At 35.0% G+C, this 72,089-nt stretch overlaps 3 protein-coding genes across 5 annotated transcripts; 1 reads left to right on the top strand and 2 right to left on the bottom strand.

The window, feature by feature from the left end:
• Positions 1 to 20,353: 20,353 nt before the first annotated feature.
• On the top strand, positions 20,354 to 31,366 carry LOC114165791 (delta-1-pyrroline-5-carboxylate synthase). Of its 2 annotated transcripts, none has more exons than XM_028050373.2 (20): positions 20,354 to 20,629; positions 24,821 to 24,892; positions 24,988 to 25,091; positions 25,398 to 25,500; positions 25,621 to 25,782; positions 26,008 to 26,285; positions 26,852 to 27,002; positions 27,357 to 27,521; positions 27,690 to 27,767; positions 27,918 to 28,007; positions 28,237 to 28,323; positions 28,448 to 28,534; positions 28,611 to 28,707; positions 28,779 to 28,882; positions 29,034 to 29,109; positions 29,688 to 29,838; positions 29,931 to 29,999; positions 30,367 to 30,433; positions 30,514 to 30,584; positions 30,909 to 31,366. In XM_028050373.2, exons 1-20 carry the CDS (start codon positions 20,468 to 20,470, stop codon positions 30,988 to 30,990), a joined length of 2,256 nt encoding a protein of 751 aa, XP_027906174.1. In that variant the 5' UTR covers positions 20,354 to 20,467; the 3' UTR covers positions 30,991 to 31,366. The 2 variants fall into 2 exon arrangements, with proteins under 2 accessions (XP_027906174.1, XP_085524243.1); XM_085668117.1 differs by having other exon boundaries at positions 25,996 to 26,285.
• A 5,478-nt stretch (positions 31,367 to 36,844) lies between these two features.
• CYCD7;1 (CYCLIN D7;1) lies at positions 36,845 to 40,026 on the bottom strand. Its single transcript, XM_085667602.1, has 6 exons — positions 39,540 to 40,026; positions 39,115 to 39,201; positions 38,909 to 39,007; positions 38,444 to 38,642; positions 37,758 to 37,894; positions 36,845 to 37,135 (listed from the first exon to the last, which is right to left on the bottom strand). Exons 1-6 carry the CDS (start codon positions 39,786 to 39,788, stop codon positions 37,007 to 37,009), a joined length of 900 nt encoding a protein of 299 aa, XP_085523728.1. The 5' UTR covers positions 39,789 to 40,026; the 3' UTR covers positions 36,845 to 37,006.
• A 2,088-nt stretch (positions 40,027 to 42,114) lies between these two features.
• LOC114166126 (glucose-induced degradation-like protein) lies at positions 42,115 to 47,076 on the bottom strand. 2 transcript variants are annotated; one of them, XM_085667749.1, is made up of 8 exons: positions 46,925 to 47,076; positions 46,707 to 46,787; positions 45,837 to 45,980; positions 43,328 to 43,401; positions 43,125 to 43,179; positions 42,989 to 43,051; positions 42,763 to 42,890; positions 42,115 to 42,606 (listed from the first exon to the last, which is right to left on the bottom strand). In XM_085667749.1, exons 1-8 carry the CDS (start codon positions 47,063 to 47,065, stop codon positions 42,528 to 42,530), a joined length of 765 nt encoding a protein of 254 aa, XP_085523875.1. In that variant the 5' UTR covers positions 47,066 to 47,076; the 3' UTR covers positions 42,115 to 42,527. The 2 variants fall into 2 exon arrangements, with proteins under 2 accessions (XP_085523875.1, XP_027906597.1); XM_028050796.2 differs by having other exon boundaries at positions 46,707 to 46,762.
• Positions 47,077 to 72,089: the final 25,013 nt, after the last annotated feature.

Raw genomic sequence — 72,089 nt, 5'->3', positions numbered from 1 at the left:
CAACAACAGAGGTAAGATTCTTGGATCTGGTAAGGTAAGGTCATCATCAGCTGTGGAAATTGAGGATGTTCTGTTAGTGGATGGACTCAAGCATAATTTACTTAGCATTAGCCAACTGTGTGATAAGAATCTGAAAGTAACCTTTGAAGCCCATCATTGTTTAATCTGTCATGCATCCACAAATGAACTGGTATTTGTGGGAAAAAGGATTCAGAACATATACATGGTGGACTTTGAAAACACTTCTTTTGATTCAATTGCTTGCCTATTTGCTAAGAATGATGAACCTTGAATTTGGCATAAAAGACTTGCACACATACATATGAGTCACCTAAATAAGCTTGTGTCAAAGCAGTTAGTCACTAGGTTGCCTGATATAAAGTTTAAGTCAGACAAGTTGTGTGACGCATGCCAAAAAGGTAAACAAGTAAAGACATCCTTTAAGTCAAAACAACATATCTCCACCTCTAATCCATTAGAACTAATTCATATGGACCTGTTTGGACCTTCTAGAACCAGAAGCTTGGGAGGAAATTATTATGCACTTGTTCTTGTGGATGACTATTCTCGTTTTACTTGGACCTTCTTTATCTCATCTAAGAGTGACACCTTCTCAGTTTTTAGGAAATTTGCCAAAATTGTTGAAAATGAGAAAGACTTGAAAATCAAATCCATTCGAAGTGATCATGGGGGTGAGTTTCAAAATGAATCTTTTGAAAAGTTTTGTGAACATCATGGTATCTCACATAATTTCTCAGCCCCTAGAACGCCACAACAAAATGGTGTGGTTGAGAGAAAAAATCGATCTTTGGAAGAGTTGGCAAGGACAATGCTCAATGACAACTCTTTACCAAAATACTTTTGGACAGATGCTGTAAGTACAACTTGCCACGTGCTGAACAGAGTTTTAATCAGACCTGTTTTGAAACTTACACCCTATGAGATCTTCAAAGGTAGAAAACCTAATATATCTTACTTCAAAGCCTTTGGTTGCAAGTGTTTCATACTAAATAATGGTAAATCCAATCTTGGCAAGTTTGATCCTAAGGCTGATGAAGGCATCTTCTTAGGTTACTCCTCCACTAGTAAAGCCTATTGAGTCTATAACAAACGAACATTAACTATAGAGGAATCCATTCATGTTGCATTTCATGAGAATATTGATAATCATGCTACTAATTCCTCTGGTTCAAGAAATAGTGCAGAATTAAATGACACAGGTGCAGACTTGACATAACCTAAACCTATAGCAGCAACAGATTCATCACCTGGAGCAGCTGAGACTTCTACCTCTGCAGCAGATTTACCCGCTGACTGGATAGTGCCTAAAACTATGTCTCTTGACAACATCATAGGGGATATCTCTAAAGGTGTTTCCACACGCAGGCAGCTAGGCCAGTTTTGTCTAAATGTAGCCTTTATCTCTCAACTTGAGCCAAAATCAGTGAGTGATGCCCTCAAGGATGAACACTAGTTTCTAGCAATGCATGACGAATTGGATCAATTCAAGAGAAATGATGTATGGGATCTTGTTCCAAGAACTCAATCTCAGCAAATCATAGGCACAAAGTGGGTCTTTCGCAACAAGCTGGATGATTCTGGTGTGATTATCAAGAATAAAGCTAGATTGATAGCCAAAGGGTACTGTCAAGAAGAAAGGATTGATTATGATGAGACCTATGCTCCTGTAGCACGCCTTGAGGCCATCTGAATCCTCCTTGCCATTTCATCCTTACTACAATTCAAGCTCTTCCAAATGGATGTGAATAGCGCTTTCCTAAATGGATTTATTAAGGAAGAAGTCTATGTGGCACAGCCCCCTGGATTCACAGACTATGAGTTTCCAAATCATGTGTATAAGCTAAAAAAGGCACTCTATGGACTTAAGCAAGCTCCTCGCTCATGGTATGAAAGACTAAGTGAATTCTTGATTCAAAATGGATTTCGAAGAGGGCAGGTGGACTCTACACTCTTCATTAAGAAAGCTAAAAATGATCTTTTATTTGTTCAAATCTACGTGGATGACATCATTTTTGGTTCAACAAAAATTCTTTTTTGCAAAGAATTCTCCAAAAACATGCAAGATGAGTTTGAAATGTCCATGATGGGGGAGCTGCACTTCTTTTTAGGGCTCCAAATTAAACAAGGATAGCATGGACTCTTTATCCATCAATCTAAATACTACACTGAGCTACTGAAAAAATTTTGCATGGAAGCTTGCAAGGAATCATCAACTCCTATGGCTACAAATTTCTATCTAGACATTGATGAAACAGGGCCTACAGTGGATCAGACTAAATATTGTGGAATGATAGGATCACTTCTCTACCTCACAGCTAGCCGTCCAGATATTATGCACAGTGTGTGTGTGTATGCGCCAGATTCCAGTCCTGCCCCAAAGAATCTCATCTAACTACTGTTAAACACATCTTTAAATACCTTAAAGGCACTAGAAACCTAGGTCTGTGGTATCCTCATGGCTCTATAATCTCCTTGGTAGGATACAGCGATTCAGACTTTGGTGGTTGCAAGACTGACAGGAAGAGCACCAGTGGAACTTGCCACCTCTTAGGTGGCTCTCTAATTTCTTGGCACTCAAAAAAATAGGCATGTGTTGCTCTGTCCACTACTGAAGCAGAGTATATAGCTACTGGCAGCTGCTGTGCCCAATCTATCTGGATTAAGAACCAACTTGAGGATTATGGCATCCACCTTGATCACATTCCTTTAAAATGTGACAACACCAGTGCAATTAATCTTACAAGAAATCCAGTACAGCACTCTAAGACCAAGCATATTGAAATCCGGCACCACTTCATCAGAGATCATGTGTCCAAGGGAGAGTGCAAGGTTGAGTACATTGACACACAACATCAACTAGCAGACATCTTTACTAAACCTCTGGCCAGAGAGAGGTTTTACACTCTTTAAAATGAATTGGGTATTTTGGACATCACTTGCTTTCATTAACTATGCTTACTTAACTACTATTTTGTGTGTGTGTGCCATTTTGTGTTTCTGTTGTAAGTGTATTATCTGTCACACTCCTCCAATCTAAACTATTAGGTTCAAATTCAGGTTACATGCATACTTCATATATGTTTAGCAATCATTTTTTTTCTGGCTCGTTCTGGTTTCTGCATCTGCTTGTATGCCTATTGTGTTCAAACTGTGTAGTTGTTTGCCTAACCTTGACCTTAATCCATTATCGTGTTCTGTCTGAAGCCTAGTCTATGTTAAGTTCTGCCTCACATAGTTACTACTTAATTTCTCAAAAGGAGCCCGCTAATCCATTAGGTAAGTACATCCCTGCTCTTAATAGCAATCTTAATCTCTGCACCCAGACCCTTGTACTTCCTAATCTCTAAAACCCTAGGCTTCCCCTTTCCCTTTCAACCTCTGCTCCACTCGTCACCCAGCACCCTACACCACTCCACCATGGCATCCTCCTCTTCCTCTCGCAAGCGTGTCAAGCGCATGGCAACCAAGCAACGAGATCCAGATATTGATGGCTGGATCAGTGATCGCGACGCTCAATAAAATTTCAATGACTCCTTTCGCAATCGAAAAATCATCAACCACAAGCACGTCGAACTGACCTTCTTTCGCACTCACGGCTTTGCCTTCCCAGAGCTTATCTCCTCCCAACACCTGGAGACATTCGTCCAACTCACAGGTGACATTTACCCCGATTTGGTTAGGGTTTTCTACGCAAATCTCGCGTGTGAAGAGGATCTTCTCACCTCGCGCGTCAAAGGGGTAAACATTGTCCTAACCCCAGATGTTTGGACCTCCATTGCTGGCTTCTGCATCTCAAGCATTCCGGCCCATCGAAGGTTTCCTGGGGCAAATCGCCTGGATATCTACCAGGGTTGCTTGAGGGATCCCAAAGCCAAATGCGACTACAGTATCTTCCGCGTCGGGGGGATGAAGAAAGACGAGCGGGTGCTCGCATTTTTAACTGCTTGGATTCTGGTTCTCCGCAACGGCAACCATGCTCAACTCACAACAGAGGATGTTTTCTTTATCCATGCCTTCAAATCCAACGTTCTTGTAGACTGGTCTGAGGTTGTCTCTGATACAATGCAGAAAGCCATCAAGCTACCCAACTATCCTCTACCCTATGCTGTATTCTTGTGCAAAGTCCTTGAGCACTACAAAGTGGATTTTTCTGGTAAGGCCTCCTACACTCCAAATCACACAAGCCTGATTGGTGCAAATGCCCTTCACCACATGGGAACGTCCTTTCGGGGCAACACCTGGAGCTTCAAAGATGAACCAGATAATGACCCTGTGGATGCTGCTGACGCCTCCTCTTCTGCCACCAGAACTCACTACGAGCAGGAAATGTTGCGCATGGTCACGGCTCTTTTTGACCAGCATCAAACCTGGATGACAAAACTGGATACCATTGAGCACCAACTCACATTTGTCCAAGAAACGAATACACCTATGTTGTGCAGATTTGACAATATGCTCCTTGATTCAAGCAAGACCCATCATGGTAGAATCAACTATCAATCTTCTTGGATCTGCACTTGAGTGATCTTCCGGAATGTTCAGAAACTCTGTGACTCTCAGAAGGCTCTCTTTCAGATGGAAAACTGCGTGATCTATCAATTTTCTCCAAACCCAAAACAGATTCTAAAACCAGCTTTTATAATGAGTTTTTGCTGTCACTAATTGATTAACAATTTACCTAATTGATTATCGTGAGTGTATTTTCACTGCCTTAGTGCAGTACTCACAGCTAATCCATTAGTTAAACAGTTAGTCATTCATGTTTGCACCAGCAAGAGTGTAATGGTCCAAAGCAGCACAAAGCAGGCCTAATTTACATCTGATAAAGAAAAACTATTAGCCTAATGCATAACCTAACTAGACCAAATCTATGTTCTATTCTAATCCAGTAGACATCATCAAAGTCATTCTTCATTCATAGGTGAAGTAGCTCCCCCTACCAACAGTTTTGAGCTCAAAATTTCTAAACAGGGGTCAAATGAAGGAATTTCATGTATACTGCTAAACAACTTCCAACAGCCTTGCCATTTGGATTAACTTGACGCGTCTAATTTAGAAAATGAACACATGAAATATATATATGTCCCCTTGATAAGTTTTCCATTTTACTAAAAAATTTGTAAGAAATCATCAACTCCTTTTTCATACTCTTTATTAAAATAATTAATTAATAGTCCTGTATTTGAAATATTTTCATACATTTACTCTTACAATCTAAATTATTCTTACACAGCCAGCCAGAGCCAACCTGCAAGTTAATATGTTTGTTTGTGAAAGAAGATGAACAAGTGGGTGTTTAAATTGTTCCATAGTCACACTTTCTTTACTTTAAATTTTGCAATGCGACTTATATATATATATATATATATATATATATATATATATATATATCAAACTTCATATTCATACTTCAGGAAACATATGTGAAAGGAAAGTATTGAGAATTTACACATCATCTCCAAATCTTAGAATACAATTTATATATCTATTAGACAATTCATTTATTTTATGAAACTTTCATTTAAGAAGATTTAATTATGAAACTGTTAGGCTAGGAAATAATGAGAGAAAGTGGAATGTGTATTATAGAATGAAATTTTAAAATACTAGTTATGTAGTTAGTTGTTTTGGTGGAAGGGAATGGAGTCTTTCTCAGGAAGTCTATATATAGTTGCCTTTAGGGAGGTGTTGGGGGAGCTTTTTGAAACGGAGAGCCTATGGCTGTGTAAATAGGGAATACCCTGTGTGAAAGAAAGTACCTTCCTTTTGTATGCAAAAGTTGTTGTAAGTCTACGCCTTTTTGGTTTGTGTTCTTTCTTAGTTATCTTAATGAACCTAACAGAAACACTAATTGGATTAACTATGATCCGTTAAATATTGATAGGAGGACCAAAATAATGAGTAGGTCATTACTCATCTGTGAAATTAAATGGATGGACTTGATCTAACTCATTTCTTTTATATCTTGGTAATAGATGTATTGACTGGTGGATGGACCAAATGGATGATGGATAAATGAATTGTTTTGCCATCCTTAGATGTAACATATATGTTACAATGTTAAGAATTGACAGAAAAACTTACGTGAATCATAAATTTCATCAACTTTTGTCTACGTCACCAATTTTTTTAATTTCAGTTTCAAGAACTTAATGGAAGAAAATAATCTATCATGGAACATCAGATTAAAATGAGGAATAGAGGGGGAAGTCTTCACTCACAAAGTGTTGCAACCAGAACAAAATTTATTCACTTGTTAGATGCATGACACATGAAAAGCTCTGGGATTGTTTACACAACATTTTTAGGCCTATAAACCCAAAATATTTGAAGGGAATAGTATGCAATGCAAATAGATCAACAGCTGCTTACATTTTATACCAATTCAAGCAAACTTTCACAAGAGTCTCAAATTAATTAACAATTACTTTTTCCACCACTGGGCACTTATTACAACAGATAACACTAAAAATTAAATAACCCATTAAAATATCATAGTCATTATTACTTGAAACAGTACTGTGGATAACCAAGTTGATCAGGAATGGACTGGATTAATCTTACTGATAGAGATAGAATTTGGATTAGTTCACCAATTCTTATTAAAAAACACCAAAACCAACTAGAAAAATTACCGGAGTTTTGTTCTATGTGTGTGTATAATATATAAAGAAAAGTCCTAAAAATCAAGTAATATTTGGACTATGAGCACCAATTCGCCGACTAATGAGTAAGCCCTTTCTAATCGGCTCCCATTGGATTAGACAAAATCAAGAAAAGAGGGTCCAACTCAAACCATTACCAAGTGACAATAATGCCTATTGTGAAAAATGATGATTGGTGTGATTGTATTATTGATGATTCCATACCCAATATAATTGCACGAGCATCTTTTTTTTTCTATCTACAGAAACATGTACATAGAGTACAAAGTAGAAATACAAATACGAGAGAAATGGGGGAGAAGAAGAAAAGCACCTTCGAAAGGACCCACACCATGTCCTCTCAAAAGACCACAAGACGGAGCTGGCGCGACGAAGACCGCGGGATGGAGCTGGCACAACGGAGACGGCGCAACGGAGCTGGCACGACGAAGATCGCTGTAACGGAGGCTACGGCATGGCTTAATCGCGGAGCGGAATCGATTGGCACTCTGAACTTTCGACGGAGCTGGCGCGACAAAGACTGCGGGACAGAGCTGGCGCGACGAAGATCGCTGCAACGGAGGCTACGACATGGCTTAATCGCGGAGCGAAACACTCTAAAGTTAGGTTTCGAGTGAAAGGGAAAGATTCTGATTTGGGAGGGAACACATAAATTCATAAGAGAAGAATGTATTGCAATCTGCGGAGGTCATAAACCTCCTAAAAAAATAAAAAACCCCCTCAATTGTTGGCTTTTATAAAATCTATCATAATTTGTCCATATGAACTTTATCTGTGGAGGTCTTTTAAATCTCCATAAAATGACCTATGCTATATATCTTTTTTTTGTAGTGAGTTAAGAAGCCAAGTTCCATATGAAACGCTGCCAAGTACCATAACAACAAACAATTTTTTCCCATACGAAACGCTATAGTTGTTGAGCTATGATGGTCGCCAACGGTTCTACTTCGATCTACTTAGAGAAGTAATCAATGCCGACAAAAAAGAATTTAACTTCACCTTTGCCTTATGCAAAAGTTTAGATAATGTCCATCCCCCATTTCTAGAAAGGCTAGGGTGCGAACACGTTGTGTGGCAGGTCCTCCTTGTTGTCGATGATGTTGTCGTGTTTCTAGCATGGGATGCATCTCTTCATATACTAGGCATAATCTTCCTCCATTGTAGGCCAAATGTACCCAACTTGTAGTATCCTAGCCATCATGGTTCTTATGCTGGAATGGTACCAATATACTCCTTCATGTAGCTCATGTATTATGTAGGCGGCTTGGTCATAGGTGACACATTTGAAAAAGGGCCAACTATACCCTCTACATAATAGCTCTTCATTAATCATTGTGTAGCATGCTACCTTGCGTATCCATCCTTTCTCATGCCCTTCTTGTACGTTGCCAGTTTTGATATAGCAGATGTATGGCTCTATACAGTGCCCTCCGTGTTAACCTTCATGCAACTACTTAGCTTGTCGATAGATTATGATGCCAAAACTTGTTGTAGCAGTGACTTGTATTTTCCCTTAGCTTTGGTGCTTGCTAACTTGGATAGTATGTTCATGCGCATGTTATCGCTTCTAGGGATGTGCTTCTGCTTTACTTCCATGAAGCTATCTATCATGTTGCAAACTATATGATAGTATTGTAGTAACATGGCGTTGTTTACCTAATACTCTCCTGCTAAATGGCCCCCAATTAGCCTAGAATCGGTTCGACATATCAAGCTCTACATTCCTACTTCCTTAGACAAGTTGAGGCAGGCTATGATAGCCTCGTATTTGGCCTAATTATTTGATGTCTTTAAATTGAAATTGAGTGATTTTTCGATGACCACCTCGTTAGGTCCTTCCAGCACTATATTGGCTCTTACGCCTTTGAGGTTTCAAGAGTCATCAACATATAAAATCCACCAACAAAGTTTTCCTGCGCCTTAAAGGTAATGGCAAAGTCAACTAGGCACTACGCCTTTATCTAGCTTCTAGAAGATCTTCTGTTTGAGGTAATTGATTTTAATGATAACGGAGTGGCTTTGAAAGTAAGGTCGTAGTCGTCTTGTTGTAGTTATCAAGGATAATGCATTTTTTTCCACCAATCTGATATCTCATCTCTACATCTTGTAATGTTCGATTAATGAAGCATATCGAATTGTGCTAGTTGCTTACCTCCTAGACCAAGGTCGTCCCGATTGCATCTTTAGTGGCCATTATGTATACTAACAACGGCAATGTTGAGTCAGGTTTTCATAAGACAAGGGCGAGGCTAGGAGCTTCTTTAACTCTTCGAATTTCTCTTGACATGTGTTGTCTAAAACGAATTTAATTGAATTCTTTAGCAACTTAATCATTGGTTTGGTCTTGTCAGCCAGCCTTAGTAAGAAACGGGAAATTATGATCAACCTACCAATCAGTCGTTCTACTTCTTTCACATTGTTGGGGTTTCTCATCTCGGTTACTACTTGGAGCTCTTCTGGGTTAATTTCAATGCCTTTGTGCATCAACATAAACCCAAGGATCTCAAACCTGTAAAGACCTCGAACAAGTCTTGCGTTCGCGATTTGACAACCATGTCATCCATATACACCTCTACACTTTTTCCTATCAAGTGGTTGGACACCCTGTCCATCAACCTTTAATATGTTGCTCCCGCATTTTTTATGCCAAAAGGCATGAGTTCATAGTGGTAGTTTGCATCCTCTATGATTAAGGCGGTCTTTAGTTTATCATCTTCCACTATGGGGATCTGGTTATAGTTTGAATAGGTGTACAAGAAGCTTAAAATGTTGTGCCTGACAACAATTATTTACCAATCTGTCGATGCTTGACATGGGATACGCATCCTTAAGGCAAGCCTTGTTGAGGTCCGTATAATCCATGCACATGCATGACTTCCCACTTGCTTTCTTGACTAGCACCAGGTTGGCAATCCATGTCATGTACTTCGCTTCTTTTATGAATTTAGCTTTCAATAGTTTTTCGGCTTCAGCCTTGGCGGCTTGTCTTCTTTTTTCTCTTATCTTCCTTTTCTTTTGGGATACTGGCTTTTCTCCTTTAAAAACGGATAGCGATGCAACGCTATCAGAGGGTCTACTCCTGGTTTGTCAATTACTATCCATGTGAACAAGTCGGGATTGGTTCTCAAGGTTTGGCCAATGGCTTTCTCCCATACTTCATCAATGGTAGTCCTTATCTTGAAACTTTGACCTTCTTGGGGTAGAGGGAAAACACTTGTTTCTCCTACAGGCTCCATTTACGCATCATTGTTCACCCTCGGGTTGATATCTTCTCCTTCCATTGTTCACCTTATTGGTCGTCAACTTGGGCAGTGGTAGCTCTAGGCTTGCTATGTAGCACTCTCTAGCCGTTTTCTGGTCTCCATGTACTGTGATTATATCTTCTGCGGTTGAAGGAGACTTCATAGCAATATGCAAGGTTGAGACCACGGGTCTAAATAGATTCAATGAGTGTCGTCCGAGTAACACTTTGTAGGACGTATATGCATCAATTACCAAGAATCAGATAGGGACAGTTTTGGTCAAGGCTCCCTCCCCAAACGTGGTGTGTTGCCACTCTTTCCTAGAAAAGTTGTAAAATGCTTTATAGTAGGGAATCATCGCATCCTCCAAGAGTTGGAGCTTCTTGTAAGTCTTCTAATATGTCCACTGAACTACTTTGGTCGATTAATATCTTTTTCGGAGTGAAGCTTTTCATCTCGGTCGTTATGACCATGGGGTCGTCTTGCTCAGGGTCGACCCCTAGGAAGTCTGAATTTGTGAATGTGATGGGAGACATCTTCTTCCTGTAGTTCTGGGATACCGCGTGCACAGACTACAAGGCTCGCATGTGCTTCTTCCTTGCTGAGGACGAGGAACCTCCTCCAGCAAACCCTCTAGATTGATAACCCCCCTCAAGGGTTATCTCTTATCTTGATAATCTTGCTGCCTATCCTCCTGTCGTGGTGGCCTTTCTGTTATTGGATCCTGCCTTCCTGTCATCTCGATGGTATTGTTGCCTATCATCTCTCCTATTATCGTACCTATGGTACCCGACCCGATCTTGCCTCGACGCTCCTTCATCTTCTCTCTTGACGAAACGTCTAAGGTGTCCTACCCTGGTCAGCTCTTCTACATTGTCTCTAAGGGTTTAGCATTCATTTGTTGTGTAGCCATTATTACGATCATACTAACAATATTTGTTCTTGTTAGCATCTAGCAAGCTTTGAAACTTCATTGTTGGTGGGATGAGGTTGGCTTATAGAGCTTGTTCTAGGATTCATGATCTAGGAGCGTTAAGGGATACATAGTTTGTATATCAGACAATTTGCGCTCTCGTGGTCGTGTATTGCATTTGAGGCTTTGTTATGTCTTTTCAACCTCCTTCTTCTGAATTGGGATAATATAAATTTTGGAGTTAGCCTTGTACTTTCTCATATGCTCCACCCGCATGAACTTGGTGACTCGCTATCTTAATTCATTCATATTGGCAGGAGGGTTCATGCACAATTTGCCAGGGAATGACCTTACTTGCAATCGTTAATCATAATGTGTTGTCAAAGTTCAGATTCTTCACTTTAAGAGCGGTTGTTTTAAACCTGTCTATATAGGCTCTCAAAGACTCTCCTTGTTCTTGTCTTATGTTGAACAGGGAGAGTGAGGTGATATCATGTTGACGACTCATCTCAAAGTACATAGTACAGGACACAGTTAATGCGTCGAAGCATTCAATGGAGAAGGGTGGCATGTTGGCAAACCAATCTAGGACTAGTCCTCATAGGGTGGAAGAAAATTCCTTGCATAAGACAACATTGTTGGTGGAGTAAAGGCTTATTTGGTTGGTATACATGGACACATACTTGTTAGGGTCAATTATGCCATCATAAAAAATTGTGGCTGCCTTCCATTGTTTAAGGAGGGGGTATCAGTCATTCCATCAACAAAAGGGTGTTGGCAGTTGCTTCTGGTGGCTAAGGAGTTGTTGGTCGCCCCCTAAGTTCTTAGGGTCAGGTTGTACTCACTCTCTTCCTCAGTCTCATGAGTGGCATTTCCCTTGAACAAGGATCTCGGCCCTGCGTGCATAGTATCTTCGACTCCTTTTCGCTTTACTTGATTGTCAACCTCAAGCCTTCTCTTTAGCCTTGCATTCTCTTCCTTAAAGGCCTCCATCTCTTCATCGTTGCATTTCCTATAGAGACTGAGGCCCTCACTTCCATATCCTTGCTCCTAGTAGACACCATCATCAGGTCTTCAAGCTTCCAAACTATTATAGCTTCTTCTTTACAAAATATTTACCGACCTCATGGTGGCATCAATTGTTCTTATAAGGTCGATTATTTCCTGCAAAGTCTCTTAAACAACTCCAAAAGTCCATGGGCTTGGCTTCAAAGGGACCTTTTCTTCTAGGCTCGAACGAAAGAAGGGATAGGTGCCTACAAAAGACACTCAGATTCCAAAGTCAGTCTGAGGTATCAAATGTTAGAGAATTAAAATGTAATCATGTACTTCATAAAATGTGCATTTTATACTATTGTTATGAGCCTTACCAAGTCAGGCTTTCATTCAGTTAGCTTAATTACCTGTTAATTTAATGAGTTACTTAACCTTGGGTTTACCTCATGTGGGGTGATTATACTAACATGGCAAGGCAACCAATTCGAGCACAAGTCGTCTTACAAGGCCAACATGTACCCAGTCAGGCTATGTACGAGGTGCGTTTGTTAGGTACATGATCTCAATAGCTTCCCAAGTCGTGTACTTTGGGGGTACCTTGGTCGGGTAGTCACATCAGCCCCTCAGGTCGTGTACCTTGGGAGGTATCATGTTAGTGTACAACACATCTCTCATTTTTTTCTTTTCTTCTATTTTTTTCTTGAATTTCTTTTTCTCTAAAATTTTTTCTTGAGGTTCTTTTTCTCTTAACACCTTTTCTTCCATTTCTTTTTCTCTCAATTCCTTTTCTTGAATTTTTTTTCTCTCAACTTCTTTTCTTGAGTTTCTTTTTCTCTTAACACCTTTTCTTCCATTTCTTTTTCTTTCAACACCTTTTCTTCCATTTTTTTTCTCATAACTTCGTCTCTTCTATTTGTTTCTCTCTCAACTCCTTTTCTTTAATTTCTTTCTCTCTCAACTCCTATTCTTTATTTTCTTTATCCCTCAACTCCTCCTTAATTTCTTTCTCTTCACTAATTTTTTTTATACATTTTTCTTTTTCTACATCTTTCTCTGTTTCATCAAAGTTTGAGATTATCTTTTCCAATATTCATCAAACATTTTCTCTTTATCTTTATGCTTTTGCTCTCTTTTTCTTTCTCCTGAAAATTCTCTTTTAATTACCTCTCCATATGTGAAACAAACTCATCAACAAAAATTTTGCGATAAGCATTGGGTTGAGGGACACTCTTAGCATTAATACCTTCCATATGTCTAAAAATACAAATAAAAATGAAAGTATATTATATATATATATATATATATATATATATATATATATATATATATATATATACATATATAAACTCACCTAATATCAAGAGTCAAAACTCTTATACCAACATATGAGAACAAGGTAGGACCATTCCAATATTTTGTTTGGGGAAGGATATTGACATCATACTCAACAAAGATGAGAAATAAAGTGATAATTCATGAGGTTGATCATCACAAGTTACCTTGATAAGATCAAAATTGGGTTCTTCTAACTCAGAACTCCAAAAGGTTCTCACAAATAGAAATCTTATTTTTATGATAGATTCCATATATATCATATTATATTACAAAATGCATACTTTTAGAGGATGAATTAGGCAAGAATCTCGGAATTGCACATTAATTATCAATAAGTACTCTTTAACACCCATTAATATGGCATTTAATTCCTATTATATGAATCATCATTTCTTGTATTTATTTAAAAGATAAAAAATACAAAGAAAACTCAAAAGACCCCTCAAGATCATATCAAAAAAGTTATTTTTCATTTTCTTTTATTTTATATGTTGAAATCATTCAAATTGATTATATATATATATATATATATATATATATATATATATATATATATATTCTATTGAAAGGATCATGGGTCAAGAGGAACCAACATAAGAAGAAGTAGCTTCAAGAAACACGATCAAAGTCATACAAGAAGGTTCTAAGGGTGTTTTCCCCAGGAAGAAAGGTCAAAGAGCTATAGGAAAAGTTGTTGGAACAATTGACTCTAGGAGGAGGGTTGAATATGTTGATCCAAAGTGCCTATAGAAGGAGGATGAATAGAGCTTGTACACATTTGACACTCATTTTGCATAAATGTATTATAATAAATACACATAATGTAAAAAGCAAGGAATTAAAGAATGTGCACAAGGATTTACACTGGTTCACCTCCACTTGAGGCTACGTCAAGTATTTTTTAAGTCATCTACTTAAGAAATTCACTAATCAACACCTTTTACTGGCACGAGTATCAACCTCTCCAAGTTACAACAATTTTAACCTCTCCATGTATCACAAGTCACTGTTCTCTAAGTATGAGTTTAACCTCTCTAACTATAGCAAGCACAAACTTCTCCAGGTTACAACAACTCCCAACCAATCCATGTATCACGTCTTAATATCCCTCTATAATTAAGAACTCTTAGTTATGATTAAATAATAATCTTTGCTGCAGGAGAGTCACACTAAAGCTCACAGGGTTCACTTCACACAATGAACGATTTAAAATTGTTACACTCAATAAAAAATATAAATATGGCAATGTAATATCTCAGAGTGTTTCTCTCTTTTCTGTTTTCTCTTTTTTTCTTCAAGAATGGATTTCACAATGTTCCAACACTTCATATTTTATTTCTTTTCTCTCTTATATCTTCTTCATCTAGGTCTTTATATATATAATTATTCTTGTATCACTTGACCGTTGATGCAAAGTTAATTTTGTATATCTTCAAATATTCTTGTCACTCTTCACTTTGGAAGTTCTTGATAATCAATCAAAGTGTATTGCTTCTTGCAAATTACTAGTTCTTTCTTTTTCAACCTTTCAATAATTTGAATTTCATATATCATAACATTGAGGCATCAATCATCTAGAGATTCTTTTGCAATCTTTAATTAGCAAAGTTTATTTCGTGTCTCGTGATTGGTAGATATTCATATGACAATATTTTACAATAATCAATCATAGAGGAATTAAAAATACTTCCTTTTCTAGATAATTAGATACATAATCAATGTTCTAAATATTCTTCAAATTATATCTTCACCAATATCTTCAATTATCTGTGTTTCCTTATTTTGTCTTTAATCAGAATATATTCAAAATTGTTGAGACTTGTAGTGCAACTCTCTTTATCATCTTCATCATCAATCTTCAACGTTCAAATTTGTTTTATCATTTTACCAATATCTTCAACACCTTGTGTAATGCTTTCAGGCCATTTTGAACTTGACTTGCTTGATCAATTTGATACTCGTTAAGTCCTTTTACTCTTTACTTGTCTAGTCGTTCTTCCGATTAGGTCGTCTAACAAGTTTTTTCAACATTCAGTTCATTGAGTTTATTGACTCATCTAGCATAAATACTCATCGAATTCCTTTGTGCTCTAGTGTTGACTCGTTTAACATCTCATTGACTTGTGTGATAGATACTTGTCCAATGTTTTTGCATGTTATCATTGACTTGTCTAACATCGTGTTGACTCGTCTGATAGATACTTCTAGTATCCTTTGTGTGCCTTTTGCATCGACTCATTTAATGCATTGTGTTAACTTGTTCTAGTGCTTCTAACTTCTCTAATGCTTTTTCTCTACTTGTTGCTTGATTGCCTTAACTCGTCTGATGTTTCTTTGATTTATCTACTCCCTTGTCGAAGTTCGGTGTTTTGTTACTCTTGGTCGACTTCTTTGGTCAACGTAGTTGTTTGATACTTCTTCATTTTGATCTTGCACTATTTAAGTTTTCTGGCCCTTATATTCTAACATGTTTTCTTTAGTCGTCTAATGTGTTCAACTCCACCCAAGTGTTTGATGGTTTCATCATCTGATCCAGCCTTCCACTCCTCTAACTATTACTTTTGATTGAGCTCGTATAAGCCTTGCCTTTTTATATGTTTGCTTCTTTCTCTAAGCATGAACTTTTTCTTTCTTATGTTATGCTTGGCTTAAACTCATTGAGCACTAATTAACTAAACAAAACATATACATACATGCATTCACATTCACAAGTAGATAATGCACACAATCCTGGATCGTCTAATGGTTATGTTCATTTGTCTGGTGAAGTCTATCACTAGACTAACCCTTTCTTTGTCCAAATCTTTATCTAAGATATTGTTATAATCAATTTTATCTAGAACATATATATTTACTCGTCTCTATTTGTTTCATCATACCTTTTGTTATCATCAAAACCTATTCAAACTTAGACTCATCTAAAGTGTCTAATGCTAACAGAATATTTATACTAGTTAGACCAACACAACCAATCATCAAAACCTATTCAAACTTAGACTACATTGTCTAGTAGACGAACATAATCAATAACACATGGCATATTTATACTAGTTAACCCAAACTCACGAGTTGTGTCAAGTTCTCTCTTAAGATAACTTCTAAAGAGGTCTTACTAATCATTCATGATTACAAACAAGAACACGAACTACTCTTGGCTATCACATCTTAATCACCCCTTAAGACTAAGACCTCAAAATAAGTAACAAAAATTATCAAAAATATAAGACAATTTTATTTCACTAGGTTTGCTTCACCTGGTGAAGAATCACAAATTTTTCGTTCACCTACAGAAAGAACACTTAGGCATTTATGAATACTAGAAGATTGTATGGAACATACATATATCTTTATGTTCTTATTCTTCATATTGATTCCTTCATATAAGACTTTGAAAGTGATTTTTGTTTCATCACATTTGTTATGATATGATCTTCTTCGATAAATTTGCCCACTACATTGTCTTAACATTGTGTTGCTTTAAGAGTGATGACTAAACTAATGGAACCTCCCCTCCAATTCTTGTGGCAAAAGACTCAATGAGATTGAAAAAAGTTTTAAACTATTCAGGTTTCTTAGAAAAACTCATATTGTTCCTCTTTCAAGGAAGGATCCTTGAAGACCAAAAGGAGAAAGCATTTAAGCAATTCAATTCTCATTCATCGAAAGGTGAGTGCTACGTGGGAAAAGGGTTTTACATATAGATGGCCTAGGTCCCTTGCTTGGCCAACTTAATTGAGACTAAAAACAAAATTTAGATGTCCAGATGTAAAGGTTACACAAAGTAACCTTTGAGTGACATGTTCTAAGTGATGTGGGAATTGGAATCATTTGGCAGAAGTACCCACGAAACTTTTCATCATAACCGAAAAATTCCATAACAAAAGTTTTCTTCTCCTTGATGTGGAACTTCTTGCTCTTCATGCTCTTTTTCTATGCTCTTCTTATGTTGTAGCTTCCCCATACAAGGTTTAATTGGAAGCCAAAAACCAGTCCACTTATGACTATACAAAATCCTAAAAATTACAAAGAAAATAGAAACATATATAGGTTGCATAAGCCTTAAATAAATAAATGCATGTACAGTGAAGTGATACTTGGATTTTAAATTTTAGAAATTAAAAAGAAATTGTTTTTATATTATTTCATGTTTAAAGTAGGTGCAAAGTTGTGTGATGTGACCACGAGCTCCTTAGGGTTTTAGGGAGGCAGAACCCTCATTTTCACGTTCTTTCTTCACCTTTAAGCATTTTTAGAGACCTTTGAGTAGCCATTGAAGGCATCCACTCCATTTTGACGTTTCTGCATATTGGAACAACACCCAAGTTAGGGTTTTTCACGTTTTCTGTATAGGTATATGTTTTTTGCACATTGCCTCCTCTGGTTCACATTTTCTCTTCTCTTCTCTTCAATTGAATGACGCATTTTCGTTTTCCTTTGAGTTGTAACTCGAATTCCATGGTTTGCTAAACTCTGTGTATTGATTCCTTGAAGAAATTGAAATGAAACCTTGAGGTTGTTGTTCTCTATTGCAGTTTCAGTTCTATTTGCTCTTCATGCTCTTCAATCTTTGCTTTTTAGAAGGAATACAAAATTGGTAGATGCTTAATCATAGTTTTACATTGTTGTTGTGCACTTTAATCAGCATTTATTCATGCTTAATAGGTGTGTGTTGTGTCACAATTGCTTAAGTTGTGTGAGAGAAGTTGAATGATGTATGTTTTTGCTTAATTGCATGATGAACTCATTTTTTAAGTTTCGCTTGGTTGCCTAATCATGAGTTTCATGAGAGTTAACAGAACCAAGTAATTCCATAACCTATTATTTGTGGAATTTCAATTGAATCAAGTCAATATTGTTTTTGTCATTGTTTTATAAATTTGCAATTATGTTTTTTGATTCTGTGTTGAATTTTTGAATCTGCCAATTCCCCCCCCCCCCCACCCGATTGGGTTTGTAATTGGAACCTTTGGATGAATACATTGGTCATTGGGAGACGACCTTAGGTTAACTCTTGAGTACTACATTTAAACTGTTTTATTTGGTTAGGTATGACCTCAATCAATTATATTTGCTTATAGGTCCATATCCATGACTATTTTAGGGAACCTCTAGACCACATGTAAAGGGTTGATTAATATTGAATTTAAAAGACACCTTTGTGTGTATTTGTGAGCTTTTTTCTTGGGAGAGTGTTCTACTCTTGGTCTTATCTTGAACCTTGATTCAAGTGGCGCTAACCACCACTTATCTTGGTTTAGTGAGACTTTGCTCCCCCCCAATTGGCGTGCCTTCCCCATTTCCCCTTCTATTATCTCCATCTTTTGTTATTTGAATTCATGTTCTTATGTTCTTTATTTCCATTAATGCTTCCACACCCTTATTGTTCGCTATTGTTGTCTTGTTTCTTTGTTTCAATTGAACCTTCTCTTCCTCTCTTTTGAGCTCCTTGAAGTGCACCTTCACATCTAGATAACCATTTGATTATCTTAATGTTCATTGGGAATCTTCTTGGAGTTATCTTAAGAAACTTAACACAAACACATTGCACTCATTTTAAATATAAGATGGATTTATATTAGGGTCTAAGTCGACTCAACTCGACAAGGGCCTAAGATGACTATGCTTAACCAACCCAAGTCTAGGTCAACTTATCTTAGCTCGAATCAAACTGGGCTTAGCTTGACCTAGTCTTAATCAAAATAGGCCTGAAGTGGTTTTAATCGATTTAGAATTGACTTGGGCCTAGCCTAACTCAAATGAACATGGACCCATCCAACTCAACTATATGTGGGTTGCCTGAACTTAACTCAACCTAGGTTCGAATGAACTAGGTTCAACCTAGGTTTAGGCCAACTCACGTCAACTTGGTTTTGAGCCAACTTAACTTGATCTAGGTTTGGGTCAACTTAGCTTGACTGGACTTCGGGTCAACTCGCCTTAATTTGGGCTCAACCAACACAACTAGATCAAGACACGAGATTACTTGTCTCAAGTCGGATCTAGACCTACTCAACTTCACCTAGACTCGGATTGGCTCGAGGACTTGATTCAATCCTAGACTAACTCGGCCTAACCTTGCGTGAACTCGTCCCAATGTGATCTTAATTGAATTTGGCTTAACTCAACATTTCAATGTATGATAAAACTTGTAAAATTCTTTATGAAAAAAATAACTAACTAGTCACTACAAGAAAATCCCAAATTAACAACTAATTCTAGTGATAAAAAATTGTTAGTCACTGTAGTGACCAATTTAGATACCAATTTATAAAATAAAAAATTATTGGTTACTAAAATAGTCATTATTATGAATAAAAAATTATAATTGATTTTTAAATTGGTCTATAAAATTTAGCTACCAAGATTTTTTTTTCTACCAAAGAAATTAGTTTATAAATTGATTGGTAAACATTAGCTATTTAGGTTTTGGCTATAAAAAAATTTAGTATGTAAATGAGTCTCTAATAAATTAGTGATTAATTTAGTTACAAATTATAATTTTTCAGTTATAATAATAGTTACTATTTTAATAACCAATAAATTTTTATCTTATAAATTAATATCTAAATTGGTACTGTATGATTATTATCATAACTAACTTTGTATGATTATTATCATAACTAACTTTATTAATAAAATTAGTTATTATAAAAGAATTTTATGAATATTTATACGTGACTTTATTTATTTATTTATTTATCTTCAATCCAGTACTTTTTATTTCCCCTTTATTTCCTTATTTATTACCAATTATTAATTTAATTTTCATCTAGTCTATTTTGTTATTCCTAAAACGTTACAACGCTTGACATTAAGAAATATTTCACTTCCATTCTTTATAAATTATTTCATTAGTTTAACAATGCAAAAGCTTCATTAATTATCTCATTCATGGCTAATTTTTTTAACTCAAAATAATATATATATATATATATATAATAAACATCTCACTCTCAAATTCCTAATCAGTCCAAAAAAAATTCATATTATACCAATAATCTCTAGTTATAAAAACGTATTAAAAATTTAAACATGATATACTCCTTCTCATACACTCAACTCCATTGTCAAAAAAACTCCCAAGTCAATGAAGATGCCGTACTAGTCGGAAATTTTGGTGGTTACCAAATTCAGAAAAATATTGCAAATTATTTACAAAAAATAAAATAAAAAATCACGAAAACCCTGTGCATGCCTTTAAAAGCCCTTATCGTTTGAACAGAACTTCACATCTCTGTGGCTTCTTCTTCTTCTTTCGTCTCAGTCTCTCATTTTTTTTTTCACTCTCATCAACAATGGAACTTCTCCAAAATGGAACCAAAGCCAAACCCTCTGAAATACCCCTCGTCAATGGAACCGCGTTAACTCACCTCAACTCGCTCTTCCAAACTCAGTTCTCCGGTAATATCGATCCTTCCAGAGCTTTCGTCTCCAAGGTCAAGCGTCTCATTGTAAAGGTGCAGTTTTTCCATTTTTCACTCTTTCGTTCTTCATTGTTTTCATCATATTATTTTCTGTGAGAAATTCTCAAAGAATTTGTTTTCTTTTTTTATTTTCTTTTCACGAAAAGAAAAAATTTGTTTTGTTATTTTTCTTTATTGTTATGATATCTCTGTTTCTTTCGTGCATTCAATGATCTCAAAAAAAAGTTAAAAAGGGTTTTACTTGAGACAATGTTTTTCAGTATATTTATTCAGAAACATCGAAAATTATTTTCTTTCGTTTTCTCTGTTTTGTGTGCAAATTTTTTAATATTGGGAAAAAAATGAAAATAATATGTAGAAGAAAACAAATAAAGGAACCCAGAATTTTAAATTTCTAGTTTTCTTTTCTCTGACGAACAAGTAATGAAAGTGAAACCCTTTTTATCTTTTCATATTTTTATGTTTCTTTGTTCAAACTTCAATATTTTCAACAATCGAAAATGCTATGATTTTAGCATCACTGTGGCATAAAGCTAATGGTATAGTGATTTTGTTTTTACTTGATTTTCGAGTTTTTTTTGTTATGAACATATAATTTTGGAAAGCTGAGAAATATTCTTTATGAATTTGTTATCAGTGTATGGAGTGATATAATTTATTTATTAAATTTTAAAAACAGAGTGAGATATAAGGTGGTTATTATTAATTTTTTCAATGAGAACTTGTTCTTTTAATCTCTATTAAATATATAAATATTCTGTTGCACATGGTCTGTGTCTCTTACGATGTCTCCTACGATGAGTCTATTTTATTTTTAGTTTGTTTTTATTTGAACTAAAATAAAAAAAATAACAAATAAACTCTAGGTTTTTTTTTTAAATGTATTTTCATATTAACAGATAACAATTGCATTGAGAAACATAAGTATAAATTATATTCATTATTTTAAATTATGTATAGATATAAGGATGTATTTGTATATATTTATTTCGTTTCTATCTTCATATTTATTTTTGTTTTAAATTGATAAAATATTTTTGAGTAAGTAGTTTATTTTAAAAGAGGAAAAGTATGTTTCTTTTATCATATCATTTTGTTTTGTTTTTTATTTTTACTTTTTCAAGAAGATTATAGATAGAATAAGAAGATTATAGATGGAATGGTATGAGTCTTTACTTTCTTTCTTTTTTTCTTTTTATTGCAAACAAACAAAAACTAAGATGAAATTTTTCTTTCTTTTTTTCTTTTTATTAAAAACGAACAAAAACTAAAATGAAAAATTTCTTTCTTTTTTTCTTTTTATTGCAAATAAACAAAAACTAAGATCAAAAAGACTATTATTGACATGCTTTCTAGTACACTTTGAAAAACAAGCAAAAATAATTCAAAAATAAAAAATAACATAAAGATGTATTTGTTGCCAAGTGATTAGGTATATTTTTAAAAAGATGTGATCCATATTTTATCTGTAAAATACATAGAATATTTTAGGTTTCGGTAGACATTAGAAATCATTTCATAAAATTATTGAGTGTTTAGGTTGGTGATGGACTTTTGTCAATCTTTTCATAATACTATTGCCAACCCTACTCAAAATTATAAGGTTTAGAGGTTCCCTCCACCTCACATTCTTTAAGATAAACAATTTTTTAAATTGATTTAAAAAAATAATTTAAATTTTGAAGTACTTAGCATAGTTCATGTTTAAGAAAAATGGCTGATATAAAGATAATTGGTTGTTGAAAACTCTATTGAAAGTTGAAAAAGTAGTTTTTAGATGAATGTTATTAAGCCAATCTAGTGAGCAAAAAATATTTAATACTATTATTTATTTTAAGATGGTATATAAATATGTTTTTGCATGATTATATTTATATTTTCTAAATAAAAATACTTGTTAAATAGTAATACTTTTAGGGCTTTGGTTAGTTTTTAACTTTTTGTTTAAACAATATATATTTTATTAAGATTAAAAGTAACATAAAATAGTTAGACAGTGATATAATTAAAAGGTTAAACAGTGCTAATCAAGGAGTAGTTTTATTAAAATAAATTTCTTAGTTTTAAAAGAGATAAACAATTTTAGATTAAAGTATTGAAATAAAACAAGATGATTATAAATCATTGCTATAATTTAATTTTAAACCATACTTCAAATAATTTTTAAAATCAAATAATAGGAAAACTTTGTTTCACACATACATTTATTTCATAGTATGTTTAGATAAATAATTTTAAAAAGATTATTTATTTTGAAATTATTTTGTGAAGAAAAGTATATCGTTTGCATATATATATTTTTGAAAGGTTACTCACATATTTTGTTCACAAAACCTGATGAATTGATGTGATAATGACCCGTAATTGTTATTAGGGTTAGATATTAAACAAGAACAATATCCTGATTTGTGTGGCCCACAAGTGTTACACGTGGCAGGCTCTTACGTACCTGAACTCTGACATCTACATCTGTGTATCTATCTTTCTCTATGAAAATCATTTCTAAACCTGTAGATTGTTGGTGTTTGTTTGTATATTTTTATATGAATAAAATATATAATATTAAGATAAAAAAAAACAAATATTAAAATAAATAGATGAAAAAGTAAACAAATTCTTTAAAAGTTTATAATAGTAAAATAAATATAAGTAAAAGAATAAATTGACAATATTAAATAATTAATATTTAAGATACTTGTTAGTATAATAAATATGGATGATAACATAATTTCTTTAGTATTTTTAATATTATAATAGACAACAAAAAAAATATTTAGAGCACTTATTTATCAATTAAAAAAGATAAGTTTTTTAGTATTTTTTTAATATTATAATAAGGTTTTGATTCTATATTAACTCTGGTTGTTGTTTGTGTTTTTAAAATATATTAGTTTTTTAATTTTAAAATATATAAAAAAAATTAATATACAAAATTTAGTGTATAACAACGTACTTAGAAGGAATAATATAAAAGATCCTTCCGATAATTATTTTCACTCGCGGAACTGCCGTGCTGAACTGACTCGTTGAGTCGCCTTACTCTCTCTTGACTCAGAGCAATTAAATTTTGGCATCACCAATATCGAACTTTCAATCAGAGACGGAACCACCAGAAAGTATTATTATTATTATTATATATATATATATATATATATATATATATATATATATATATATATATATAGATTACTTCAACTATGTTAATTCTTAATTTTTTATGATGAACAATTTATAAGAGTATCATAAATAAAAATTAATATTTTTTGCAATTATATATTTGAAATATAAACTACACAAAACACTAATTAAATATATATCTATAGTTAGTAATAAAATTATTTATTTTTATAATAATTAATATATATTCATAATTAAGGATTCCATTTTATAATAATTTTGTAACCGTTATATACTTATTTGTAAATTTTACTATTTATCTATATATCTCATTATTTTATCATTTTATATAAATATTTTTTAAACTTAATTAACTATTTCTAATAAAACATTACGTGTGATAAAATTACAAAAATTATTCCTTTTATAATTATTTTTTGAAAATATTTTAATAATTATGAAAATTGAAATTTTATCTTTTATTACAAGTAAAAACGTATATTGATATATAAATTAAACACTGTTTTGTCAAATAAGAATATAAATATTAGTTATTAGTTTCATTCTATTATATAGTATCTTTGTAATTATAGTATAAATAATAGTTATAATTTATTAAGAAAAAACTATATTAACTATGTTAAAAGTTAATTATATCAAACTAAATTATTTTGAGATGACATAATTGCTTTGGAAGTGGTTTTTGAAGCGTATTAATATTTAATTTGTTTGTCTTAAGTTTAGAACAGTGTATTTAAATCTAAACCTTGGTAATATTAGAGTGTTTTAAATTTCATGTTGTCATCCCTTAAACTATATTATTAAATATTTTTAATGTGTAAAATTTAATAAACAATCTTTATTTTCTAACAGATTATAATCAAATCAACATGACAATCTATTTTCTTATTGAAAACCTGTGCTTGATGTTTAATCCTTGAATCTTCATATGTATGTTGAGATCTAAGTTCATTTTTCTCTAAGTTACTGACTATTGATTAGCCATTCTGCATGATTCTTTTTCACTTTTCTGCAGATTTACTTGTTTTATGTTCTTCTTGCGTTACTTAATTTATTAACAGATTTTATTCATAATCTTCATTGAAGGTTGGAACAGCTGTTGTTACTCGAAGTGATGGAAGATTGGCACTAGGTAGAATTGGAGCTCTTTGTGAGCAGGTATTGAAAAGAAAATTTTAGGGTTACATATCTTAATTGCAATGTATTTTGTGTATATGTGACTTAAATTTGTGTTTCCAATGAAATTGTGGCAGCTTAAAGAACTTAGCTCTCAAGGATTTGAAGTCATACTGGTAACTTCAGGTGCTGTTGGCCTTGGCAGGCAAAGACTTAGATATCGCAAATTGGCCAATAGCAGGTTCCTAGAATTTATCTTTTGTGATGATTGTATATCTTTTTCAATGAAAAATTATATTTTGTCATTTCCTATTACATGAACATTTTGTTAAGCAATAATGGATTTCACACATTTTTGTGTTCATAGTTTAAGTATTTTGATGTTTTAAACCCTATGATCATGTTTATCACAGAAAGTTTTAGACCCATTTGTGTGATTAAGAGTGAATGCGGGTAGGACTGAAGTTGCTAATGAAAACATGTTCACTTTCTATTAATTGAAGGTGAGAATGATTAACCTGAAAGAAATTGTTTGTTTGTGATACAGTTTTTCTGATCTTCAAAAGCCACAAGGTGAGCTTGATGGTAAAGCATGTGCTGCTGTTGGGCAAAGTAGTCTCATGGCTCTCTATGATACCATGTTCAGCCAGGTTGCGACAAAACTGAGTTGCTTGATCCAATATTGTTTTATTTTCTTTAGTTACTGCATTTTCAAATGATTTTGTTGTTTTCTGCATATTGATGCTGATATGAGATTTTTCTGGGTGCAGCTTGATGTGACTTCTTCCCAACTTCTTGTGAATGATGGATTTTTTAGGGATGCTGGCTTCAGAAAACAACTTTCGGACACAGTGAACGCGTTATTAGATTTAAGGGTTATCCCCATTTTCAATGAAAATGATGCTGTTAGTACTAGGAAAGCACCATACGAGGTAGGCTGATTTTTCCTCCTCTGTTTCATTTGAATTATCTCTACTTTTTATTTTAAAAAATTTTAGTTTTTTCCTTAGATTACTATCTTAGTTTGTTGAGATGGTTTGACAAAAAAAAAAAAATCTGTTGCAACAATATGTTAATTTGATTGACAAAAAGAAAATCAACAATATGAATTTGTAAAATCTGATGTGATCATCTTAAATTGCAAGCACTGTGTGCAGGATTCTTCTGGTATTTTCTGGGACAATGACAGTTTGGCTGGACTATTAGCCTTAGAACTTAAAGCTGATCTTCTTGTTTTATTGAGTGATGTTGAGGGCCTTTACAGTGGTCCTCCAAGTGACCCAAACTCAAAGTTGATCCACACATATGTGAAGGAGAAACATCAAGGGGAAATTACTTTTGGAGACAAGTCAAGATTGGGAAGAGGGGGTATGACTGCTAAAGTTAATGCTGCGGTTTGTGCTGCTCATGCTGGTATCCCTGTCATTATAACTAGGTACCTTTCATTTTTGTGTAGTTCTTTTAGCCATATAGAAAATTCTTTCACCAAAATATTACTTTTAGTTTCACTTTTTCTAAATACCATTACATAAACTGTTTTGGTTGAACATTGGGGAGTCACCTACTTATGCTAAATTTTTCAACCATGAATTCAACATCCAAAAGGGAATGGTTTGAATTAGATTTTCTTATGAAGTGCTTTGCAAAGGAATGGTTTGCATCAATTGATGTGTTCCTTTGCCCCCCTTTTTATATAACATCTAAAGTATGGATATCATATGAGAAGATAAGGGAATGTAGATATATATTCCACTATGTTAGAGTATAAATTATATCTAATAGTCTTCATGAGTTTGAAAAAAATAAAATGTTTGTTTCTACCATTGCTATTTATGGCGGCTCGTGAATCATGTAATTCTAGAAAGAAAAAAGTTGAGAAAAGAATGAAAAGGATTCTAATTTTTGTTGTGAGTTATAATTTGGAGGTAAAGCAGAGTTGAAAGTATAGATTAGGAATTTGCATTTGACTAACTTTGTATTATTTTTAAACCTCTCTTGAAGTGGCTATGCTACAAACAATATCATACGGGTTCTTCAAGGGGAAAGAATAGGTACTGTCTTTCATAAAGATGCTCACTTGTGGAGCAATATAAAGGAAGAGAGTGCACGTGAAATGGCAGTTTCAGCACGCGAGAGTTCTAGAAGACTTCAGGTGAATACAGTTGCATGTTGAGTAATTCCTAAATTGATCTTCCAATGATAGCATATCGACATTTTTTCTAAAGATTTTTAATACGATTTCCATCAAATACTATAAGTGTTGTTATATTCATCCTTATAAACCAATTTAAGGCTTATTAAATAATAATCAGTAAAATTTATCTGTCTTGTATTACTCTTACCATTGTAAATGTTTTACCTAATGATTTGTGCTACTATTTCTACTATATTGTCAATATAAACTCCAAACTATTTCTTCTTTTGTTGCTACTGCAATTATTACTTCTCAACACAATGAATTGAATTAGGGTAGTTCTAGAATTATATTTGATGTTTTTTGTATCAGATCCTCAAATCTGAAGAAAGGAGTAAAATATTATTGGCAATTGCTGATGCATTGGAGAAAAATGCAAGTGCAATAAGTCTTGAGAATGAAGCTGATGTTGCTGATGCTGTGCTTGCTGGATATGAAAATTCGTTGATATCACGTTTAACCCTGAAACATGAGAAGGCAAGAGTTTAATTGGTTGCATACTCTAGTTGAATAGTGAAGGATAAGATGCATGATTTTCTTTATTGTTATTGTCAAACACAGATTTCCTATGTTCCAAAGCATCTCTTATGAAGTTTTTCTTTTCTAAGCGTGTTTTAATCTAACCTCTATCTTTGTACTTTACAGATCTCTAAGCTTGCAAAGTCTGTGCGCATGTTGGCAGCTATGGAAGAACCAATTGGTCAAATTTTAAAAAGAACAGAGGTGAAAAATGAACACATTATAATTTTCACTGGTCTTGATTTGAGAACACATTATAACCATTGCTTTGACTGAAACCATATGTTTTTAAACTTCATGTTCTATTGTTCAACACTCATGGTGACAATGAGGATTATTGTTCTCTTTTCTCAGATAGCAGATAAACTCATCCTGGAGAAAATTTCATGTCCTTTGGGAGTCCTTCTGGTTATATTCGAGTCTCGACCAGATGCCCTTGTGCAGGTTATTTTAAGATTTTTATTCCTTCTTTTCTTACTTCCTTCTTCAATAAATTATGTTCAAGGTGAAAACATTTGAGCATGATTACAAATTATCAAGTTAGTATAAGTTGATTGTTGTTTCACTATGACATGCAATGTTGGTTTGTTCAATCTTTTGACAATAAGTATGTTGTATGAAATTTTAGTTTTGGATGTTGACCTTTTAGTGATATGGCTGAATGGATTAACAGATAGCTGCATTGGCAATTCGAAGTGGGAATGGTTTACTGCTTAAAGGTGGAAAAGAAGCCCAACGATCAAATGCAATCTTACACAAGGTTTACTATTTATTGATTTTGATTGAGGCATTTGTTTGATAAGGTTTACACAATGATTAATCTTTCATTGTCGTCATTTTAATCATGCATATGTTTCTATCTTTCATTTTTTTGTTTTCTGTAGGTCATTACTTCGGTGATTCCAAATACCGTAGGTGACAAACTTATTGGCCTTGTGAATTCAAGAGATGAAATTCCATACCTACTTAAGGTTGGATACTTCTAATAAAATCCCTCAAAAATTAATTTCTCTTCAATGATTTGCCACTAATTATACTCTACCTCAGCTTGATGATGTGATAGATCTTGTGGTCCCAAGAGGCAGTAATAAACTTGTTTCTCAAATCAAGGAGTCAACAAAAATTCCTGTTCTTGGACATGCTGGTAGTGTTCTTGTATAAGTTTCCTATTTCTTATATAAAACTTTTGCTGAATTTATTATTTTTGTAATGCAGATGGAATTTGTCATGTATATGTCGACAAATCAGCTAAGATTGATATGGCAAAACAGATTATTAGAGATGCAAAGACTGATTATCCTGCAGCCTGCAATGCAATGGTAACATTTGCACATCCTTTACAATTCACTAAGTAAAACATGTTCATATGTAACATTCCACTCCTTTTGGGTTTTACTAAATTGGTGTGTATGGTGTGATTGGAATTTATAGATTATGCTCATCAAAATATTATTGTTCTGGTATTCTTAGGAAACTCTTCTTGTACACAAGGATCTATCAAACAATGGTGGACTTAATGAGCTTGTCGTTGAACTCCAACGTGAAGGTATGACTTTAACTGCAAATGGGTTTTATGGCAAACAACATTGATCCAACTTGAAGATTTTTTTTTTTATTTTGGAATTTTTAACAATTCCCTTCATGGGATGAGAAGAGATTTTGTTATGTTAATTTTATTATGTAAATGTATATATATTAGATCATATCATGATATACTTGTACAATGAATCAGAAGTAAAATGTGCATGTTGAGGGAAGAAAAAGTAATCACAAAACAGAGATTGATATTAGTCTTGGAAATTGTAGAAGTGAGTTCAAAAGAACAGAGAGAATGTTTTATCTTGAAACAAGTTTTTCAAAGGAAAATCATATGTAATAGATATTGTGGGTTATTCAAGTCAAGAGAAATAAAACTCTTGTAGCAAAAGCAAGACAAGAAGTTGAATCCATTTTCATGAAAATATGGAAGAGGATTGTTTAATATGAAAGTATTCCAATTTATTTTTGTCAAATTTAAAACCTGTCAAATTTTCTTTTCTTGATAAATGGTGTAAGCAACATGCATCCTATTTTTTCTTCACAGTCAGAAAAGACTTGTATGAACAAAGACAAAATGTTTTGCAGGTGTTAAACTGTATGGTGGACCAAGAGCTAGTGGCATACTAAATATTGTTGAAACAAGCGCTTTTCATCATGAGTACAGTTCACTTGCTTGCACAGTTGAAATTGTAGAAGATGTATTTGATGCCATTAACCACATACATGAACATGGAAGGTATGTTAGGATCCTCCAAATATTTTTCATCCCATTCTCTTGTCATAGCACAATTGTGTTTAAAATTGTTCTTACTTTCTTTGTTTTTGCAGTGCTCATACTGAATGCATTGTTACAGAAGATCGTGAAGTTGCTGAGACTTTCTTAAGTCAAGTTGACAGGTATGTGACAAATTAATTGTGTCTCTTTCCAATTGCTATTTACACTCTTCTAGCTCACAAGATTTGAGTTATCAAGTATGATTTAGCATTAGTTTATCTTCAATAAATTATTCTATTTCATTAACATTACTTTCCCATTCCCCCCAAATCAATCCATGGATCTGAAAGTCTGTGCAATCTGTAAATTTCATACAATCAATCATCTATTTTTCTGCACACAAAAGATGTTTTCTTTCTTCTCACTTTCTTCATACATGGTGCCACATGTTTCCTTAATGACAACTCTGATAACTTGACTATGAATAACTCTTGTTTCTTCCTGATACTTACTGTGGAACATATGCAACTTTGCCTTGTGTACAAACAGTGCTGCAGTTTTCCACAATGCAAGTACACGATTTTGTGATGGAGCACGCTTTGGCCTTGGTGCAGAGGTAACGATCTTCTACAAAACTCATTGCTGTTAGTAACAATAACTTCATTTTCTCATTTGGTTCCATTAACTATTGAATAGGTTGGAATTAGCACAAGTCGAATTCATGCACGAGGCCCAGTAGGAGTAGAGGGTTTATTGACGAACAGATGGTATGCAAATCTAAGCTCTTTCCATCTATAGTTCCAATGATGAAAATAGAAATTTCAACGAGGAAAGATTCAATGGTTCAAATTTTTCTTTTGTGGATCTCTTCAGTATATAATTTTATTTTACTTTTGCAACTATTAAACTAAAACACAGTTACTTCCCCCCACCACTTTTGCAAATAAAGTGCAATGAATGATATGAAAAAGTATGTTTAAAAAACAACCTATAACTCTTTAACTTGTAAATCACAATACCATTCTAGGCTTATAGTTACATTATCCAACTTTTTTTTGTTCTTATTTTCATATTTTGTGGATATAATGCAGGATATTGAGAGGGAGTGGGCATGTGGTTAATGGAGATCAAGGAATCAATTACACGTACAAGGAATTGCCACTAGAAGCATAACTTTGTATTTAGAACTTCACCCTCAAGCAAGGATTCAATCAGTTGCAAGCTAATATGCTCCCTCAAGCAAGCAACATCTCTGTTGTGTGCTGTTATGATATGCAGAAGTGGCTGAGATGTTGGCCATGTATAATGGTAACTATCACTTCACCCTTTTTTCCAGGGCATTTTTCTTACCTGGAGCAAGTTCATGGGAGAGGAAATAATAATATCAATGTTTGTATTCAATTATATTGCTCCTTGGTGCTCTTTTATATCATATTTCAGAGTTTGCATAACAGCAATGTTATTACAGTTATATTCACTGTATACTAGTGAACTTGAATAATTATGGAGAAGTTTTTATTATAGAAATTCTACTTTGTTTTATGCAGAATTGTTCTCAGTTTACTGTTGATAGAGGTTTAGTTGTACGGAACTTTATTGGCATATACATCCATTGTTAATCAAACGCAGTTATTTAAATATAATATTATTTATTAGTGTCAAATTTACTAAAATATTTGTAATTACTCTCCTTACATTCTTCTACTAAATACATTATTAAATATTTTAGCACAATAATATTTAAGTAGGAAAAAAAAAACAGAATAAAATCAATAGATCTTTTTAATTCTTAACTGTCAATCAATTTTAATAGATAACGTAATGCAGGGTCAATAAATTACCTTTAGTCTAATATTTCATGAAAAGAAGGTAAAGAACTTATAAAATATTTCATGAAAAAAAAAAAGTAACAAACACTTATAAAATTATAAAATTTTCTTTTTTTCTTTTATTAAAATGAAGTTTTATGGATGTAAAACTTGAGAAATGACCTAATCTTAAAGTGCTGCATTTTGTTTTTAAATGAAATAAAGATTTGTAGGATTTAAAGCAAACTTTTTTAGAGTAGTGTTAATGTCTAAGTGCTTTCTTACAAAGAATGGCTTTAGAGGAAGAAAAGCAAACATTATTATGGCATATAAAGACTGCAGTTTGACTTTATTATTGTTTGAACACACTTAAACAAAAATAATTTAGAAGAAACTAAAGAGATGCAAAAGCAAGAGGAGCAACTTATAGAAAAAAGATGGGTTCAAGAAAGTTTGAGTCCTTATGTTATGCCAGTAATTCTGGTACCTAAGAAAAATAATCATGGAGAATATGTAGTGACTGCAGAGCCATCAACAATATCACTATAAGGTATCGTCATCTTATTTTTATCTAGACTTAATGACTTGTTTGATGAAATACATGGTATTGTAGCATCCCCATTAAATGAAATTGTTAAGAAAGATGTGAGGTTTAAGTGGGGAATAACAAGAGGCTTTTGATAGCCTCAAATACAAACTCACACATGCACTTATCTTAGCTTTAACAAATTTTGAAAAATCTTCTGAGACATAGTGTGATGCTTCAAATGTAGGCATAGGAGGTGTTCTCTTACAAGAAGGGCATCCTATAGCCTATTTTAGTGAAAAGTTAAAAGGGACGATGGGAAACTATTCTACTTATGACAGAGTTATTTACCCTAGTTAAAACTTTTCATACTTAGGAACATTATTTTCTACCTAAGGAATTGTAACTTATAGTGGTCATGAATCCCTTAAATATCTTAAGAGCCAAGATAAACTCAATAAAATAGGCAAATGTTATGGCTGATGCATTATCTAGGAGGCATGATGCATTATTATCTATGGTTGAAACTAAAATACTTGGTTCTGAACCTTTTAAGGAATTGTGATATGATGTTCATGATTTTGGTGAAATCTATAAAAATTGTGAAAAGATTTTTATAGGCATGATGATCTTTTTAAAGAAAAATAAGTTGTGTGTACTTAAAGGTTCAATGAGGGAATTATTTGTAAACGAAGCTCATGAAGGGGGATTAATGAGACATTTTGGGGTTCGAAAGACCATAGATATATTGCATGATCATTTCTTTTGGCCTCACATGAAACATGATGTGCACTCTTTTTGTAATAAATGTATTACTTGTAAGCGTGCTATGCATCATGGGATGTTTATGCCTTTACTTGTTTATAACTTTTCTTGGATCGATATTTCTATGGATTTTGTTTTGGGTCTTCCAAGGACCAAAGGGGGAAAAGACTTTATTTTTTTTTGTGGATAACAAGTTCTCAAAGATGGCCCATTTCATTCCTTGCTACAAGAGCGATGATGTCAATCATGTGGCCAATTTATTTTTCAAAGTGGTAAGATTACATGGCATTCCAAGGAGCATTGTTTCAGATGGAGATGTCAAATTTTTTAGCTATTTTTGGAAGGTCTTATGGGGTAAGTTAGGTACAAAGCTTATTTTCTCGACAACTTGTCATCCCCTTAAATCGATGGACTGACAGAAGCACTAGTGCAGATTTGGGATTTTACCTCGCCTTATAGGCCTCGGTTATGGCGGAACCGAAGCCTATAAGGAGGCGGTGGCAATTTTGAAATTAAAGGGAACTTATAGGCCTCGGTTCAGTCAAAAACCGGTGCCAAATGCCGCTTTAGGCCTCGGGTCTTAAGAAACCGGTGCCAAAGAGGGGTTATAGGCCTCGGTTAAGGAGGCCCGAAGCCAAAAGGTTGTCAGAAATTGACCTATAGGCTTCGGTTAGGGAGAAGTCGGTGCCAAAGAGGGGTGATAGGCCTCGGGTGTTAGGAAACCGAGGCCAAATCGTTTGATTAGGGTTCAAAAACAGAACCCCTTCTTCCTCGCGCGCGCAGCTGCCATTTCTCCTCTGCAAATTCCGGCGACCACGCGAGCCTCCTGCCACCACGCGAGCCTCCTGCCACCACCACGCGAGCCTCCACGCGAGCCTCCACCAGCCACCGCAGTCTCGTCGCGCCTCCAGCCACCACCACGCGAGCCCCCACGCGAGCCTCCACCAGACCGGAGTTCTTTCTCCCGGAGAACGGCGCCACCGTCCACGGAATCGAGCTCCCGCCGCTGTGGATGTTGCCGCCGTTGCAGTGTTTGATGTAAAGAAGGAGCAGCGAGGTGAGGGAGATTATGGTGGTCAAAACGCATACCACCACCGCTATGCCAGGTCTGAACGGCGGCGAGGTGTCATTTTCGTTGTCGGGCGGCGGCGGAGCAATGATTCGTTGGGGAGTGGGAGGTGGAGTTTCTCTGGTGTGTGCTGCGTTTGTAAGGAGTAGAAGGAGAGTGAGGAGGAGGAGGAAGATGGAGGGTGCAGGAGCCATGTGGGGGCGCGGGTGGTGGTTAGCTGAGGAGGGTGAATTTTAAAAAAAAAAAAAAAAAAAACACCATATGGCCTCGGGTGCAACAAAAACCGAGGCCAAAAAGAGCCCATATGGCCTCGGGTGCAACAAAAACCGAGGCCAAAAGGGTTATCGAATTTAAAAAAAAAAAAAGGCCCATATGGCCTCGGGTGCTTGGAAAACCGAGGCAGAAGCGCCCTCTATGGCTTCGGTTCTTAACCGAGGCCAAAAGCTATGACCTTTTGGCCTCGCCCCAATATGCTTCGGTTCCCGAACCGGTGCAGAATATTAAAAACAACCGCTGCCAAAGGCCCTTCCTGCACTGGTGAAGCGGTAAATAGAAATCTTTCACAACTCCTTAGATGTTTTGTAATCAAAAATTTGAAAACTTGGGAGGAGTAGTTACCTCATATGGAGTTTTCTTATAATAAGGTAGTTCCTTCTACTACTCGGATGTCTCCTTTTAAGGTAGTATATGATTTTAATCCTTTAACTCCATTAGATTTGTTACCTTTCCCTGATATTGATTCTATGACTAACAAAGATGGACTTGTCAAAGCTACTTTTGTCAGGAACTTGCATAAAGAGGTAAAGGCCCAAACAGAAAAGAATATGGAGAAGTTAGCCTTTAAGGCTAACCAAGGGAGGAAGAAGATCAAGTTTGAACCTGACAAATATGGGTGTGGTTTCACTTTAGGATTCACTTTAGGAAGGAGAGGTTTCCATTTAAAAGGAAATGTAAACTTTTACCAAAAGGAGATGGACCATTTCAAGTTCTTGAAAGAATCAATGACAATGCTTACGTTGTTGATTTACCTGAAGATTATAGGGGTAAGCTCTAGTTTCAATATTAATGACTTGTCTCCATTTGATGGAGGTTCGAATTTAGGGAGGACTATCCCTGAATTCCATATAAGAAGAACTTGAAAATAACATTTACAATTCAAAAGACCTATGACAAGGCAAGGAGTAAAATATTAGAAGAACAAATATATTCAAGGCAGCAACTGAAAATTCAAAGGATATGAAGATTATGGTTGAAAGCACATTCAAAGGATAATTCTTAGGAAAATTAGTTTATGTTTTTATGTTTTTGGACTTTGGACTTTCTTTTAGAAATTAGTTATGTTTCTATGTTTTTGGGATTTGGGATTTCTTTTAGAAATTAGTTTATGTTTTTATGTTTTTGGGTTTCAGACCTTTTTTTAGACTTTCCGGTTTTTCTTAAACTTATGCTCTATATATATATAGAGGTATCAAAAACTGATGTAAACATGTTAGAGTCATATTATATGCATTTGTATTATTTGAGAGAGAATTTTCTTGGTTCTTATAATAAAAATTTGATTCTTATCAAAGATTAACCTCTTTGTGACAAATTTTTACTTAACTTATCAATCTAAAAGATTGTAACGTTCTTCATCTTTATCTTATTCCAGTTATCATTTTCTAACTAGGATCGTATCAAATAGCACAAGCATGTTGAAACTTTTGTGAGCGAAGTCTTGGACATTTTGGGCATCTTTTAAACCAAACCCAAAACCCAATAGTTTCTCCTCCAACATATAAAGGTAATGTTACTTCCAAAATCACTGATTGTTGCATTCAACCAAAAAACAAACCACCCCTCGCAAACACCTCAATTGCTCCTAGAATTCACTTTTGAAAACTAATAATTTTTTTTTATATAACTTAAAATTATCGGATATACAAATTAAAATAAATTTTTAAAAATACTGTATAAAAGATTTATAATAGTTTTAGAAGCTTTTACCATTTTCTTTTCCAAAATAATACTTTTTAAAGAAAAAAAAATCTTTAAATAGACTTATTAGAAAACATTATTTCTCTAAATAGATAGTAAAAATTAAAATAAGATAAAATTAATTTAAAATAATTTTTTGAAAATGCTAAAATTAAATTTTAATTTCTTTAAAAAAAAATAATTTAACGTTTTTTTTTTTTAATTTTATAACATTACTTTTGTAATTTAATTTTGAGTAAACTTATTAGAATTGTTTGTAAGAAAATATTGAGAAATATAAGAAAAGTTCAAATTTTAAAATATTAATATCATTATTTTTATTATTATTGATGATAAATATTTTCTATTATAATATTTTTAGTTTCAAAAAATCAATAACAAATTTAATTTCAAATTATATTAAAAAAAATCGTGTTGCTTTTTTATTTTATTCCTTCCGTTGAAATAATTAAAATTTGAACTCAGTAATTTAATTAACTATTTTAAATTAATTTTTCATAATTTTAATTTTTGTTCTCCTCATTTTAGAAAAACAATAAAAAAAAAACAGATCTATTTGAGAAAATAATGTTCCAATAAATCTATTTAAGATTCTTTTAAACTATATTTATGGTTGGAAAAGTTGGTTTTATCTATTCAAACAATTCCAATATATTTATCTTATTAAAGATTATATATTTTAGTTTTCTTCTTTCTTTCGTCCAACGTAACTTTACTTCGTATATTCTCACTCAAATATCACATCACATGCATAAACTTATAAACATGTGTCTTTTTTCTGAATCGAACATGAACTTAGAAACATGTTATGGTAAAGATAAAAAGAAAAAATTGTGATGGACATATAAACTTTTAAACACGTACAATCAGAAATGGTTTACATATAATAAATTTATTGATTTAAAATGGCTTACAAGTCATAAATGTCATGGTTAAGTTACTAAACTGGTAGTAGTGTATCTACGACCATTAAAATCTTTCAGAAAATTGAATAGGTTAATAAGGATGTGTTTGAAAATGAGAAATGATGAAGAAGTCATTGATTTAGCCATCATAAATGCGAGTTGATGTGTTCAACAGTACTGTTGTTGGGCTTAAAGGGCAATGGTGCTGATTTTCACACCACAATGAAGTTTGTGTTTGCATCAACTCATGACACTTGATGATATCATCCTGCAAAAAAGGAGAAAGACCTAAATGAAATAAGATTCTGTAAATTATATCAAGAATAAACTTTAAACATAACTTTATCTCTACAAAATCAATTTCTAAAATGATGTTTACATTTATAAATTTGTTTAAAATAGATTTTAGATAACACCACGATTTTGGTTGCGATTATTTTGATCATTTGATATCATTTTTAGAAGTGAATTTTCCATCTAACTCAATCATATAATATTATTTTAAAAAATGAAGCTTGTGTTTGCGTCAACTCATGACACTTGATGATATCATCCTGAAAAAAAAAATACCTAAATGAAATAAGAATATGCAAATTATATTAAAAATAGAATTTTGAGCATTACTAATCCTATATAACTGGTCAGTAATGAGATTTACATTCATAAATTTGATTAAAATAAGTTTTATATGGACTTTGATATCATTTTTCGATGTAAATTTTAAGTCTAATTCAATTATATAGAAAACTAATTTAAAAGATAAAATTTGCATTCATTTATATATTATAAATTCGTCTTATTTCTGATCGATATGATGAAATCTCCAACAAATTATATGATATCTGTAAAAAAATATTGAAGCATAAATATGAATCCCTGTTGATTATTACCTTTTGACTACTTTGGTTCAAGAGTCTGAGAATATAAGCAATGTAAGTATCTGATGTTTGTGGAAATAAGTGTTCAAGAGTGCACCACAATGCAGATATGCCAACAATGCTTGGTCTGAATTCCAGCATTTTCTGATCTGCAATATATATAAATGTTGACATCCCTTTGTTGTGAATACAGAGAATGACTAAATTTTTTAATTAATTTTCAACTATATAGTTGGGTTGGTTGGTTTATATTTAATATTAAAACAAAAATACACTAAATAATCAAATTAGTCAATTACCAAATCAAGTTTTGGATCATGTTGCAAAAGATTCCATTTCTTTTCAATCTTTAATTTTTTTTTCTTTTCATTTTCTATTATTCTCCACTCATGAAATTTTACTTAAAAAAGTATAGATAAATTAAAAAAATTAATGTGAATAGAAAAACAATTTTTGAAACTAATTAAGAACTTTTTTTTTTAATTTAGAATATATTTTCAATTTTAATTTAAAAATGGAATACTTCCTTTTATCTTCGAGTGTTTATAAAAAGCAGTGGAAATAACTTCATCTTATTTTCACTATTTTTTAAAATAAACCTTAAAAGATAAAAATTAAAGTAAAAATAAAGTGATCATTTTATAATTGTTCACAAATCTCAGATCAAACTAAAAAAATATCATGGTTTTCACACATACCTAAAGTAGCTTGGAGAAGGAGTTCAGTGGCTGGTGAAATAAGCTTCCCATAAAGATGATATTCCAAGAAATCACTATCCATCATTTCCACAAAAGAATAACTTGTCACTGAGTTAAGTTGCCACCCCAATGCCTTCAAAAGGATCAACTCCATCTTCAAAATTACACTTGATTCGAACGAGTAATTCAAACCCTCGACCTAAAAAAAATTAGTTTAGATATTAATTTATAAACTAAAAATTATTTATATATAAAATATTCTTAGATTTTAAATCGATCATTAACATTAATTATAAATATTTTTACTAGATATTATAATTAATGTATTTCGAAATTACATCATAATAATAACATAAAAAAAAAACTAGCAAAGAAGCTGAAACCTTCTCTGAGCTTGGTATATTGAAAATGTATTTCTTTTTCTGTCAAAACATAAAATGATTGATGTAATGACAGATTAATCACCTGAATTTCATGCAAGGAAAGTGGTGACTTCTCATTGAACTTTATGGCAACTGATAAGCAAGAAATAGAAAGCAATTCAAGCATCCAGTATTTCCAATCCTGGTACAAGTAATCAATGTTCATTAACTTTTCTCAGATATACTCAAAATCTAACAAGTGTTGCAGCAAAGTGATAAACACATATCATATTCGCCAGAAACCCTTACATTGCTTTGACAAATGGATACAAAGCGATCAAGATAATTAACAGCCAAGAAAACTGTTCCCAAAGAAAGATTAAAGTGACTTCCACACTGCATACACATGAAGGAAAAAAGTTGATGAGTATGTACTTTCACACTGTGTTCAACATAAATGGAAAGAGAAAAAAAGTACAGGGTATATGTGTATAGTATAAAGTTGTTTAATAGTCTCAGAAATCATTTCCATTTCCATTTTCTACCTACACAAATGATTAAAAATGTCGCATATTTTAGGTTTATTGTTAAAAACAAAGATAAAGTGACATTCAGTTCTGCATAAACAAGTTTTTTCTGCAAGTTTTCAGTTTTTCTTCTTATTTTTTCTCTTCTTTTTATGAAAAAGTTCATCTCACCAATATAAAAAAACCTCCAAAAGGGAAAAAACTGACCTTGACAAGCCATTGAATAACTCTACACCTAGGAAGAAACAAATTGTTGGAGTGCAAGTACTTTGCATAGTCTTGTTCAGGCAAAGAAGAACCCTCCTTCTCTAGATACAGTGCAAAAGCCTCTTCAAACTCTTTGTTTTCATGACTCTTGAGTGTAACAATGTCACCAATTTCTTCTTCAAAGGTGTTTTCAGAATTCGAAAGCCACACCTCATCACAGAGCAAATTATCCATGCATTCACAGACCATGAACAGAAAGCTAAGAACACAGACAGTAGTGTGTTTGGTGATAACCCTTTTGGAAAGCACAGATCTTTAAGCATGTGGTTGAATAATCACAGTGAAACAATGAAAAATTGAAATGACAAAAATGAAGTGAAAGCAGACATGATATAAATAGGTGTCAGATGATGTTGTGTGATGAAAGAGTAGAAAAAACAGAAGAAGGGTTGTTTTTGTTGTGATTTATGATTGGAGTGTAAGAAGATGAAGGGTAGAAGTTGGTACTTGGTGAGTGAAAGTGAAGTTGTGTGATAGATAATGTTACTATATATGAATGGTGATGGGATTGAAGTTACAGTATAACACATTGCTATTTATATGTATGAAGATTGAAGATGATGATGGGGTAGTTAGGGATGGTACCAAATGGCAAGGAGAAGTTAAAGAGGGAAATAAAAAGAAGGACACATCCCTTATGAAATGGGGTAAATGCAAGAGTGAGTTTCTTGTCAATTTGTGACCCTAACCCTAATAGTGTGCGTGATTGATTGCACGAGGATGATGTTGTCCTTATGCATGTGCATGTCAGCATAAATGTTTCTTTCTCTCTCCTACACACTTCATATACTACTCTCATTTTGTTTTTCTTTAAGTTCTATAAATATATATATCTTTATTTTAATTTATATTTATAATGTTTTTAATCTCTTCTGGTTCTTAGGCCAGACTAAAAGCGATAATAGTGTATAAAAATTAAAAGAGATAAAATAGTATGGTAATGAGTAAATGAATAATTGTATCAAGTAATTATTTGATTCTATAGACAACATTTTCAATCGGTCGTCACTGTATGAAAAAAAGAAAAGCAAATTATTAGTTTGTATATATATATATATATATATATATATATATATATATATATATATATATATATATGCACTGTTACTGTTTCTTTCACTTTAATACTTAAAAAAAGTTTAGTTCTGATATATATGCCTTACAGGGAACTAAACCTTAAACTATTTTTTTTTATACTTTTGAAATTGTGTTATTTATTTGCGAGAATATTTGAAATATATATATATATATATATATATATATATATATATATATTTTAAAATATTTACATGCCATAAATAAGTGATGGGGTCCAAGGTTTGATGATTTTTTTCTCTTAATTTACAATTAGAAGACACTACCGACAGTTTCTTAATTTAATTAAGACTATATCGACAAGGTTAGTTATTTTTATGAGTAAACATATTTTTATTATGGTTTTAGAAAACAACAGTGCTTTTATTTATGAAATAATTCGAATAGAAAATGTGCATAAATGACCTTGTTTTAAATCAATTTTAATTAAAAAAATAAATGTAAAAATATATTTGATAAAATACGAAAGTTGGAATTTTTACTAAGATTGTTTTGCATCAATTAGTATTTTTCTTTAAAGTTTTAATATTTGACTGATTTAGGATGTCTATGTCCATTAAATACAAATCTATTATTCACTGTGAAGTTAATGTTTACAACCTTTTGCATAATTTGTTCTTCAATCGGTGGAAACTTCATTCTAATATATATATATATATATATATATATATATATATATATATATATATATATATATATATATATATATATATATATATATATACTTACCTAGTCACTTTTTTTCAGCTTAATTTAATTTTCCATATTAGTGAAATTTAATAATTCTCTTAATTCAATTTTTGTGACTCAGCCATAAGAAAGTTTAAGAACTTGTAATATAAATCACAATTGGAGCAAAGTGAGTCTAATTCTTTTTGGATTTCTTCCTTCAAAACCGTTTGATTTCTTTTTGCACCTCCGTATATGCATAAAAAGTCCAAATTGTTCATAACTAAAAAAATATAGATTGCTGCAATCCTAAATTTAGAAATATATTTTGAAACGTACAATTTAAACAAAATATTCTTAATCGTATAACCATAAATACAATTTTTTTCAAATTTAAATATATATTTTAAATTGTACAATCTAAAATAAAGTTTTAAATTATGCATTTTAGAATACCTTCTCAGATACAGAAATATACTTCAGATTAAGCGATCTTAAATATACTTTTCAATTACAAACTCTAGACTACATTTCAAAATCCAAAATTATATTTCAAATTGTAATTTAGATTTTCCTAAGACTCCCGTGAAGATGCATGAAGAAATCATATGGGTGAAGGAATAAGAGCCGTCATTTTGGACCATCTTTTTGCAATCAAACTCAGCCAAAACCTTTCTTAACATACTCTTGCTAACACATTCTATCATCCATTACAATTTATTCAAAACTATAAAATCGAAAGAGAAACGTATTAAATATGAATGAAACCAACCAAAACTATTTCCAATAGAAGATAAAGTATTCAAAAGAGCCTTGTTAGTATTTTCCAACCTAGAGTAACCTTGCTCACTGGGTAATCATCTGCAAAACATTTTAGTATCTACAAGGTGTGCTTGCATTCCCGTTGCTGAACGTGAATTCAATGTGAGGAAGATTCACATTCAACATGCATTAGGAAGCTTAATTTATGTAAAACAAGCACACCGTACAAGATGCACATTGTATAATGGTTTGAAACTCCAAAAAATCCAGTTAGTCATGTGATCAACCCCGAAGTCACTGGTGTGATCACAACATAAAATGGGGTCTCGAATTTTCCACAGGTTCCCACTCATAAAATACTGACACTTAGATGATGAATCTTGAAGTAATACATCTCACAATCTATTGTAGCTCGTACGATGAAAAACTGAAACCTGATCTTCCATCGTTCGTGGATTTCAACTCAAGCTTCTGGTAAGGGCTGCAAAGGGTCCGTGAGTTTCATGTCAAAAACCATCTAAAGATACAATAAAAAAAATGAAGTGATAAAAAATTGTAATTGATATTTGATAGACACATGTATAAGGCTAACAAGTTTGTTTAAGTTCAGGTTGAAAAACTGGGAAGAGAGGCGCACCTGCTGTTGGGATCATAATAGAATCCACTGATAGAGCCATCACTGCAAGAGAAACAAATATAGTAAAATCCAGCTATAGTTAATCCACAGTCAGTTCCAACGTTCACAAAGTACTGCTCCTTCCATCTCTGCAACAAATAATTTAGTGTGCAATATGTAAAGGTTCTCATTTCAGATAAATAACTTTTTCAACATTATCATGTTCTGTTGGTGAAAATCAATCTACCATGAATATGTAAGGGTAGTTGCTCAGGTCCAAAGACTTGCCACCATCAGCCTCCACTTGACCCTGGAAAGTCAAAGTGCATCAGAAAAAGTGCATGTGATGCATCTTAGACGTTTTCCAAAACCTAAATTGTTACCAGTAAGGGAGAAAACGATGGAAATTTAGACCAGTGTCTTATATCATCCTCCGGTCTGAGAAAAATGGAACAGAAAAAAAAAGAAGAAACAAACATAAGTTAACCAAAACAGAGTATATGTCCACACTAATGCATGGACATCAACAGTATTGTCGAAATTAAGCTCCATGCGTGATTTAAGAGTCGATTGCACAATAACATACGTTGCCTCCCATTTGCCAGTGAAGAAAGTATAATTCTTTGTGTCAACAATCTCCCCTTCCCAAAATGTTACTACCTGATATAAATCATTAAAAGATAAAGTGAATACCAGGTGATTTTTCTTTCTTTCTAAAAAATTGCTTGTAAGAAAAGACAACATGGATATATAATGAAAAAGCTGAAAAGTGAAAAATTGGTTGATTTACATAAGATAGACACCATTCAAGAGTATTTTAGAAAAGGAAAACGTATATAGCTAAAGTATTCTTGATGAGGACATTGATGAGGAAGAAGTCAATCAAAGAGGAGTAACTACAAGAGCTAGAGCTAAAGTTAACGAGAAGAAGGAAAGATCACAAGAGATACGACAAATACAAAGAACCCCTAGAGAGCTTAGTATGAGCTCATGAAACCTAGTTACATGACTACAATTGGAAATTCTCCTTTGTCTTCTAAAAATGTGACATTCAATTTTTAGTATTTTTGTAAAAAGCATATTGTTTGGTTCTAAGTATTAGCATAGTTATCTTAGGGTAAGAGAGTATTGATAGGAATAACTCATTTAGAGTGTTTGGTTGCAAACATAGCATAGCTTAGCAATCAAACACAAGTAGTTTCTCATGTAGACCACATATTACACCTAAACTCATGGCGTCTCGTATTATAAAAGGAGGCTTACACCTTTGTACAATCTATTTATACATTATGTGGAAATATAGAGCATTTTGGAGAGGTTACAAGTCTATTTCTTTCAAATCTTATCTTGATTTATTTTTTATATTCAAGTGGTGATTCTCCATTGCACTTATCTTAAAACTCGTTTCAAATTGTGTGTTCTTCATTTCATCTTTTACATTTTCTCTCTTTAGTTCCTTATTATTTTGTTTCATTTCCACAAGATTTAACCATCATATCCATGGGTTTCTTTTATCAAATGGCCAAAACATGTGTTGTTCTAAAATGGGTATGAAACTCATTTCTTGATCCACATATTTTGTTAGAATTTCTATATTGACTATGGTCAAATATATAGTATATTTAAGTCTAAGTCAACCTCACAAAATGATGGGATCAAGAAGGAAGTATTGTGCCGGAAGAAAGGATAGTCCAAGAGGAAACCCAAAAGCCAAAAGATCATATTTAGGAAAAGGGAGTGTTGAGCTGGCAAAATTAGTTATTCAGAGACAGTAGAATCCCATTACTTAAGCAGCATGAGACTGTGAGGGAAGGAGGGTTGTTATGGTGAGACCAAGTAGCTTTCATGCTTCTCTGTAAGGATTTATTGCTCTAGGGTATTAGAAAGGTCTATCCTTTCTAGTCCATATTTTGTTTCCCTCTTTCCGTGATAAAAAAATACATCCCCCATTTCTATTCCATCTCTGCATTTTTTTTTTCTATCCCTATTTTCTTTTGTGTTTACAATATGCATCAAAAAACTAACTTATAAGATGAGCCTTGCACCCACCTATGTACTATATATTTGATCATATCTCTAATCAATGTGAGATCTCCAACAACACTATGTGAAGACTGGGCAAAGCAAGCGGTGGAATAGATAAGGTTGGGAGGCGGCTAGGGTGCTGATAGCAAATCGCAAAAGAGGCCCAACAAACCTCACTGGAATATGCTTTGATACCATCTTAGAAAGTGGACTTTAAGCCTCACTTTAACCTTACAAAACCAACATTTTAGTTGAGGTTTGTACTTGTATACTATAATTGGGTCATATCTCTAGTTAATGTGAGATCTTCAACATATTTCATTTTATTCTTGGTTCCTTGTTTTGTAAACAGAATCATATACTTGCACTTCTATCCATTATCTTGTGTTCTTGGATAGTTTCAAAATAAGTATGAAATCATTTTCATACGGCACGAGTTGCTTGGATTGCTCTTGAGATTTCTATGATCCGATTGGTTGAATCTCATCCTTGGATGATTCTAAGAAAACCTATATGAAGAGAAATATTTCACTATTTGGTTGACCTTGTTTCAAGGCCCATTTATGGGTTTCAATCAAGTCTTGATTTAAAATTGCATCGAAGCTAAACATGATATACACATAAGGGATAGAAACACAAACTAATTTCTGACAGGATCACGACTGCAGCAATATAAAATGTGAAGAACAGTCATTAGTAAAGGAAAATAATAAATAAATACTGTGTAAAACAACTATGGCAAATTGTCAGGAAACAACTTTATTGTTTAACAAAAAAAAACACACTATATTCCACTGAACGGAAGCTGAACAAGTATCATTCATGCATTTATGTGAACTGATTGTTAGGTAAAAATAAAACAGATTGGTTATTCTGATAAAGAAAATGAATTACAGATAAATATTGCCCTAAATCTATAAATCCATTCACAACAAAACAGTGATTAACGTTTAACACAATGGATAGTTCAAATTAAGCTACCAAAATTTAAAACTTGCATATTTTCAAAAAGGAGAAAAATGGTTGTTTTTTGTTTCACTTTTAAGAGAGACAGTAAAGAAATTGCTTACTGGTGTATCTGCCATAGGAACATTAAGGGCTTCCATGGTGCCACACAAATACCCATGCTCTAGGTCACATCCTTGTATACGGACATTTACTCTCCATGCTTCATCCTTTTGTACACTTGAAACATTCTGAGTGCCAGAAAAGGCCTGTAAATACAAACACCTTGAGTATATGCTATAACTTTGATGTCTGAACTTACAGTAAGGTATACTGGCTGAAAGACAGAGATTTGAAAACTAATTGAGTTGAAAGTTGAAGTTGTGTTCCCTATGACTATGAAGTGTGGGAGCAACAACCATCAAAGTGTACACATAGATACAGACTATGAAGACCACAATGCAGTTTTGCAGACCATGAAACTATTCACTAAATTCCTTTTGTTCCAGTCACGGACAGTAAATGTTCTTTTATAGAGTTGGTTTGAGATACATTAAGAAAATGTTTCTTTATATAACTGCAAAAAGGTTAATGAAGTACAATACCGCATAACACATTTTCTTCTTCTATATTTTGAGTTTATAACAATTTGGGTATGAGAATAAAAATTATATGATCTTTTTCATTTATGCACATGCGGAGTCCTTACCGAATAAATTCAGATAGGTAGAATAACCAAATGCACAAACAAACATCTACCATTACCATTGACATTCAATTCAAGTTCAACCATCTGGTATCGTAGTTGCTGCATTCAAATTAACTCTCTGATTAGCACCAAATTAGCACCAACACCCAAATGATTATTCCAACAAATAAATCTTCATCTTAGTCTCCAAATATTTCATGTTCTCCCAGACAAAGAGTCACAATTTCCAAATCCCAAACCTCAGCACTGTTTTTCAACCAATTTTTTTAAAGGAAAGTACGAATACCTGTCCGACGCCTAGGAGACTACAAGATTGACTTGAACTCCTTCCCGAATTTGTACCTAACACAACACGATCAAACAAAAACTGAAATCACATCGTCAACATCATCATCAGCCGCAACAACCAAAACAATAATAATATAACAAGAACATTTTTTGTCCCCAAAATCACATAACAAAAAAACAGATTGCAGATATGAAAATCTGTGGTTATTGTGTTACCTGAGACCTGAGAAGGCGCGGTGTTCTCCAGTACTCTGACGGGCATGTTTGTTGGATGCAGAAATGGCTGAGTGTGCAAATGAGATCAACTTTCTTTCTTTTTTTTTCATCTGAAATGAAGTAAGAAAATGTTAGGCCCATGTCAATATTGAATTGTGTTTGGGATCGTTTGATTTTAAAAAAATATATTATTTTTTTAATTTATTTAAAAAATAGAAAATTATTATGAATATAGTTTAAAACATAAACAATATACATCTTTATTTCAAAAGAAGATAGATGTGACGTTTATTTGAAGAGAGATAATATAACTTTTTCTAGAAAAGTTATCAGAATAAAATATTAATTTTTAGTAAATATTAATTATACGAATTATTTTACATATAAATTATTTTTGAAAAATTAAAAATTTACAGTGATGTAATTTTAAAAAAATAAATTAATTAAATTAATTAAAAAATATTATAATCTATTTATTATTTTAACAATAGTCTACCTATACTGCTCTTCTAATTAAAGGTTAACTTATGATAGAAGTTATAATTTATAATAATAATCTATATAATTAGCAAAGACAATTTAATTTGTTTAGTGTACACAATTGTTTTTAATTTTATCTTTTTAATAATTAATTTAATATAAATAAAACTTTTTTAATTTTATTATTTTAATATAAATAATTACTCGTAACAAAAAAATTGTATAGAATAAAATAATATTATCTATCTATAACAATATATAAAGGAGGTTCCCCTTTTTGTGTCCACTTTTCAAAATACCGATTTTACCCCTTTAAATATAATAATTTATTAAATTTTTAAAAATTGACCGTTACTTTTACAAACTTTTATAAAATCAGATGTTTCTATTTCTTCTTCTTTATTTATCAACAGTTATTCTTTTATCTGTTTTGATATATTTCACTTTATTTTTAGTAAATATAATTTTAATATATATATATATATATATATTAACTTAATAACATTATAATATTATCACATATTAATATAATATTACGCATATTTAAAAAATGTATACACACAGGCACGCTAGTAATAAAATTATAAAAATAATTTTTTTGTTATTTTTTTTACAAAAGAAAATTATAATATATTAATATTTTTTATTTTAATAATTAAAAATCATGTTACAATTAAATAAAAAGTATTTATAGTAAAAATAAAGTGATCACATGCACATACATTTCCAATAATAATAATAATAATAATAATAATAATAATTGTTGGCAAAAGCAGAAGACAAGGTAAAGTTAAACAAAAATTTTGTCTTTTCACTGTGAACTCAGATTTCAATTGACTTTAAATAGAACTCTTTTTACACTTGTAAAATTTACCTTTTTTAGAACTAGAGTTCTAGTGTTGTGATTGGAAAGGGTTTCTGAGTGTTCTTAAAAGAGCTTTGAAAAAACTAGTGTGAGTGGAGAGATAACTTTTCCTAAAGGGGTTATTGGGAGATTGGGTGTTGTTGTTGTTACTAGGAAAGTTGGTCAGGTTCTTTGTGTGATTCAGAGGAAATATTCTTTCATCTCTTGTGTCTTCAAGAGATGTGTTTTCTTTTCCTTAATCTTTTAATTTGATTATACTTTGATCTTTATAATGATTAAGCTAATGTCTTTGTTTAAAGAGATTACAAACTAGACATAGAATCTTTTGATATGAATTAGTATAAACATATGTGTTGAATTCTCTTTCATATCTCTTTAATTTATTTGTTCTTATATTAAAGGAGTTGACACTTTATTAGTAAACTAATTCACCCCTTCTTAATTTTTGTCTATACACAAATTATTATGTTGTACTTTTACAACAATGACAACAACAACAACAACAACAACAATAATAATAATAATAATAATAATAATAATAATAATAATAAAATATTAATTATCAAATTTTTCCACAACATAGTATTTATACTTATATTTATATACATATGAAATCTTTGTTACTAATAGTAGTTACATTACACTAATATGAAATCTTTGTTGCTAATAGTAGTTACATTACACTAAGGGTGTGTTCTTTTTTATTGATTTTTTTTGTTTGAAGTGATTAGAAAAGATAGATTTAGAGGATTTTATGTGTTCCTTTGAATGAACTTGGTAGAAAGGAACAAAGTTGATTTGCGGGTTACGACCTTTATTCCATCCCACCACTTTAGAATCCCTATGGTGTAACTTGTTTTTCATGCGCCCAAATTAATTTTATTTTTTGCTTTTGTTGTGCGTGAAGGAGGCCATAAGTGTGAGTTTGCATTTGCATGATTGGTGGTGCTATGCATAGGGTTTATAATAATAATAAATAATAATCCTTATAATAATATATATTATATATATAATAATTATAATAATAATATATCAATTTTTATCTTAAGGAAAAAATAGCAATTTTATATTTTAATCTATTAAAACATTTTTATTTATTTATCATATCAATCAAATCACTCACAAACTCTTACAAATTTCACCCACAAATTTACTCATTTTCACCTCCAAATCATTTAAAAGAAACAACACAAATTTTACTTCTAAATCCACTTAAATTCATCTACTCACTCTCCCTCAAATTCATCCTCTCAAACGAACACACCATAAGGATTGAACTCAATTAATATCATAAAACTAATTGATTTTATCAAAATTGTATAAGTGGATTGGATTTAACATTTAATTATGGTAAATTACAAATCACAATTTATAAAGTTGAAAGCAAATATAGTTAGAAGATTTTAACAGAAGAAATATGCTAGACAATTTTTTTAAAGCATCAATTCAACCCCCTTCTTGATGCCATTTGTCTAACAAGTGGTATAAGAGCTTGGTGTGATAAGTTGTTTCACTATTTCTTTTAAGATGTCTTTCCAGAATTAGATGTACAAGGAATAAGCTTCAATCAATATGCCACCTCTCTTTGAAGGTGATAACTACTCCTTTTGGAAGCGAGAATGGAATTTTTTCTACAAACCCTAGATTTTGGATTTTGGGATGTAGTAGTAAATGGGCATATAGTATATGTTGTAATATGATGTAAACCCTAGACGAAAACAAATGAGCATAATATGATGTAAGAGCTCGAAACGCTATAGTATATGTTATTACTTTTAACAAATTTTATAGGATATCAAGAAGTAAGTCAACGAAGGAGATGTGGGAGACGCTTGAAGTAACACACGAAGGAATGGACGAAGTAAAGAGAGCTCGAAAGAACACACTTGTCAAAGAATATGAATTACTTCAAATGAAGCAGAATGAAAGCATCAGTGATTTTCAAACTCGATTCACACACATAGTCAATCATCTGGATACACTTGGAAAAAGCTTCATAAATAAAGAGTTAAACACGAAGATTCTCAAGTAAATAGATAGAAATTGGCAACCAAAGGTCACGACAATTTCATAATCAAAGGACCTCAGAAAGATGAATGTAGCAACATTGTTCGGGAAGTTAAGAGAACATGAGATGGAGCTACAAAGACTGAAAAATGGTGAACAAGTAACCATCAAGACCATTGCATTAAAAGCAGAAAAATCACGTGAAGAAAAGGACAATAATGAAGATGAGTCTTCTGACACTAACATTTCCTTACTTGTAAAACACTTTTCTCGTTTTATGAAGAATAAGAAAAAAGGATAAGAGAAGAAATGGAACGACAAAAATCCTACATCAAGATACAAATGCTATGGACGTGGAAAGATAGGACATGTAAAGACTGATTGTCCAGTAGCAAAGAAAGAAGATAAAAGCAAGGAGAAAAAGAAAGACAAGGAGTTTGTAACATCCCGTCTGGATATTACGGTTTTACATAAAATAAAATAGAAATAATACGTCAGCATCATTTATTAAATCTCATTTCCCAAAACGCGGGAAATTTAAAACTTCATTACATAGTCAAATAAACTAAATCCAAATCATAAACTTGATTAAATCATAAGTATCGCAAAGTGTTTACAAAATTATTCCAAATCATAAAACAATAAAACTCTAAGAAAACTCTTTAGCCTAGTCTAGCCTCGCTCCGACTCTATGCCTCACCAGATCCACCAGCAATATCATCTGCTCACGTGTACCGCGCACACGATCATTGCCAAACACAAGTAGATAGGGTGAGTTAATAATAAAAACATCAATTATATAAATAAAGCATTTATATGCCAATACAAATATACCAAAGGAATTCCCTCCTTTAATTTCAAGCCACATGACCGCTACCGTGTTAATCGTGTTCTACGTCTTCCAGTGAGTACCTCAAGATGTCTTGCTGCCATACCTATCGGCCACAACCGATAGAGCACGTGTGGGAAACCATTGCTACGGATCATACACCGTAACGCCAGGTGGAGTTCCCAAATACGAACATAGTTCACAACGTCCCAAGACTACCAAACTCGTCAGCTAACTACTGAGGAGGGGCAATCTATCTAGATCCATTTGTACTGGCCATAACCAACACACTCACACCGGTAACACTCGCCAACCTGAGCTCAACTCAAGGGTTCCTCGTGTTCATCCGCCATCCCGAGCTCAACTCGAGGGATGCCATTCCGAGCTCAATTTGAGGAATGCCACGTGCTTAACCCCTATCCTGAGCTCAACTCAAGGGATACGTTCTGAGCTCAACTCAAGGAACACCAGCAACCCACCTTTGAAGCATCATTATAGCCTTGTAGATCACGCACATCCATAGTGAAACATCAATACTGCTGTAGTAGAATCGTCTGGCGGGGGACACGTACCGCTAGGCGCTGCCGCTTCCAAACCACCTGACGAGGGACACGTGCCGCTAGGCGCCAAGCGCCTTTGATTCTACTGTTTTAGCAAGTATCGCCTGGTGGGACAACCCTTACCGCCAAGCGTCACACACTTCAATACTCTACTGGTTTTGTAGTTATTGCCTGGCGGTCAAACACCACCGCCAGGCGCTACATCAGTACTTACGCAGTACTGGTTTTTAAGCACCCAAAACAAGGTAAAAATCAATCCTATTGTTATGAATAAGCATATACACAATCAAGAATATAGGCTTCCAGAAATTAACATGACTCACATGCTTAATCTCAACTTAGATGGCTTCATCATACGCGTACACAAGTATCACCATATATCATATGCATCAATGCAATTAATATTGACACATGCCTTCACCGATAACCAATTCTCCACATGTGACTAACTCAAAGGAACATTCAAATTGATAGAGAATTACCACATAACCCAATCATGCTTCATTAGAAGTTACTAAGAATTATCAAAATGTTATTCATGTATTTCAAAGACTCCAAAATCAGCAATATTGAGTAATGTATATCTCTAGCTACTGTACTCCAAATCAAATGTCCACCGTTCAAAGTCAAGAACTACATGTTATGGACCACCTGTCAAAATTTCACCTAAATCAGACGGTTAACGAACCAAGAAATATAGTTGTACGAAAATTGTGCAAACTAGAAAAATGGTGACGCCTAGCGCCTAGAAGTGAGGAAGGTGGCGCCTAGCGGACTAAACTACTGCCCAGCGGTTCCTGTTGCGCGAAAATTACGAAAAACAACATTTTTCATGAACAGAACACCACACACATCTCTGGTATGGCGCCTGGCGGCCAATTGGGTGCCACTAGCCGATTCATGCACCTGCGAACCTTACCCCCTTTACAATAACTCTGATTTCCATCAATTAAAGACTCCATAGGATACGATCCCAATTATTAGGATTACGGTTCATCCCTAACACTTCCCATTCACTAATTCATTCACATTTTCCCCTTAGATTGCTGCCACTATAGAAATTCCCAATTCATCAACCCTAAGACAATATTCCTACTGTTTCATCCAATTTAGCCATCAATTAAATGAATTTCAATGAAGTTCAACATCATATCACCCCTTAACCATTAAAATTGGCTTTCCCTCCGATTAGAGTCATCCCAAAACACTTAAAATACCAAAATCGAACCAAAATTTGGTTCGCATCGCTTGGCGGGTGTTCATCACCGCTAAGCAGTTCAAGCAAAACCCAAAAACTGGGTTGGTCTGTCACGCGTCGCTTGGCGGGTAAGCTCGTGCCGCTAGGCAATTCCATCTCTGGAACCCCAAAATGCCCATAAAAAGATGAGTCGCCTGGCGGTGGTTCATCACCCGCTAGGCGGTTTCTGGAAAACTCCATAAACACGACAATCATATGAAATAGACAAGAATTATGCATACAATTTGTCATACAATTCATGCATTTAATTAAAACACGTAAAATTAGCATAATCCAGCTCCCCTAATTTATCATACAATTCATGCATTCAATTCCACCTCTATGCTTCACTCACCACACCACATTCTCTCTCTGAATTCTCTCTCAATTTTTCCAGAACAAAGGCAGCCACACTCTCAATTTCTTCTTAATTGGTCACTAAAAGTTGTCTTAATTGGCAATGATGATAGAAAAACGAAAATGGCATTAAGCTAGGTTAATTGCCATTCAAGATCACTTAGTGGCTGTTTTTCCAGCCCTTTAGACTGCCTTCACGTGGTTGCAAGGATTCTCAGCCCTTCTCATCTTTGCTAAAAAATAAGTTTAACAAAAAAAAGTATACTTTGGTTCAACCAAGGTTTGAACCCATAACCATGTCAATGTCAAATCAATGTACAACCAATTCAACCAATTCATGTTTTATGATAATTCATATAATTTTATGATTACATTATCACTCAACATGATCATGCATATTATTAAAAATAATAATAAATCAAATAACACACAATTGGCACACATAGAACTTGAACCCAAGTCCTCTCACACCACTAAGTACTCTCAACCATTTGAGCTTAGTACTTTTCCACGTCATACATGTCAGAATTAAATGTCATAAAGGCTCCCACTACCCGCATTTATTAATTATTTATTTTTTTAATTAATTAATTTTCACGGGTCTTACAAGTTTCAAAAGAATAGACACAAAGCCTACATTGCATGGGAGGATAATGATTCATCTACAACAAGGGAAAGTACTTCGGAGGATAGTGAAGAAGAAGAAGCAAATTTGTGCTTAATGGCAAAAAGTAATGATGAAGCTATTTTGAAGGTAAGTTCTACGAATTCACTTGATGAATACGATGAATTACATAATGCATATCAAGATATTTATGTGAATTTTAATCACTTAATGAAAAAGCATGGTTCTTTAAAACAAAAGTTCCAAGAATTAGAAAATATATTAAGTCATATGAAGAAGGAAAATAATAATTTAAAAAAGGATTTAGACAAGTGCACATTAATTCCAAAAAATAAAGAAGTATTTAAACCTTGTGAAAATTTCTCTCACCTTGAAAATGAAAATTTCAATTTAGAAATAATAAATAAATTTTCAAATTCTTCTAGATATCTTGATTCAATGTTAAGTTCTCAAAGAGTGAATTCTAGCAAAGTTGGACTTGGTTACACTTCCAAGGAAGGTCTAGAAAATCATAAAACCAATTTTTGTAAAAGAATCAAGAAAAATGAATCATCAAGTTGCTTCCAAACAAAATTTTCAAAGAAATATATACCAAGCTTCTCCATATAGGCTTAGTTGTTTCTATTGCATGAAAGTTGGCCACACTTCAAACAAATGTTTTATAAGGCATAAAGGAATATCTAGTGGCATGTATATCTGGATTCCTAAGGGGGTAAAACACAAAAAGGATTTAGATTACGCACTACAACCCTTCCCACATAATCAATTATAAAATCACGTAATCGATTAAGTTTTTTTAACCGCGCACATAATAAATTATGGTATTTACATAATTGATTATGTTACGGTAAATACATTTTAAGTATTTTTTAATTACGTGTTTAAAATAATCGATTATGTAACAATGTAGTTTATATTTTTTACAGTCTTAAAGTTGAGAATGTTGTTTCTACTAAGGACCCAAAACAATAAAAGGGACCTAAATTATTATTTTTATGATGTAGTTGATCACCAAAGATAGGAAATCGATTTGGTTTCTTGATAGTGGATGTTCAAGATACATGACCAGAGATAAATCAAAATTTCAAAGTCTAATCAAGAAAAGTCAAGGTCATGTTACATATGGTGAAAACAACAAAAGGCAAGATACTTGGATTAGGAACAATACAAATTGGTGATGGCTTCAAGATTCAAGATGTACTGCTTGTAGAAGGATTAAAGCATAATCTATTGAGCATAAGTCAACTATGTGACAAAGGACTGAAAGTAACATTTGAATCAAAAGCTTGCAACATTGTCAAAGATAAATCAAATGACACGGTGTTAAAAGGTACACGACTAAATAATATCTACATTATGAATCTTGATATTGCATCTTCTAGAACTATCTCTTGTCTTGTTTCTAAGGATGAAGATCCTTGGTTATGGCACAGGAGAGCTACACACATTCACATGCATCATCTGAATAAACTTATTTCAAAAGAATTAGTGCTTGATCTCCCAAAATTAAATTTTGAAAAAGATAAAACATGTGTTGCATGCCAAAAAGGAAAGCAAAATAAAACCTGTTTCAAAAGTAAGAAAATAATTTCTACCACAAAACCTCTAAAGCTTTTACATATGGACTTATTTGGACCCTCTAGAACAAAAAGTTTAGGTGGTAATTATTATGCATTAGTTATTGTAGATGACTATTCTAGGTTTACTAGGAATTTCTTTTTGCCAACTAAAAGTAATGCCTTCAACTCTTTTAAGAAATTCGCTAAGGCTATCCAAAATGGAAGGATTTAAAAATAATATTTTTAAGAGGTGATCATGGTGGTGAATTTCAAAATGAGCAATTTGAAAATTTTTGTGAAGAATTAGGTAGTACACATAACTTTTCTTCTCTAAGAACACCACAATAAAATGGAGTTGTTGAGGGGAAAAATAGGTCACTAGAAGAACTAGCTAGAACAATGTTAAATGAAAACAATCTTCCAAAAATATTTTTGGGTCGATGCAGTTTCAACTGATTGTTATGTGTTAAATAGGATTTTAATTAGAACCATTTTGAAACTCACTCCCTATGAAATTTTCAAAGGTAGAAAACCAAATATTTCTCATTTTAAAGTTTTTGGTTGAAAATGTTATGTTTTAAACAATGGAAAGGATAACCTTGGGAAATTTGATTCAAAAGCAGATGAAGCGATATTTTTAGGCTATTCTTTAAGTATTAAATCATATAGAGTATTTAATAGGAGAATATTGCATGTAGAAGAATCTATTCATGTAATGTTTGATGAATTTTGGACCTTAAGGAAAATCCTCTTGAGTCGAGACAAAAAACCATAGATATAGAAGAAGAAGAAGAAGAAGAAGAAGAAGAGGTTGCAATGGAAAAAGATCAACCATAGGAGGAAAGTGTGAAGGACCTAAGAAGAAGTCTACAAGATTTGACCATCAATGAACAACAAGATGTTAAAGATCTACCTAGAGAATGGTGAACACTGAGAGGACTCTCACTAGACAACGTTATTGGAAATATAGATCAAAGAGTCACAACTAGTAGCAGAATGAACAACTTCTGTATGAATGTAGCCTTTGTTTCACAAGGAGAACCAAAGAACATTGATGAAGCCTTACAGATTGAATATCGGATTCAGGCAATGCAAGAAGAATTGAATCAATTTAAATGAAATGAAGTATGGGATCTAGTACCAAGAAATAATTCAATGCAAGTAATTGGAGCAAAATGGGTGCACAAAAATAAGCTAGATGAACATGTAAACAAAACAAAGAATAAGGCACGATTGGGTAGAAAAAGGATATAGTCAAGAAGAAGGAATTGATTATGATGAAACATATGCCATAGTTGCAAGATTGGAAGCCATTAGGATTCTACTAGCTTATGCATCTATTATAAAATTCAAACTATATCAAATGGATGTAAATAATGCTTTTTTAAATGGATACATCAAAGAAGAGGTCTACGTGTGTCAACCTCCTGGTTTTGAGGACTACAAATATCCAAATAATGTCTACAAACTAAAGAAAGCATTTCATAGACTAAATTAAGCACTCAGATCATGGTATGAAAGAATAAGCAACTTCCTAATAAGTCATGACTACAGACGAGGTAAAGTAGATCCAAATTTATTTATTAAAGAATGTAAAAAAATATTATTGTAGTTCAAATTTTTGTTGATGATATTATATTTGGTTGAACTAACAATGATCTTTGTCAAGAGTTTGCTAAGATTATGCAGGGTGAGTTTGAGATGTCCATGGTAAACTAACATGCTTCCTAGGATTACAAATAAATTAAAGCACCATAGCCACCTTCATCTCACAAACCAAATATTGCACGTAACTGCTAAAGAAATTTGAATTAGAAAATGCAAAGGAAGCAGCTACTTCTATGGCAACATCTTGCTACTTAGATCAAGATGAACAAGGTAAAATGATTGACCAAACCAAATACAAAGGTATGATCGATTCCCTGCTTTATCTTACAACAAGTAGAGTAGACATGATGCATTGTGTGTGTGTGTGTGCTAGATTTTAGGCAAACCCTAAGAAATCACACCTAGTTGTTGTAAAGAGGATAATTAAGTATTTGAAAGGAACTAAATCCTTTAGCCTGTGGTACCCCTCAGGAGCTTCACCTAGCCTTATAGGATATTCAAATTCAGATTATGAAGGATGTAAACTGTCAGGAAAAGTACAAGTGGAAGGTGTCATCTACTTGGTTGTTCACTTGTCTCGGCATTCCAAGAAACAAGCTTGTGTTGCTTTATCTACAACTGAAGCTGAATATATAGCAGCTGGTAGTTGTTGTGTCCAAATTTTGTGTATGAAGCATAAATTAGAAGATTATAATATTTTTCTAGATCATATCCCTTTAAAATGTGATAGTACTAGTGCAATCAATTTCACTACGAACCCAATCATGTATTCTAGGACTAAACATATAGAGGTTAGACATCACTTTATTAAAGATCATATTATAAAAAGAGACTACATAATTGAATTCATAGATACCAATCATCAATTAGCAAATATTTTCACCAAACCTTTTTACCAAGGGAAAGGTATTATCATCTCAGAATGGCATTGGGTATCTTAGATGGTAACTCCTTAAATTAATATGTTTTTATGTGTTGTGATAGTCACTTAATCTCTTTATGGTCTGTAACTAAATGACATGATTTAAATATGATTTGTGATGATTGAGGAATTAATTCTGAAGCATGATTTGATAAATGTTTAAATGTGTCTCTTATGAATTATACTCCTTTTCAAATGTTAATCAATAAAAAGGGAGAGTGACTCTATATGTTTGTTTTGAATATGTGTTGGATGATTATATGTGTTGAATGTTTACATTGTGCTCACAAATAGGGGGAGCAATATATGTTCTTGTAATAAGGGGAGCTTAATGTGTTTGAATTAATCCATGCGATATAAATTCTTTAATGAATGATATGATTATTCAACACTAACCCAATTTGAGAAAGAGAAAAAAGAACACACTACTATTGAGTGGAAGCACAACAATATTGATTAAGTTTTTTCCTCTAGTATTCAAGTTAGTTGAGAAAATTCACTTGTGAAAGAAGTTGACTGCTGAGCATTCTGTCTTGGTATACTTACTTTCCAAGTGACAGTGTCCATTTTTTTTATTATAATTTTCATCCTTGGTTTTGTAGAGAGGAGGTGTTTCATCCCTTGTGTGATTCAAGGGAGGTGTTGTCATATCTTGAAAGGGCTCAAGAGAGGTGTTTATCAGTCTTTAGAATTTTTCTTTTGCATGTTTACTAGGTCATTGTGGTTGTAATTGAAATACTTTAAAGATAGTGAATTTGGAGTGTCGTTCTCACATTATCAGTCTTTAGAATTTTTCTTTTTCCTATATGTTGTATGAGTTAAATGTTACATACATGTTTTGTATTCTGTTTGTCCTTGTTATGCTGCATCTTTGTCTGAACTAATATTTTTGGTATTGGTACTAAATATGTTTCATCGTTTGTGTAACATCCTAGTCAGGTATTACTAATTTAAATAAAATAAAATAATAAGTAATAATAAAACTACAATTAATAAAACTACAATTAATAAAATCTCTTTTCCAAAAACGCGGGAAAATTCAAAATTTATTTCATGCGCCAAAATTCAAAATTACATTAAATCCACACAGGTTCGAAGTCTCCAATTCATAAAACATAGTAATAGAAATACAAAGAAAGATAGTAATAAAATAGTCTATATAAGATCCCCATACTAGTCTTGCTCCAGCACTAAGCATCACCAGAACCACCTAAAACATCATCTGCTCATGTGTAACAAGTTACACGATCATCGCCAAACACAAGGAGATAGGGTAAGCTCAAATAAAAGTAAAAGAAACAATGCAATGAGTCTAAAAAAACCCTCCTATTAATTTTAAACCCATGATCCTTCTGAGAACTACCATTCTCAGACACTTGGAATCACCGCCACCACCGCACGCATCCCGATTCTACACACTTTGATGATATTCATAAGATGAATTTTGTTGCCACAATCTCCAACTCATGGTTCCACCATCTATTGGCCACCACCTGTAGATAACACGCTGGAATTATCCAATTACGGACTAGAATCTGTAACACCAGGTAGAGCTCCCGAATATGGACCACAATTTTATTCATCACAAGACTACTACATTCACGACTCCAACCGCGAAGAGCAATCAAGTGAACCATCTGTACTAGCCACAACTAGCACGCTCACACTAGAATTCCAACACCATCAGGCTCTAATCTAGAATGGCCACGTGTTTAACTCCTCATTACAAGCTATAACTCGTAAATGGGCCTCAACAAGTCATCTCCTCAAGGCTTTCATCTAAAGCGGTGTAAAAGTCCTCCAACGTAACCCCACTCTGCATGCAGAAATGCTTGGCGCAACTCAAGCGTCGCCAAGCGAAACCTCACTCTAAACCGCCTGGCGGGCTCTACATGCCGCCAAGCACCACGCGTTCCAATGGCCACTAACTTGGCCAGTATCGCCTGGCAGAACCTTAGTCAGGCACTACGCATTCAAGTAGCTTCCCTAGTTTCCCTTATCACCTGGCGGTTCATCCCGTGCCGCCAGGCGCCACACTAGTAGCGTCATTGCTACTTGTTTATGGCACTTTAGAACAAGTTCCAAAGAACCCAAAATACTCCACATGCAATCTACAACACCAAACATGCTTATTTAGTCATAGTATATGACTGAATCACAATCTAACACACTCATATTGAGATAATTCCCTTTTACCTATTTGTTCTCATTCATTCATTAATAATGTTATCCCTACATATGAATTAAACCAAATATCACCCATGTCCATAAAGAACCCGCAATAGAATACCACCTTTCTTCCCGTACATGTCACAATGAACTTACTATCCCAAACAGTGCTTGCAACCTCTAATTCAGCCCAATACTCCCACCGAATATAAGACTAACACTATCACACATGCAACTTTCATGTATTACCCATAACACTACCCTTGGTACAATATTAGTCCCTTACCACATGCATAATTTCACTAAACCCCAAAGTAATTTCCCCTACTCGCGCTCTACCGAGCCAATCACAACACCCATGGTTCCTAGACATTCAATCACATCAAAATTCATGCAATCATACATAAGGATTCAATTCAGGCTCCCCAAACATCATGAAAACCTCCATAAATTATAAAAATGGGGAATCCAGTTCGCATCGCCTAGCGGATAGAATGTGTTGCCTGGTGGGTCTTCAAGGCTGCTAGGTGGTTTCTGGAAAATTTCCTGAGACATGCATAATCCATAAAATTGGCAGAAATTGAGGTTCACACATAATCCATACATCATAGAAACATAAATTTAAAATTAAATACGGACTATAGCTCCCCTAACCTGGTTTCCTTGCTCCAAGAGTGCTCCTAAGCTTCTTCCTTGATGCAAGAGTCTCCCTTTGCCTCTAATACCAATTCACACACCAATTTTTGTGCTCAAAAACTCTCTCCCAACTGTTCAAACGAATCTACTTGCAGCTAGTACACCACTATCCTTCTCCCCCTTATTAGCCTAATTATTTCCCCTTTAATGGTCCAAAAGGAAAATTAATTAAGGGGGAGGTTAATGCTCATTCAATTCCATTACTTGGTGGTTTCTCGAACCTTCTGCCTTTTTTGCATACGGCTAGGGTTTTCCCTAGGGTTTCCTTAGCTTAGCAAAAGTAATAAACGTGAAAATTAAGGGGGAGGTTAATGCTCATTCAATTCCATTACTTGGTTGTTTCTCAACCCTTCTACCTTCGCTATAGACGGCTAGGGTTTTCCCTAGGGTTTCCTTAGCTTAGCAAAAATAGTAAATGTGAAAATAAGCTAATTTTCGCTAGGCAAGGTTTGAATACACAAACACATATTTAATAAGCAAATGCATAACCAACCACTCAATTTGTGCTTCTTTATAATTTATACGCCCATGTACTTTTTACATCTAGTCACATGTTCATATTTCCATACAAAACAGATTAATAAATTAAATAACACTATAATAACATACACAAGACTCGAACCAAAGTCTTCTCCTAATAACTAAGAACTCCCAACCACTTAAGCTAGTATTATTCCTTGTCTTCTCTCTCCGCATTAATTAACTTAGGGATTGTTAACTCACTTTTTCAATCATTTTTTAAGAGTTAAACAAAACCTAAATTATCCCTCTAATGAAGTATGGAGAAGATGACTCAAGATTGAATCCAAGGAAATGGTGTGTGTTAAGTTTTAACTTGGTCATTTATTCTTGCTAAAAAGAAATAAAAGAAAGAAAGGGGGGAAATTAAAATAAAGAAAAAGAAAGAAGATGTAGAATTTATTCAAGTAAAAGCTAAACTAAATGAAAGATGGAAATGGTTAATGCCATGCATGAATGCAAGGCTGTTGTAGGGTATTTAAGGAATGATGAAGAAACAAAAACTAAATGGAATAAGGAGGTGTGTATATGAATGAGCATGTGTGTGCATATTGGTTGTGATCAAATCTATGAAGAATTGGAGCAAAAGATTTCTAAACTGTGCAAGATATGCATGAATACTCTATGCCTAAATGGAAAATATGAGATGGGATTTAAATGGGAATTGATGAAATGAATATAAAAGGGGATGAAAGTGAAAGATGCAATGCCAATTTTATGAGAATATGTGTGAAATGATTATGGCAATAACAATTCAATGGTTGTAGCCATTTACTCAGCCAAACGGAAGGGGCAGAGTGCTAGTTAATTTGATTGAAACATGCAGCAGAAATTGATCTGTGACAATAGAAAAAAGTGGTTTGTAACATTGATAATCAGAGTGTTTGCAGGTGTGATATGGAAATGCATGAAAGGTTTATGAAAATGCAAGTTGTGTGTGAATATGTTATGGCAGCAACAAATCAGTGATTGCAAGGAATTTCTACACAAATGGATGCAAATTTAACAGCGGATTTTTGGATTGTGGTAACAAATTCCTGATCTGTGACAACAACAATTCATATGGCAGTAGCAGAATTATTGACCAGAAGGCATCATACTAAATTGAGGCATAGTGATAAAAGGTGGATGCATAGATGCTCTTGACTTAGACAAGAAAAATGCATAACTATAACGCCGCAGAAATGCAAATGCAAGATGTAGTGGAATATGAATACAGAAGCAGATTTGATATGGAATGAAACCACTTGGCAGTAGTGAATTTCTCAATAGAATTGATGGAATGCAGTGATGCAAATGCCAAATGTAGTTGTAAAATACATGAATGCAGAACAATGTATTTAACCATGGAAATAAGCATGAAAGGAAATAATAGAAGACATATTCAAAATTTGAACATTCACAATGCTAACAGAATCGTAAGAACGTAAATTAAATCATCAAAAGTGGTATACTGGAATGAATATTCAACAAACCAAACTGCAATAAACGAGATTCTCAAAATTTCAACATCCTCAACTGATAATAAAAACATAAACGAAGAATTGGAACAGAAACGGAAACCACAATGAACTGAATCAAAGAAGAAAGATGCACAAAAGGGATTATTCAAGATTAAGATCAAGGTGACTTTGTACTCATGATCAATAACTTTCGCAACCCTTCTGCTGCACTATAGGAACAACCTTAGCTCCTAGGCTACTTTGCGCTCTAGAAACTTCAGGCACCTTCCTTCCCCTACTCCAAACTCATTTTGCAACTTCCACTTCAGCCCTTACATATGGCCCTTCTTGCATTCTCTTTCTATTCCTCTGAACCTGTTCGTTTCTCCCCCTTTCTTTCACCTCTACGATCCCCTCCTTTTCTTTGTGAATGGATTCCCCCTTTTTCTTTCTTGCAAAATGGTGCGTTCAAATTTCTCCACGGCTTGTCCAGTCAGGAACTTTTCTGCAATGACACAAAGTTACCAAAAGGGTATAAATCTGACGTAGTAAAAATTGAAGGGCATCCTGGAAAAACTAAATTATTTTACTAAAATAACCTTTTTATCAAATTTTTATGAATAACCATATTTTTCTAAATACTTAATAAAAACTAATCAATTAAAGACAAACTAAAATTTATTTAAACTAAAAAAAATTAGAAAGAAAAAAGTAACATAAAATGGAGCGTTATCACACCCCCTAATTTAGAACATTACCCTCCTAAGCAAGGGAAAACAAAACAAAACAAAAACAAACACAAAGATTGTGTTCCTGTAGAGAACAAACAAGATAAGTTAGGCACAAGCGTCACCTCACCCACGTAGTCCGCTATCTCCTCAGTTGGCTTCTTCCCGGTTGATACATGTCGGCTTGGACCCAGGAGAGGTTACCTGCAGAAGGGACTCCGAAGTTCAAGTAAGTCAAAGCTCTCAAAAGGTCAAATCAGGTGATTAATGGAGTAATGAATGCGTACCTTTAATTACTGGGGTCCACGTGTATTTATAGAGTATTAATCATGTTTGGTTATGTCATGGGTCGGGCCCTGGCTTGGGCTTTAGTTTGGGCTGTAAGTGGGCCTGGGCTGATATAGGTGTCGGTCAAGGGTGATATGTGTTGGTATGTTAGCAAGATCGGCTGGTTGTGGTACACCAGTCCCCCAACCTTTAAGTGTGATGAACAGTGTTAAGGCTAAAGGTGATAAAAGGTTGATGGTAGGTGAAGGGATGTCAGGGGTCAAATCAGGGGGTTTTGGCGCCGTCATTTTTAAGAGTCATGTCTCTTGGAATGATTGTGTCGATTGGTATGAGTTATTATTTTAGCGGGACGGGGTTTTTGCCGTTTGGAATTCTGACCTATAAATGTGGATTTTAAAACGAGTAAGGGTTTACTGGTTCATGTGCAAGAATTTCCTATTCAAAGATCTTGTGTGCGTTTTCTTGTCCGACTAGTTCCCAATTCCAGCCGACATCTTTCCAGAAACACGAGAAAAGGTATGTCTAGTAGTGATAGTGTGTCGTTGTCTACGTCTAGTAGTGAGAGTGTAGAGTCTGGGAGGACTAGAGGTAGACGAGTTGATGAGGAGAGCACTAGTTCCGGAGGTAGGTAGGCAGAATCCCTATGGAAACGATGACGGAGGTCCGAGAAGATCCCCTAGAGGAGTTGGCCGAGAGTAACTGGCCGGCCAAGGGCGGTTATGGGTGGGTGGCTGCCGATGTCCGTAATCAATCATCCTTATTCCGGTGGTCTTGCTTGTTGAACTCTTGGCTAAATTATACACCTGTCATCACAAAGGGTGTAAGCGGGGGTATTGTTTCCCTGGAGAGGGTGAGCGCCATCAACTGTGTGTGTCACGGGCAAGAGGGGGCAACGAAGAAGTTCTTCTACATGTACATGTGTCACTTTTCTCAGCTACATGTGCGATTGCCGCTAGACAATTTCAGCATGGGTGTGTTGCGCGCGTTGGACGTGGCACCTACGCAGTTGCACCCGAACAGTTGGGCGTACATGCAAGCCTTCCGCATTCTGTGTCAATCCCTATATTTGGAGCCTTCACCTTACGCTTTTATGTACTTCTATGATACTAGGCCCCGCCAACCGACTACTTGACTATCTATGATAAGTCGTCCCAGCATCAGCAGATTGGACGCATTTTCCCAGTCCTTCAAGCATTTTAAGGATGGATACTTCAAAGTTGTGGTGAAGGAAAAGGGCAAGCCCTATCTCTTGAACGCAGATGTGAGTACAAAGTTCCCATTTAGATGGACAGGTACCCCCTCTCAGTATAAGGATATGGGCACCGACGAGTTGTCGGCGGGGGATAAGGAGGTGGTGGAGACCTTGATGAAGTTTGTTGATAAGTTGCCCACTAAGGGCCTAGATAGAGTTTATAATTCGGTGCACCCGATTATTGATATTGAAGGTATCTGTTTGTTACTTAAACTATGTTAATGATTCTAAGTTGTTTTAAACGGGGTTTAATATGTTATTGTAGGGCACATGACGCAATCGGGGAAGAAGAATTTGGCGCTCTTCCAGTCGTTGAGGAAAGAGATGACCGCTAAAGCCAAGGCAGTTGGGAAGACTGATGTTCCCAACCTGCAAGACTCTGTGGTGCAGGTACACGTGCATGGTGGAACGAAGAGGAAGGCCGAGTTGTCGCCTCGCCCCAGCAAGGGGAAGGATGTGAAGAAATTGAGGGCGACCCTACTCAGGGCGGGGTCGGCCAGTGGGGTGGGATCGACTAGTGGGGTGAAGGGACCGGAGTCTAGATTGATCGAGTTGACAAAGATATTTGTTAGGAAAGATATCGCGATCAACCTCCCAGATACCATTATAAACTCTATTGATGGTATGGAGGGGGATCATATCGTGAGGACGATGGTGGAGTTTGGAAGCAAAGCCTTGATATTAAGCCGCCGTGTGGGGTCTTTATATCGGCGGGAGGTGAAGGAGGGAGGTCGGGAAAAGGTGGAGGAGTTGCAGGGGAAAGTCGACAAGTTTGAGGAAGAGAGAGTTGCGTGGAAGAAGGAAAATGAGGGTTGGGAGGAAGAGAGAAAAAGGCTAGCAACATGGAAGGTTCGCTGTTTGGACTCAGAGGGAAAATTGAACAAGAAAATAGGGGAGTTGGAGGAAGACTATGATGAACTGAAAGACAAGTATGATGGTGTTGTAGGTGAGCTTGATGATTTGAAGAATTGCATCATCCAATAGCATATCAACGATTTTGACAAGGGTTTGCAGCAGGCACCCTTTTTTTACCAAGGTGTTGATGCCGCAAACTCAAAATTTGATGTGAATAAGGATGTTGTAGATGGGAAGCTCGTCAAGGAAGATGAAATCAGTTCGGATGATGAGGCGGAGAAGGATGCGGCTGAAGAGGAGAAGGAGGCGGTCGAAGCCGATGCTGGTGGTGACGAGGTGGTGGTAGAGGACGTTGAGCAGAAGGCAGCTTAGGATTTTTACTTTAATATGTCCAATCTGGTTTGATGATTCTAAGTTTGTAATAACTCGTACATTGCTTTATTTTGATGTGTTATGAATGACGGTTACTTTCGGGTTAATTGCTCTTTATATTTGTGTATGTATGGGATATTTGTGTGCGCTATTGTGAGTTAAGGGTGTTCGACCTAGGCTGCTTACTTGTGGTAAGGGTGGGGAACTTAAACGAATAACCAACGAGTTAAGGGTGTTCGACCCAGGCCGCTTACTTGTGGTAAGGGTGGGGAACTTAAACGAATAACCAACGAGATAAGGGTGTTCGACCCAGGCCACTTACTTGTGGTAAGGGTGGGGAAATTAAACGAATAACCAACGAGTTAAGGGTGTTTGACCCAGGCTGCTTACTTGTGGTAAGGGTGGGGAACTTAAACGAATAACCAACGAGTTAAGGGTGTTCGACCCAAGCCGCTTACTTGTGGTAAGGGTGGGGAACTTAAACGAATAACCAACGAGTTAAGGGTGTTCGACCTAGGCCGCTTACTTATGGTAAGGGTGGGGAACTTAAACGAATAACCAACGAGTTAAGGGTGTTTGACCCAGACCGCTTACTTGTGGTAAGGGTGGACAACTTAACGAATATGAAAGTAAAAATAGAGGAAAGTTGTATAGTTGAGAACCCTCCGTTTTATTCATTGAATATGGTGTGCCTCGTTAAAACCTCCCTGGCCAAAACCCTCCTTAGGGAAAAAAGACCAGGTGAGGAAAAAGAGTACACCCAGGGTTACAAGTATTCGATTCGATACAGTATACATTTAGCTAAAGTAGAATTTGAGGTGGGACACATTCCAAGTGTTGGGAATCTCTTCCCCAAATAAGTGTTCTAGACGATAAGCTTCTCCTCCTGCGTCTTCGCGTATGCGGTATGGGCCGTCCCAGTTGGTGCAGAACTTGCCATCCTTCTTTCTAGCACTGCTGGCCATTCTCCATACTAAGTCCCCGGTTACGAACGATCGTGGACATAAGTTTACGTTATACTTTCTGGCAGCTCTTCGTTTAGCGGCTAAGTTGCTATATGGGCTTTTTCTCTGAGTTTGGGTAGGAGGTCGAGGTGAGTGGCCATTTTTTGGTGGTTGCGGGTTGGGTCGTACAGTTCTCGGTGTAGGGATGGTTTGCCAATTTCGACTGGTATCATGGCGTCTGCACCGTAAACTAGGCTGAATGGGGATTCGTTTGTTGATGACTGAGGGGTGCACCTGTAAGCCCATAGCACTTCTACTAGCTCTTCGGGCCATCGGCCTTTGGCACTATCTAATCTTTTGCGCAGTTCCACTAGGATAACTTTGTTGGCCGCCTCTACTTGTCCATTAGTTTGTGGGTGCTCTACAGAACTTGTGATGTGTTTGATGCCCAGGCCAGTGTAGAACTTGGCTAGCTCCTTATCTATAAATTGTCGGCCATTGTCGGTGATGATGGTATGTGGAACACCATATCTACATATAATATCTTTCCAAACAAACTGCTGAACTTGTTGGGCCGTGATAGTGGTCAGTGGCTTGGCTTCTATCCATTTGGTGAAATAGTCGACGGCTACAATCAGGAATTTCACTTGCCCCTTGCCGGGAGAGAAGGGGCTGAGGATGTCCATTCCCCACTTAGCAAAGGGCCATGGGGATAATATGGAATGGAGTTGTTCTTGTTTCTGGTGGATAAGGTTGCCATGTTTTTGGCATGGTTTGCACTTTCTGACTTAGTCCTGGCAGTCTGCTTCTATAGTCGGCCAGAAGTAGTCGGCTCGAAGGATTCTAGTAGCCATAGTGTGTGCGCCGGAATGGTAGCCGCAAATGCCTTCGTGTAACTCCTTAATGATATACTGCGCTTGTTCTGCAATGACACATTTGAGAAGCGGTTGGCCGTACCCGCGTTTGTAAAGGTCATCGCCTATCATGGTGTACCTGGCGGCCTTAGCCAGCCAAGTTTTGTCCGTATCTTGTGGGGGCTTGCTGGTTTGTACGTATTGAATATAGGGGGTGGTCCAGTTGTGGTTTTGGGGAAGGGTAGTATTGTCGGCTGGGGAGTGGGTTAGATTTTAACAGGTATGTGTGATGGAGGGTTTAGATAATGTTTGTTGTAATAGGGATCGGTGGCGGCTTTTTAATTTGATGCTGGCTAATTTGGAGAGGATGTCAGCTCTGATGTTCTTTGTCTTGGGGATGTGTTCGATGCAGACTCGTTCAAAGGCGGATTGAATGACTGCATGGACCAGATGGTAATATTGTAGAAGGATGGGGTCTTTAATCTGGAATTCATCATATAGGCGTCCTACAGTAAGTTTGGAGTCGGTTTTACATGTTAACGTCTTGACACCAACTTCGCGGGTAAGGGAAAGGTTAGCGAGGATGGCTTCGTATTCGGCTTGATTGTTGGATGTTTTGAAGGCAAAATGGAGGGATTTCTCAATGAGGATATCGTTAGGCCCTTCTAATATGATGCCCGCACTGGCACCTTTCGGATTTGAGGAACCATCTACGTGATACGTCCACTGGTCCTCTGTGGGTGTGTGCTGGAGGTCGTTAACAAAACCTAGGAGGCATTGGGCTTTAATGGGGCCATGGGGTTTGTAGCGAATGTTGAATTCTGATAGCTCGACGGCCCAGGATGACATTCGTCCTGCTAGATCTAGTTTTTGCAATATTTTTTGGATTGGGTAGTCGGTTTTGATGGTGATGTTGTGGTTTTGGAAGTTTAGGCGTAGGCGACGAGCTGCGTGGACTAAGGACAGGGCCAACTTCTCCACCATTTGATATCTGGTTTCAGGATCTTGCAACGTCCTGCTAACGAAGTAGACAGAATGCTGCGTGCCCTCTATTTCTTTGACAAGCGCGGCACTGAAGGTGTGTTCGGTGGCTGTGATGTACACTAGGAGGGGTTGGCGAGTGTCCAGCTTGTGGAGGATAGGTGGTGAGGTTATGGTGGTTTTCAGTTTTTGAAAGATTTGTTCACAATCGTCAGTCCACGCGAACCGGGTGGATTTCTTTAGGAGTTGGACTATGGGTTGGGTTTGTTCAGCCAGTTTGGGTAGGAAGCGGGAAATGGCTGTGAGGCGGCCTATGAGGCGTTGGACCTCTTTGATGGTAGTGGGACTGCGAATTTCGATAATTGCCTTGCACTTTTTGGGATTGGCCTCTATACCGCGTTGGGTTAACATGAATCCGAGAAATTTATCGTGGTCGACTCCAAATACAAACTTGTCAAGGTTGAGGCGAAGGTTGTATTGGCATAATGCGAAGAAGACCGCCGAGAGGTCCTGGGCATGTTGGTGGTGGCTTGGAGACTTGACAACCATGTCGTCAACATATACTTCGACACATTGTCCCATTAGATGGCTGAAAACTTTGTCCATTAGTCATTGGTAGGTCGTTCCAGCGTTTTTAAGACCAAAGGGCATAACTCTGTAAAAGTAGTTGGCGTCGTCCGTGATGAAAGCGGTCTTGTTCATGTCAGATGCGACCATGGGGATTTGGTTTTACCCAGAGTATGCATCCAAGAAACTAAGCACTTTATTCTTTGCCGCGCTGTCAACAAGTCGGTTGATATTGGGTAAGGGGTAGGCATCGTGAGGACAGGCCTTGTTTAGATCCGTGTAGTCTACGCACATCCGCCATTTTCCATTGGCTTTCTTCACCAAGACTACATTAGAAAGCCAAGTGGTGTATTGAGCTTCTTCGATGAATCTGACGCTCAGTAACTTGTCGGCCTCAGCCTTAGCTGCTAGGCGGCGTTCTTCGCCAAGTTTGCATTTTTTTCTGGGAGATGTAGCAGGCTTCTTTGTAGATGGATAACTTCTGGGATGCTACTAGACGGTCTACCCCAGGTAAGTCAGCGGCAGACCAGGCGAAAAGGTCGGTGTTGTTGACTAGGATAGGTGTGATCATGGCACGCTCGTTAGAATTCAAACTGGTGCCTAAGTTGATGGAGTGGCCATTGGGGAGCTCTAGAGGGGAGGTCTCCTCAACAGGTTCAAGACGGACATCCCGGTCAACTCTGGAGTCTAGATCCTCGCCTGATAGGGCGATGCCGGAGCCGGGTGGTCGTTCAATGTGGTTGGTTTGTTGCATGGGGAGTTGTGGGCGCAGGCTGGCCATGTAGCATTCGCGTGCCAAGCGTTGGTCGTAGTGGATGGTAAGGATATCACCGGAAGGGGATGGGAATTTCATGGCCAAATGGGGGGTGGAGACGACAGCACCGAGGGTGTTAAGTGAAGGGCGGCCCAGGAGTACATTGTAGGATGTGGGTGCATCGATGATAAGGAAGCGAATGTGGATGGTTTTGGTTTGTGTTCCATCACGAAACACAGTGTGAAGGTCGATGTAGCTGCGGGTGGAAACTTGTTCGCCAGAGAAGCCATAGATTGGTTCGTCATATGGGACCATGGCCGTATCCGGGAGCTGGAGTTTTTGATAGGCGACCCAGTAGAGAATGTCAACAGAGCTACCTTGGTCGACGAGCACTTTTTTAACGGCGTACTTTTCAATTTCAACAGTGATGACCATGGGGTCGTCTTGTTGGTGGTCGAGGTCGTTAAAGTCGTCGTCTGTGAAGATGATGGGAGGCATGCGGTGTCTGTGATGGGAATGAGTAATATGGTTGATGGATTGAATATGGTGGAGGTGTTTCTTTCTGGCCAAAAAGGTGGATCCTCCACTAGCGAAGCCATCAGAGATGGTGTTGATAGTGCCACGTAGGGGAGGGTCGGCGGGGGTGATGTCGGTGCGGGCCGGTTGGGGTTCCTGGTTGGGGAGTGGGGTTGGGCGTATGTCGTGACAGGAGTCGTGTGGAGGGCGTATGTGGTCGAATCGATGGGGGTGGCAGGATCGAGAGGAATGTTCATCTCTACAAATGAAGCGGCAAAAGTGACCAGCACAGACCAGTTCTTCTATCTTATCCTGGAGTGCTTTACAATCTTCTGTCGTGTGGCCATGATTGCGGTGGTAGCGACAATACTTGGTCATATCATCATTAGGAGGAGTGGTTGTCATGCGTGGTGGAGGGATGAGGTCAGCTTGTAGGGCCTCATCAAGGATGCGGGATCGGGCTATAATAAGAGGGGTATATCTGGTGAAGCGGGGTTGGCGGGGCTCGCGTGGGCGGGTATCGGGGCAGGGAGGTTGTGGGGTAGGGTTGGCGGTGGTGGCTGCATAGTCATTGCAGAATTTGGTATGGAGGGTTTGCATTTCCTCCATGCGGACATAGTCGCCCGCACATAATTTGAGTTCGTGCATGGAGGCAGGTGGGTGGAGGTAGACGTTGTTCGCGAAGGGACCGGGTTGTAAGGTGAGTGCCATGCATTGGAGGATCATTTCTTGGTTGAGGTGTGGGGTGCGAAGAGCTGCCTTACTGAAGTGATCTATGAACGCTCTGAGTGGTTCGCCTTGTTCTTGTCTAATGCCCAGGAGGGAGATTGTGGTAGTTTGATGTGGGCGGTTGCCAGCGAAATGGGTGGAGAACATATGGGAGAGGGCGTCGAAGGTGTCGATGGAGTAGGGTGGAAGGGTTGTGAACCATTCTAGAGCAGGGCCCTTGAGGGTGGTGGGGAAAGCTTTGCAGAAGACCGCGTCTTGAGACGTGTACAGGGCGACATGGGTGATGTAGACTTTGAGGTGTTCATCAGGGTCGGTTTCACCGGTATAGCGGTCTAGTGTGAAGGGTTCCCATTGGGCAGGAAGGGGGGTGTTGGCGATAAAGTCGGTGAAGGGATGACGACGTCTGGGCTGGTACGGTGGGAGCAGATGAGGTGGGATGGGATGGTTGAT

The sequence above is a fragment of the Vigna unguiculata genome, chromosome 10 (assembly GCF_037176805.1).
Source record: "Vigna unguiculata cultivar grain cowpea cultivar isolate G323 ecotype 2 chromosome 10, ASM3717680v1, whole genome shotgun sequence".
NCBI classification, from domain to species: Eukaryota; Viridiplantae; Streptophyta; class Magnoliopsida; order Fabales; family Fabaceae; genus Vigna; species Vigna unguiculata.
This window is presented reverse-complemented; position numbering and strand designations above follow the sequence as displayed.

Excerpts from the sequence above, each read along its gene's own strand:
- LOC114166126 (XM_085667749.1), bottom strand. The coding sequence starts at position 47,065 with ATGGGCCTAACATTTTCTTACTTCATTTCAGATGAAAAAAAAAGAAAG. Across the intron at positions 46,788-46,924 it reads CGCGCCTTCTCAGGTCTCAG|TTTTTGTTTGATCGTGTTGT; the intron begins GTAACACAATAA and ends ATGTGATTTCAG. Across the intron at positions 43,180-43,327 it reads ACTGGCAAATGGGAGGCAAC|ACCGGAGGATGATATAAGAC; the intron begins GTATGTTATTGT and ends CATTTTTCTCAG.
- LOC114165791 (XM_085668117.1), top strand. The coding sequence starts at position 20,468 with ATGGAACTTCTCCAAAATGGAACCAAAGCCAAACCCTCTGAAATACCC. Across the intron at positions 24,893-24,987 it reads TTGGAGCTCTTTGTGAGCAG|CTTAAAGAACTTAGCTCTCA; the intron begins GTATTGAAAAGA and ends AAATTGTGGCAG. Across the intron at positions 28,008-28,236 it reads GACCAGATGCCCTTGTGCAG|ATAGCTGCATTGGCAATTCG; the intron begins GTTATTTTAAGA and ends ATGGATTAACAG.